At 43.0% G+C, this 72,089-nt stretch overlaps 1 long non-coding RNA gene across 1 annotated transcript; it reads right to left on the bottom strand.

The window, feature by feature from the left end:
- Positions 1-19,633: 19,633 nt before the first annotated feature.
- LOC127199171 (uncharacterized) lies at positions 19,634-31,751 on the bottom strand. The gene is made up of 3 exons (XR_007831915.1): positions 31,400-31,751; positions 21,157-21,265; positions 19,634-20,375 (listed from the first exon to the last, which is right to left on the bottom strand). It is a non-coding gene; the product is annotated as an uncharacterized LOC127199171 (long non-coding RNA).
- Positions 31,752-72,089: the final 40,338 nt, after the last annotated feature.

Genomic DNA, 72,089 nt, shown 5'->3' with positions numbered 1-72,089 from the left:
AAAGAGGACAAATGAGAAGGGAAAATAAGAACAAAGGTAGGAGGGGACCTGAGGGCCTGTTCAACACACAGTACACATCAGATAGAAGCTTCGAGCACAGCCATTGCAAAAAGACAGCCTGTAGAATTACCTTCTTTTTCATGATGAGAGAAGGGGCCTGGACAGGTGTGCGATAGTACTCACGGGGCTTGTGATCTTTTGGATTTGGATCACAAATGACTAAGAATGCACACCTGTAAATTCCTCCCCCCTCCCCTCGTCCTCCAATCCCCATAACTAATTTCTCAACTTCTTATTGTGTTTGAATTAACTGAGGTAAAACTGCAAGGCAGCCACTGATCATGAGCACTGTATCCATCTGAGGGGAAAAGTATTAAGTTAGTCAGGTGACAGGAACGAATGGGAGCCATGCACCGTATACCCAGTGGCCTGAAATCTTAAAAAAAAAAAAAAAAGTATCAGTTCTTTTGGAGATCCTCAGCAAAGACAAGAGAAGGGTACAGGGGGAAGTATTCAGGTTGCATTTCTGGGCCGAGTCTTTTCCACCCTAAACCCAACACTCTGAGAACTGAAATCTGGCCCCTTTGCAAGATTAGGCTTCCCAAATTAGCTGTCTTTGGTGACAGAGAAAATACCTGCCTGTCCCCTTAAGCAAGACTCTCCCACCGGAGAAGAAACCAGAGGCATGGCCCAAACCCAGAACAGGTGTTTAACAGGATGCTGAGACGCAGCAGGCTTCCACACGCAGCACCTCTGAGCACATTGCTGGAGGGATTTGGCTGCGTGAGAGGCCTTGACTACCGTGGGGCTGAATTAAAGGCAGCTTCTGTTGACACTGGTGCGGGAACCAACAGCGGCATATTTGTCGGTTCATGTGAAAATCCTAGGTCTCGCTGCATCTTGAGAAAGCGGACATCCTTTACTCCCGTCAAAACCTGTTGCGAAAAGGCAGTTTTGAGTTTCTGGCTGCTGGGGTGTTTCTCCAGGGAGGAGGGTTATGACTGTTCCCTTAAAAGAAAAAAAAAACTGCGCTTAACAGGAAACTCGAGTTGTCGTGTGTGGGATGCTGAAGATGCGTTCCCGTGTGGGCTTACGTCACACACTAAGTATCTACGTGGTGTGAGCAGAGTACGCCTCATGGCACACAAGGAAGAACGGGGCAGCAGGAAGAAGAAATGCGTTTGTTTTGTTGAAATTGTGTGGAGAGCGGGGACTGCCTGTGACAAGAACTCTGCTGCCCCCTATTTGACCACTTCCTCTTGCTGACAAGGCCTGAGGCCTGGTGGCACACAGAGGAAGGGGAAGCAGGCTATCCGGATGAGACCTGATAGGCTGTGATTGTATGGTGGGGGAGGAGGTTCCCTTCTGTCACAGACCTAGGGGAGGAGATTAGGGAGGAGGAAGGAGGGAGGAATGGGAAGATACAAGTGAGGGGATAACAATCAGGATGCAATCTGAATAAATTATTTTTTAAAAAGATGCAGAAAAAAAGAGAAAACTCTGTTTTGGGAAAAATGCACATTCTCTCTTTAGAAATGCAGTTTTCGTCAAGAAATCACAAGAAGGAAGTATATCTCAGTCTGGGTTAGAACATTCCTTCTTCCTGCATCCTGGCTATTTTCCTATCTCTACTTAGAACCACACAGAAGTGCACGTTTGGTTCTTCATTCATGGAGTCCTGTGATCTGTGGAGTAGGTGTCGTGTGAGCCTTGTGATGGGTGCTGGAACCCTCATTTAGGACCTCTGTGAGAGAGGCATGTATTCTCTGCCGATAAAGCCTTACTGTGTTTGCTTTTCTTCAGCACTATAATAAGAGAACACAAGGGGCTGTGTGGGCAGCAGCAGTGTTTCATAGACGTGAGTCTAAGTTAACATGTAAGGTCTGGCCACATGGATGCTGAACACCCTGACCAGGTCCCAGAATGTGTTCACACAGAGAGAAGACACTCAAAGTGGACTGCAGGAAGCAGTTTCCTGTCTTTCTTGACAGAAAGGGCCCTGAGAGTGGATTTCTGGGTCACTAACGGGGATTGTGAGAAGTATATAATAAGCTGACACGCTAGGCGCCATGAATAGGGACCCTCCTCTCTGCATGCACAGTGCAGCTCTTCAGCCACTTCAGACCATGGAGTCCAAGCTGAGGTTTAGAAAAGAAGGAAATGTTTGGGGCTGGAGAGATGGCTCAGTGGTTAAGAGTGCTGGCTGCCCTTCCAGGTTCAGTTCACAGCACCGACATGGCAGCTGATAACTGTCTGTAACTTTAGTTCCAGGGGATCTGATACCCTTATGCCAATGTGCATAAAACAAAATTAAACAAATTATTTAAAGAAAAAGAAAAAAGAAATGTCACAATCCCTCAAAGTTCGTGATATTTTGTCCCTCCAGCTCTTGCTGTATGTTGTATGTACTTTCTGGTAAGAATCTCTATAAATTTAACATTTGCAATTAACTGTTTAAATGCAGTTCTGCTTGTGTTGGGGGAGGGGCTCCCACATTTCTCTGTGAGTTATATCTATGAGATACCTAGTTGTTGGGGTCACAGCCATCACAACAAAGGCCCAGGAGTCTACCACCTGCTAACTTCTTACCTTACACATAAAATAAGTTCCTGATAGAAAGGTTCTGCCACAAGGTAGGTAGAGTCATGGTAAGAGTTGTGGGCAGAGGTTACTAATCTGTCCTGGTCTGACCCTGCGCCAGCCTGCTGGCCCTGTTTCACAGCCTTGCTCTCTCCTACAGAGCCAGGGAAGTGTGTGTCTTAAACTATTTACTCATTGTTAGGGGCAGCTTTCTCTGGACTTGCGTGGGCAAAGAGATCCTGGGCTTTTTGAGACAATGAGGCACTAGTAGCCAGAACCCAGTAAATCAGGGGACCTGGTCCAGGGTCTGCCAGGTACCAGATACTGACTATAAATGACGTTCAAAGAAGAGATGTTGGACACGTGCCTGTGTACATCCCAGGCTGGCCAGGCAAAGAGTGCTCATCTGTTCCTTCAAAAACCTATTTTTCCACACCCATCTATTCCTGGTCAAAATGGACTCTGTGTCCACCTCCATGATTGTTGCCAGGTCATTTATATGCTGGCCTTTCGCTCCTCCACCTACCGGCTGCTTTCCACTCTCCTATGGCGTTCTCCAGGCCAGGCATAGGCCAGATGACTAATAGAGTATTGGATCATCACAAACCATGGCCCTGTGCTTACCATCTGCAGGAAAAACTATCCAACTCATTGGCAAGTCAGAAATGGGAGAGACAATGTTGAAATGGTATTTCTAAAGACAAACTTATTTGACTGAGCAGTATTCTTGTCTTCTGACTCCTGGGAAAGTATTGTCAACAGATTCTCCTTTCTAACGCAGTGTCTGTGGGCTGCAGGAGCACCGGTGAAGGGGAAGCCGGTCAGTAAACATAAGCTCTTCACCAGATATTTCTCCCAAATCCAAGAAGGAGCTCCACATGGTTAAAGCCAAGGCCCTTGCTGTCTGTCTAACTACAGTCCCCCTGCTGTTGTGTTTTATGGTTTTATTATATGAATCAAAACTATTTTCAGGACGATGCTCACATTCTCGGGCCCGAGTGGCAAGCTGTACATCCTTCTCTTGGGAGTAGATTCCGTTCTTAATGTAAGAATTGCGTGGACCTACGAATGTAATAGGGAAGTGCTGTAAGGACCTCTTTTCCTATTTGTGAGATCATTTCTACACATGCACTCCTGCCAAACATTTCACCTATGCCTTTGTTTTTTTTTACCCCTCCCCCCCCTGGAAATTCTGTCCATAATGATACGATTTTGGCCTTTGTGATGCCAAACAGCAGTGATGTCCCTTCCCAGGCCTTTTCACAGTTTGTCTAATCCTCTGTCGCCCTTAGGATTGCAGGCTGGTTGCCGTCCTTGTCCACAAGAGATGAGCGGCAACACCATTATAGGATTCACTAACAAAAGACTTCCACGATCATTTTCTAGCATCTTGGAGATTGACAAGGTCCCCTCCTGTTTCCCAAGCCCATTTCCCCCTGTATTCCTGGTGATTTCTTTTCTTATACACCAGAAAGAAAGCACCTCGCTGAGTGGTGACCTCTCGCCACACGGGTACCTGCTAGAAACAACAAGCGTCACGTGTTAACACTGCCCCTTGATGTGTTGGGATTGGTGTGATGGGCCCTGTTTGATATACTGAGCTGCTTAGAGCTGCCTTTAAAAAAAATCAATCCATATTAAAAATAAAAGTTCCTTTTGAAAATTACTGTTCCAATTTCTTTGGGGCGGGGGTGCCACAAACCAGCTGAAAGTGCTGGAGAGAGTCATAATGAAGCCACCAGGACCCTGGCAGGCTGGGGAAGGGGTAAAGGCCCTGGGTAATTACAACACTTGGCAGGGTTCATCTGATGGCTTGCTTTACCGATGATGCCTGGTTGTTCTCTGGGGGAGAAGCCTGCAAACTTTCCAAAGATTTTCAAGGTATCAGTTTAAATCTTCTATACACTGTCTTTCAAATTGATAAATACATATATGTGTGTATACACACACACACACACACACATATATACACACACATACATATGTATACACACACATACACACACCTCACACACACAGTTTTAGGAATATGTGGAGATAATATCTTAGTGTTTATCAGGGGCTAACTACTTGTTTATGTTCACCACAATGCACTGAAACTTTACCCTCTCTCCCCTCTGGTAACACACTTCCTGCTTCGTTTTTATTTGGAGTAAATAATATTTGCCAAAATAGATACTTTGAAGGAAAGTATACACTTTAAAAAATAGAGTTCACGTAAAAATCGATTTGAAGAATTGTTCTTTTGTAAATAATATTTTCTATTTCTATTCCTAGTTCCACGTTGTCTCTCAAACACCAATATTTTTGCCATATGTGTGTAGGTAACGCACGCTGATATCTGCTTTTCTACCACGTGCACATGTACTTTGTTCAGTTTTTTTAAAAAAAAGAATATTTGATAAAGTGCTTGCATGACTGGGTTCAAACACTGGAGGCCAGGTGTGGGGGCTCATACTTTGTCGATGAGTGACTTGGGCGTGCAGCCAACTGAGGAAGGGGAGCGGATGGCGAGCAGCTGTGTTGGTTTAGCGGCCTGTGAAAGGCTTGAACTTGATTGGTGCTGCTGCAGTACGCCTTCCACAGATAAGACTTGGTTGTTTTGTTTTTTTTTTTTTTCACAACTCAGGTAATATATGGGCGTGTGAACACCACTACTCAAGTAGACTCAATGGATTAAGATGACTTTGGACAATGATGTGAAGAGTGGTGTCTGCCTCAGTGAAGGAACATTCCTATCCGTCTAAAGAATTAGGTTTGAAAAAGATAAAGAGCCTCATAATCGCCCAGAGGTTGGTTAACTGGTGCTCAGATTTATAGCAGCACTCAGGGGTGATCAAGCCTCCACTCCTGAAGCAAGCTCAACGCCTCCCTGATAGTAAAGCCAGTGTGACCCCAGTTCAGCTCTGCCAGGTTCCATCATGCGCTGTCTGTCTCCCCAAGTCCTCTGTGCTGTGGCCACCCTTGTCACATCTTTCCTGTATCCAAAGCCTGCTGTGACCCCTTCCCAGGCACAGCATGGTGAGAAGACTGCATGGCAGGCTGAGGGGCTCATCTGTGTATTAGCTGCGTGACATGCAAGGACTTGAAAAATCCTTCAAACCCTGTAGACCCAGGGAGGATAATGCCATTTACTTCCATTTTAATTGATAGTCATTCTATTATTATTTATTGGGAATTTGTAACTTGTCAATAAGTAGAATCCTCAAAATACTCAAAGGTGGGCACTTTAGTGCCCATTTTCCTCAAACATGAAAAACAAGGCTCAAAGCTTAGGTTACTAACCTGGAAAGGGGCAGAGACAAGAGCCAAACCCAGAGAGCAAGTGTTATTAATGCTTTCACAGCCAACCTTTCTCTGCACGCTGGCTCAGCACCCCTACACCTAATGGACTTTAGTGAGGATTCCAGACAATGGACTTATGGTACTCAGGATGTAGTAGACATTTGCTAAGGTTTCACTGTTCTTTTTCTCAGCCTTCTTGGCCATATCATGCTCCTGTCATCAGCTCTAGCTAACTATGCGCTATGGTCAGTGCATGGGCATGTCTTTCCTTCCTGGATGGATGGTTTTCCCCCCAGACAAATGGTGAGGCAGTTTGTGAGGTGGAACCTTGGGAAGACTGTTCCCCTGATTCTCCCACTCTTTCTTAAGGAGTAGTAGATGCCATCTATTCTATTATGGGATGCTTGGACATGTATGGCTTAGACATTGACAACTTATATTCATTCAAATTCATCTTAAAATATTCAGAATGGGGGTTGGGAACAACTTTAGGTAGTAGGCATGGAAGATAAATAGGAAAAATCTCCCTTCCATCTGATGTTCCAGTGCAGACTCTGAGACAGCAGCCGCCAATCATAAACGACTCCTGAGCTCTTGGAAAGCAGTGGTGTGGATTAGGATCTGCTGCAAATGTAAGATGTACAGTATATTGTCAAGACTTGACATATAGAAATAGTGTGAAGTGCCTTGTTAATCATCCTTTGCATGGCTGCATATAGAAACAGGAATGTTTTATTCATATTAAATTAAATGAAATATACCACTAAAGTAAAATTCACCCAGTTTTCTGAATGTAACTCCGAGGAAGTTTACCACTCCACATATGGATGACACTGTGGCATCTCTCTTGTTTGCGAGGATGGGTCACCACTTATATGAATTCCATTTCACGTGAATTGAATTGTATTGCTAATAACTGGGTTGTAACCACGTGTTCTCCACCGCATAACCAGGGATGCAGCCCTGAAGCTGGCTGGCGACTTCTTGTTGAGCTGGGACCTGTGGCCAGTGTAGATTGAAGACCTGAGTGGTGGCAGCATCAAGCCTTAGTCACTTTATGGCATGGTGACACAAGACCAAGATGCCACCTGCATGGAAAGTTCTATGACTCTGGCGACCAGGACGTGTAGGTGGGTGATGGGATGACAAATAGCCTCCCTGTGTGTTTGCCTTGCAGGGGAGAATCACAGGCACAGCACAGGGAGCTAGGCTTTCTACAGCAGAGCTGTTCTTACTGCTCCTGTAGCGAGCCCGGAATTTGGCACCTCTTAAACATCCCATCTCCCCCAAGCTCACAGTGGTGGCTATGTACTGGAGAAACATCTACGATGTCAAGACATGGAGCAGAATGGGGTGCCATGATTCTTCCCGCCTTCCTTCCTTCCTTCCTTCCTTCTTTCCTTCCTTCTTTCCTTCCTTCCCTCCCTCCCTCCTGCCTTCCTTCCTCCTGCCTTCCTTCCCTCCTTCCTTCCTTCCCTCCTTCCTTCTTTCCTTCCTTTTCCTTCTTTTTTTCCTCTGAAATTACACTTGAACAAGGACACATATGGCTAGGGCATCTGTCTTTTCTTGGCAATATTCATGACACACACTCATGACCATTTTTCCACAGTCCTGCCATCACCTATGAACAAGTTAGAAAACAGGCTGGAGGAGTCACACTGTTAGTAGTGACAAAACCAGGGTTTAAACCAAATTGGCATGATTTCAGGCAGATTTGGTTTTTCTTTTCTTGGAGATAGATCACACTTGGTTGTCATCTTCCAGTCTCAGACTTGAGATGCTGGAACTACAGAAACATGCTATCATGCGTGACTTCAGGCACCTCTTAATTACTGGTCCAGAAGTCCTCAGATGTCTATTCATTAAGTCATTCATTCATTTATACTGAATTTGTTTGTTGGGGATTGAACCCAGGATCTTGTCTGTGCTAAGCATGTACTGTGCCACCACCAAGCTAGGCCCCCAGTGTAACCAGACTTTTGCACTTAGCAGTCTGGTAATTTTCTTAATGGCTAAAACATAGGCTCATTCATATTGCTTTTTATCAGCAATGCTCTGAAAAACAGCTATTACCTGTCTCACCCTCCTATAGCCATGATTTCATAAAAATAAAAAAAAAGAACATTTGATAATTTCAACACTATGAATAAATATAGCTTATTTTAAAGAAGTCCTCACTTCATAACCTGAACTTTTTAAGTTTTCCCAAGCAGACATGAAAGCTGGGACAGTGAAGGGGGCTGGTGTTAGGGAACTTTGTAGGTGTGACAACAAAAGGAACTCAGAGAGTGCAAAGTCAGTGACCCAGCTCTGACTGGGCCTGGAGTACTGGACTCACTGCACTACAAACAGACTAACAAACAAACAAACAAATAGGTGTCCCCCGCCATCTCTACCTGCATAGTACAATGTCCCCCACTACAAGGTCCTTTTTACTCTGTACGTTGGTGGTGGCTCGCACCTGTGATGGCTTACCTGCAATGTAAAGCAGCCAATGTGCTCTTATTTGTCGATAGGGAGTCCTTGGCCTCCAGTGAGCCAGCTCTAGTGAGCTTCCTTCATATGTTGGAGCAAGCTGATAGGTGGGGCGCACTGCTGGGACTGTCACTGTGAAAGCCACACACCATGTGTAAGGTTGGCGTCTTCTTGCCTTGCTTTTCCTTGCAGGGTGAATCATGCTAAGCTTCTCTTGCTAACGCTGCCTCCCGGACAGATTGATGCTTGGCAGGGTTGAAAAGCTTACTAGACAGAGCAGGATGATGTCAGGATGGCACACACTTTGCCACCCCTTTCACAAGATGCACCGTACCACATGCCACTCCTGTTTCATGTCCACTAAATGACAAGTGTGTTTAAGGAGGTTTTATTTTATCCTGGAGAAAAACAAGCTACAAATACTGTTATCATCGCTCCCCACCCCCTTAGCACTACTGTTGTTTTGAACTGATCTTGGACCTGCGCCTATTGACCTCGAATGCAGCTCAAGAGCAAAAAGCAATACAGGTTAAATATCACACAGTCTCCGTAGCATTTCAAAGAGACTCACAAGAAAAATGGAGGATTCTGATGAAAAGGGGACCCAAGGCTGTGTCTGTGCTGGTGAGCACTCTGTAGACACTGGGCCAAAGAATGTGTGCAAAAATAGAGATTAAAATCCCTGTTGTTGCATTTATTGTTTTTACATTTCATTTGTAAAAGAATATTTAAAATTAATTTTAGACAGTTGAGTTAGACCAATGTCTCACTCAATGCACGTGGACTATAAGATTAAATAGTGGAAGACATCGACATTTAAATCTTCCCTCATTGAGAAAATTAAGCTGCTGGTCCCCATTTTTTCATAACTGTTTTTTAATTAATAAAGGGAAGTTTTCTTTCATCTCGAGGTTTCTAACCTTCTTCAGCCTTTTGTGTATTCCCCCAATCAAAAGGTTTTGATTATTTAAAGAAATGACACCCACTGTTTCGCCTTTACAGATCATTTTGTCCACTCTTTCAAAGCATTTTAACAGGATGGGGGCCGAGATTTACCCCCAACAAAAGCCGGGCTGGCTGCTCTCTTTTGTTAGCTCTGCCTCTGAGCAATTTATAACTTTCTCTTCGGTGCCCAGTGAATTGGTTATACTGGATCCAAGAGCAGCTGTGGGGGGCCTGGATTGTTTTCACAGGATCTTTCTAGAAAATGATGGCAGCGCGAAAATTCTCAGAGCTCAGAGCAGCACAGAGAAAAACTTTCCTTTTCAATTTCTGTTGATTTTCGCTTGTTACTTAATCTTGTCAATTATTTCCCACTGCCCCGAGTATCTAGGTCTGGATAACAGGTTAGTGGGAGACACAGGAAAATAAAATGACTGAAAAAACATGGCTTTGAAGGGAGAAGAAACTTGCAATTTTAGATTCCCAAGGGTTGATTGTTAGAAATTTAGAAATTAAAATCATGAAAATAATTGTATGGGGTAAAGGCAAAAAAACTCATATTTGCAAAGTGGCAATTTATGCATTCATTTTTTTCCTGTTACACACACACACCACAAATTCACTATTTTTATAAACATTTTAAAGGAAAAGCTTATAGAGTCAGAGTTTCCAGTTGTCTTCCTTTCCTTTTCTTATAGGAAACTGTGGTCCTCAGGTGAAGTGTATCATTTTAGCACTTTTTAGACAGTAATTTCTTTATTCTTATAGACATTTTCTCATGTCGCCCAGGTTGGCCTTGAACTCTCCATGTAGCTAAAGATCACTTTGAGCTTCTAATCCTTCTGTCTCTGCTTCCTGAGTGAACACAGAAGCTCATCCATGCCAGGCGAGCAGTATCACCTGAGCCGCAGCCTTTTTTCTGCTACTACTTTAAATCCACTTGTATAATACAGATAAAGATTATATTAATTTTCTGTGATGGATCCCATATTGTATAACCTACATTTTCATTTTATGGGTGTGTGAGAACTTTTCACACATCAGTACCCAGTGATCTACTCCGCCCTGCCTAGTGGCACACATTGCGTCATCATGCAGATATACCGGGAACTGCCTAGTTGGTGCTTTGCTGATAGACACTTTCTGCTTTTTTTTTTTTTTAAACAAATGATAGTGACTGACATCTGTGTGCACATGGAAATCTTCAGGAGAACTTCTTAGAATTGGAATACGTGCTCTCATTCACTCACAACAAATAGTGGCATTCTGAAACATCCCCTCACAAATACGCTGAGTTCCAGGGTCCGTTACCCAAGCAGCCCCAGAAGTTCTCTGTGAAAGTCAACATTTCCCCATTTCTTCTGCTCTTTACTGTGATCTGCAAAATCCCGTTTGTCTCCCGGTCACTCTTCAGCTGACTTTCCTCAGGGTTTTATGTCTGTATGTACTTATTTCCCATAAGGTAGAAGCACGAGAGAGTGAAGACAGGGGTTTATTTATTTGTATCTTGGAGATTTCTGAATTACCTGACCTCATTGTCACGTGGCCATTCTGTTGCCCCCAGAGCCTCATTGTGGGGAAACTTTCTGCTCCTTGGAGTGTGTGACCCTTGGGCCAGAGACTTCTCATGACAGAATTCCACCCTGACACATGCAACTGAGACTTGTATTCCATTAGCCCTCAGGCAACACACTTGCATGTGAACGTCTGAGTAACACTAACCCAGTTCTCCATTAAAATCATAGGTGTGTGTGTGTGTGTGTGTGTGTGTGTGTGTGTGTGTGCGCGCGTGCACGCGTGTGCGTGCCTGCGCTTGAGGAAGGCCACATGCATGCACCCACATGTTCATGTATTCACATGCATATAGAGGCCAGAAGTCAATCTCAGGGGTTATGCCTTAGAACCTAACTATCTTGTTCTTTGTAGCAGGGCCTCTTATTGGAGCCTGGAACCTACCAGTGAGGCTGGACTGTGAGCTCCAGGATGCTCATCTCTGTCTCCCTGGTAATGCTTGAGTTGGGCTTGCAAACATGTCACACCACTCTCTTGTTCCTCTGGGTGCTTGGGACTGAACTCAGGACCTGCAATTTGTCCAGTGAGCACTTTACCATTTGACCGATCTCCTCCTGGCTTCTCCATCTTCAGAATTTTAGTTATTCATATATTAATGAATGCAAGGCTCACCTCCCAGCAACTGTGTGTCTGTTGTTCTTGGTGGGGGAGGGAGCAGCCAGGGTTCCTAACACATTCCAAGGAGGGAGACATCTGGGCTCAGGCCCTGTCCCTCCTGTTGGCCACATAAGGTGTTATCGGTAGCAATTCAGTGCCCACATTATATCAGACCCTTTCTCCAGGCCCCCGCCTTCCCTGTGCAGCAATCTCCAGTGATGCCCCAGCAGGCCTGTGGTGGGATCCCAGACAGAAAAGAGACTTGACTCATGTCAACAGGAGGGCACCTCAGAGCCAAAAGCCTGTGATGCCTGGGAGAATGTCTGACTCTCCGCTCCAACTTCCACCGAATGAGACCTTGATACCACTGGGGGTTCCAGGTGAGGTCCCACACAAGAGTTTCTGGCTTCACCCTCTACATGAGCAGAAACCTGTTAAGAGGCACCTGCTAAAAATATGCCTCTTTGGGAAGTCTGTCTTTTCATTTCTTGATTCTAAAGATTTAGGGCCTAGCTCAGGAAACGTCAATGAAATCCCAGGCAGTTGGGCATACGCGCATGAGATGTTTGAATTCTCCACTGGGTCTTGGCTTCTAAAGGAAAGTTTTCCCTGGGCTGTTACCTCCTCTTTGGACGGTTTTAGCAGTTGGAGAGAAGCCGCTGCTCCATGCAGGTGAGAATGTTCGCTGAGGCAGGCAAGCAGGTAATCCTAGCTGGAGAGGCAAGAGCTTAGAGTTCTGGTCGGGAGGTCTCGGTGCCTTTCTTTGGAATGTGATATTACCACTAGATTAGGAAGCTAGACACCAGGTGAGGAAACATTAGCCTGATGCTGTCTGGGCGTTTTTGATGTCTTCCTGGATTATTGCTGGTTGGAGAGTTTTCCGTTCTAGTCAAGACTGCATGATGCGGAGCGCCTCAGAAATGAACTTAAGAGAACAGAGGAAGCTAACTGTGGAAAACCATGTTTAATAAGACGAATCTCTAGACTGATGGCTATTTTTTGATGATTGTCACCGAGTTTACGGTGATTAGGGAGGAGACCGTCACCTGCCAATGGAAACCTCATGGTGCCAGACCAACCATTTGTACGTTATTTCAGTGTTCCCTAAAGATTAAAAGGCAGAAGTCTCCATTCACACTGCCACAGAAAACGGTAAGCTACCATAGAGCCTCGAGGGTAACTGTTGGAACCTCTTAAGAGCAAATGCAAGAAAAAAGAAAGAAAAAAGGAAGGAAGGGAGGGAGGTACAGCCGCTTGCTTGTGCCCAAAGTGGACAGAATGTTATTCTGAAGTGGCACTGATAAGGCGTGACTCTGCTATGAATCATGCTCAAGAAGGGAAAGCAGGCTGAAGAGATAGCCCAGAGGGAACCAGGTTTGTTGTGCAAGCTTGAGTCCTGAGCTCCTCTCCCTGGGACCCGCATAAAAAGCTGTGTGTCGGGGTACACGTGTATAATCTCAGCACTTGGGGGAGCAGAGATCCATGGGTCCCTGGGGTTCCCTTCGCTGAACAGCCTAGCTCCATCAGTAAGTCCCAGGTCCCAGTGACAGATGCTGCCTCAGGAAGACAAGGTGGATGGTGCCTAAAAATCAAAACCTGAAGTTGAGGTCTGACCTCTATCCCCATGCACACACATGTACCAGGACACACAGGAGTGTGCACACGCATGTCCCGCCAACACACAGACACAGAAGGTAATACAGCCATACAGATGGCTGAAGGGACAATAGACGCCTGCCCTCAAGTGCTTAGAACTGCCTCAGAGGGTCCTGAGCCAGAATCTTGTAGAGAGGTTGCAAATGATCCAGCGCCAATGTCTGTGACATGTCACCTCTCAAGTTAAAACTTCAGCCAAGAGAAAAATAAGTGGTTGAAACGATTAAAAAAAAAAAGTCTCCTGTTTGTGCCATACAACTTGACAATTTCTTTGAAGAATTGTTATTGCATCTTCCTTCAGGCCAAGGACAGTCTAGTAGAAAAGTCAAAAGCCAAAGAGAAGAAGAAAGAAAAGATCGTAAAAGTTTCCAAGCTTATAAAAGACACTGGCAAGTTTAGGCTTTCATTGTGTCTCATTTTAAAATGATGCACTGTCATCTTACGGGAGAATACAAATGCCACAGCTGAGCCTTCTCTGTGGTTCTTTTGCTTCTGCCATGTGCATTGCTATTGCTGTCTTGAAACCGAGAATCACCATGTGACCAAGTGCCCCCACCCCAACCCCATCTCAGCCTCATGATGCTGGGAAGACAGACATGCGCACTCCATCTGCTGTGTGTCAGTCATGCAGCTTTAGCTGGGCCTAGGGCACAGGACTGTCCTCACAGCTACTCTGGTGCTGAGGCAAGTTCAAGGTCCACCTGGGCTACATCGTGAAACCCAGGTGAGCCTGGGACATTTAGCAGGAACCTTGTCTCAAAAGTACAAAGAAAGATTGGGAGTGTAGCTCAGTGGCAGAACACTTACCTGGCATATGTGGATCTCTGTGGTCAATCTCCAGTGCCACAGAGAAAAAAGTTAAAAAGAAAGCTTACCTTGAACAGGCATTGCTTGTTTTTAGTATAACTGGTACCAGAAGAGTTCTATATGGTGAGCCACATAGCTCTAGTTCATTGTCTGGCTTACTTGTATGCATGCAAACTGGCACAGACATCCCATTTATGAATGATGGGTATGTGTTTTGTTTGTGATTTTTGACCACAAAATTATTTATTTAAATTTCTTTCAAAAATATTTATTAACTTATTCATATTACCTCTCAATTGTTAGACCATCCCTTGTATCCTCCCATTCTTCCCTCCCTCTACCCTACCAAGAAGAGACTTGATACCCTGTTTATTTTAATTTAAAGTCTTTTATGAGTCCTCTTCTGGATCACTATGGGGATGCCTATAGCCATATATACCAACGACAAAAATGCTGAGTTGAGTGGAAACAGGTCTTCAGCAGTCATAGTTATCGCCGACGGAGCATGACTTTTTAATCTAAAAGATGTGTGCCTGCAATTGCGAATTTCAGTGGTGAAATTTTAAGCCTTTAGGTAAGCCTGACTCTGCCATGTGCATTTGCATTCCACAGCCTGCACCTGGGCCATGTGCTCAGCTCCCTGATCTGGCAACGCCGCCTGGAAGTTATGTGTGATGTGTTCTGCCTTTGAACACAGTGCATGTCTTCTTGTGTCCTAGTCTTTTACAGTAGCAGAGGTAGAACTGGCGTGTGTGTGTGTATGTGTGTGTGTTTGTGTGTGTGTGTGTGTGTGTGTGTGTGTGTGTGTGTGTGCTATTCACTACCTGTACATGAGCATGCGGGTGCATGTCAAAGCCAGAGGTCAACCTCCAATGTCATCTCTCAGGGCCCCTCCACATTGATTTTGGAGACAGGGCTAGGTAGACAGATAGTGAGCCCTGGAGATCCAGCACTGGGCTTACAAGCAATGCTCTGCTTTCTACGTGGATTTTGGGGACTAGAGCATAGGCCATCATACCTCGGTAGCGCGCATCTTACTAACTGGGCTATCTACCCACTTTCACTTTTTTCTTTAAAAACAACAGTCACAAATGAGTTGGAGTTATAGAATAAGGACCCACAGATTAGCTTTCAAATAAAGATCAGTTGAAAGCTTGCTTTAAAAACAACAAAGCCCAATCCATTTATCCACAAATTTCGGGAATTCCTTGTTTTTAATAGCTGAGTAGTATTCCATAGTGTATATGTACCACAGTTTCTTTATCCATTCTTCTGCTGAGGGACACTTAGGCTGTTTCCATGTTCTGGCTATTATGAATAAGGCTGCTATGAACATGGTTGAGCAAATTTTCTTGCTGTATGCTGGAGCCTCTTCTGGGTATATTCCAAGGAGTGGAATAGCTGGGTCTTAAGGAAGCCCTGTTTCCATTTTTCTGAGATAGCACCAGATAGCTTTCCAAAGTGGCTGTACTAGTTTGCATTCCCACCAGCAATGAAGGAGTGTTCCTCTCTCTCCACATCCTCGCCAGCATGTGGTGTCACTTGAATTTTTGATCTTAGCCATTCTGATGGGTGTAAGATGGAATCTCAGAGTTGTTTTGATTTGCATTTCCCTGATGACTAAGGAGGTTGAGCATTTCTTTAAGTGTTTCTCAGCCATTTGATATTCCTCTGTTGAGAATTCTCTGTTTAGTTCCAAGCCCCATTTCTCATTGGGTTATTTGGTTTGGTGGTGTTTAATTTCCCAGAAGCAGAAAGACTCAAATGGTATATACTCATTTATATCTGCATATTAGCCCAAGGGGCATGTCCCACGAAAGCCTTCACTTACCAGGAAACTGGAACAAAGGGGAGGACATCCTATTGGGACTCTAGATGAGAGAAGCATGGGAGAATAGCAAAGTAGAAGGATCCAGAGGGTCCTAGAAACCTACAAGTAGAACATTATTATAGGCAGATTTGGGCCCAGGGGTCCCGCTCAAACTAAGGCACCAGCCAAGGACAATACAGGCAGAAAACTTTAAACCCCTACCCAGATCTAGCCAATGGTCAGAACATTCTCCACAGTTGAGTGGAGAGTGGGATATGACTTTCTCACGTACTCTGGTGCCTCACATTTGACCATGTCCCCTGGAGGGGGAGACCTGGTGGCACTCAGAGGAAGGACAGCAGGTTACCAAGAAGGGACTTGATACCCTATGAGCATATACAGGGGGAGGTAATCCCCCTCAGGAATAGTCATAGGGGAGGGGAATAAGGGGAAAATGGGAGGGAGGGAAGAATGGGAGGATACAAGGGATGGGATAACCATTGAGATGTAACAAGAATAAATTAATTTTTTTAAAAAAGCAACACAGCTCACTACTCAGCAATGATCAGAATTTTACCAATTACCTCCTTTCTATTAAATAAATAGTAATATTCCTGACTAGAAAGAAAAACAAAACAAAACAAAAACAAAAACAACAACAAAGCCAGTTGGAGAACAGAGATCATCTAAAATCTAAGTTCCTGGCCCATTATAGGAAGGACCTTGAGATGAATTATTATTGACTTAACAGGATTTCCTCTTTGGTCTATCTCCTAATGCTTTTAAGTGGCTGGGTTGTTAAAAAAAATCAGGGGATTTTCTATTTACAACAAAATGTTTTCATGTTACAGAGAAACTCGGAAGCCTCCCCTCACATCAATCTTCTCTGCATGTTTGGTCAAGGATCCCAAGACAGATTGATCTGGTAAGTCAAAGGGAGCTCAAATTGCATTATTTTAGTGATATCTTCAAATAAATTTACACCCTTAAATTAGACCCTGAAGGAGAAAGGAAAGAGCTGTTACCCTCAGCCACTGCTCCTCTTCTTCCCAGGCCTCTGTGTCTTTGCATCTCTTAACCCTTCTAGATTGTTGAGGTGAGATGCCTAGAAGACTCTTGGGTCTTGGCTACCACTTTCGGGAAGCTTTGCACCCCACTCTGGTGCAGTTAGTGGTCACCAGATCTGCATATATCTGCAATCTAAAGTAGGTTACCCCCACTTACATAACCTTGATTATTTGTTGGTGCTAGCTTGGCCCTACTGGGAGGTGGGGCGGACTCTGTGGGGCAGATTCTGTGGGAGAAGCCTGGTGAGAGGCCTTGGGGTGATGAGGGTTGAAGCCTTGAAGGAGATGTCTGATCTTCCTTCCTTTTCACTCTCTGCCTGGAGGTGAGAGTGAGTGTCATGCACTGCCCATTGCAACATGATCACCCCCAAAGTAACTGGCCCAACAGACCCTGGACTTAGAACCTTCCAAACTGTGAGCCACCACAAACTCATTTTCTTTATAAATTGATTATTTTAGGTATTTGTTTTAGTACGGAAAACTGGCGTGCCTGGCTCCTACTCACATGTCTCCCTGCTTCTTCCTTTGAAATAAGAGACAGTCTGTTGGATGTGGTGGAACACACTATCGTCCCAGCATTTGGAAGGCAGAGACAGGCAGATCTCCATGAGTTTGAGGCCAGCCTGGTCTACATAGCAAGTTCCAGGCTAGCCAGGGTTACATAGGAAGACTCTGTCTAAATAAATGAATGAATGAATCATTCATACATACATACATGTAAATAAGATAAGTAGTAATTTGATAGCATCAATTTGGAGAGCCCTTCCAGTTTCAGCCCCACACCTCGTCTGATCTTGTTTGTGCATGCTTGCTGTTGAGCAGGAACTGGGTCTCTTACTAGGACTTCCCTGGTGCTCTGAGAAGGTGTTACTCTCGCTATATTTTCAGTGCAATGTGAGGTGGTGTGTTTGATAGGACTGGTCATTCATGGGCAAAGCATGCAATTGTCAGGAACAAGAAGCAGCGGTGATTTCCCTGCCTCCCTGCCAATGGATCAAGGGAAAGCAGCTGAAAGTCGTACGGACCCAGAAAGCGGCCCCTTCCTCCACTAGCAAGGCAGGCGAGCTGTCTTTCTACCACGATGCCATTCAGGGTAGAACGCCGTTCAGGGCACAGATCCACGTTGCTTCAGATCCTGTACACGCTACTCTCCTTTCTCCTTCAACACGAAGATTTTTAACGTTCAGTCTCCTATGCTGACCCTCCGCACTCAGAGAAACAGATATAAAGCCCACGTCTTCTTACATGTTACAAACTTCAGCTTCTTACTTGGTCCTCAAGGCTGTCATATCACAGTTCCTGCACTTAAGCTAGACTGGCTGCCTGTGCCTCTCACTCGATCTGCTGCAATGTTGTTTCCGATGAGGTGTCTTCTTCCCTCGGAGGACACACCCCAAGACAGGAGCCATCAGTCATTCCTACATCTCTATTCTCTTCTGAATTACGCTATGTACACACACCATGCATTGCCGTGACACACCACACAATGGGCGCTGCATGAAACATTTCAGTTCAGACTTAAGATGAGTGTGTGACACATACTTTTTTGCTCTTATAGAAATGTTATAGCTGCATTATAGAAAACAAGGATTTTTAATATTTTCCTGGCATTCTTTAGCACGTGAATATTAAATTAGTACATCTTCGCACTATATTATATTAGATTGCTTTGTTTTGTTTTTTTAAATTGTTGCTCTGGGTTGCTGGCTTGAGCTTTATTCAAAAGTCTTTAAATTAACTTGAGAATTAGGACATAATTGCTGAAATGCCCTAAATGTTCTCCTGCTATCTTGTAGTAAACATTTTTACAAAGTGACATTCTCAGGATTGATGATTACTAAATAAAAATGCTGATCAATTTTGAAAAATAGTGAAGGATGTCTGCAGTCTCTACTATCAAATGTTCAGCTGAGATTTAATTCTTTTTTGTGAAAATAAGCAAGCACACCCATCTCATCAGTATTGAAATTAGATTTTCATTTTTAATAGATGGTAAAATTCCATGTATATCAAAGAAAATAAAATTCTTTAAGATGTATTATCTCAATGTGTTTAGCTTAGATGTCTGTGTTACATATTACATGCCTTTAACCTGGGCTCATTTGAGAAGAGACACATGTGAGGAAGGTGGCAGATGTACAGCTCAGGAGCAGATTCCTCACTCTTCCGTTAGCTAAACTTGCCTTGCCTTGGCTTTACTGTATGGACTGACAATCTACTTGTGTTTCTCCAGGACTGTAGAGAAAATTATCCTGCACCCAAGTCTGTTTGCACTTGGTGGAGGAGACACTCCACACATCGCAACTGCTGGGAAAGACTTAACATTCAATAGGTAAGCAGGCGAAAACCCACTGAGTTCAGGAGCTATGTTCTTTGTAATCTTTGTTTCTTATTCCATTGCCATATTTCTGCATTCATAAGCACATTTGCCCATTTGAAATTGCAGTTAGTTATTGGTGTGTCTAATTATCCCATAAAACTGAGAATTAGCACAAATGTTTATTTCCTCCCAAATCCTCATCCTAGACTGAGTATAGAACACTTACACATAGTTTTATATTATTTATAAAATTATATTAAGGGTCTGATAAAACAGTTCAGTGATTAAGAGCATCCGCTGTGTTGGGCATGGTACTGCACGCCTATTATCCTAGCACTCAGGAGGCTGAGGCAAGTGAATCTCTGTGAGTTCGAGGCCAGCCTGGTCTACAAAGCATGTTCAAGACAGCCAAGGCTACACAGAGAAACCTTGTCTTGAAAAACAAAACAAAATAAGACAAACAAACAAACAAGAGCACCTGCTGTCTACAGAGGACCAGTGGTTGGTACCCTGAACCCACATGGTAACTCACAATTGTTGGTCACTCCCACTCTGGGGGGGGGGGATCCTACTCCCTCTTCTGGCCTCTGAGAGCAGCAGTCATGCACCAGGTGCATATGAGTGCATGTAGGCAAACACTCATACACAAAAAAGGAAAACAAACAAATCATTAAAACTATGTAATTTATGGAAAGAAATACTTAATTGCATGGTGATACAGGGATTGGTTTGAGAGTTGGAAAGAAGCTGGCACAGTAGTGAAACCGAGTGAGTTAATCAGGGCCACAGACTTTGCACACCTAAAACAGACTGTGAATACTGTCGGGATCAACCCCTTCACTTTTCACATTAGTGAGCTTGACAGGTGCATCCAACCCAATACCTTTCAAGCTAAGTGTCTACAATGTCCTCCCACGATGACCCTGTTCCTAGTTACAGAAGCGACCAGTGCTTTGTGTGCCTTTGTGTTAACATAAGGTAGGTTCTTAAATATACCCACACCCCATAGCTGCAGTGGCAGAATTGAATGTTCTGTCGCTCTTTGGAAATCTCACCATGGAAACAAGGGTCTGGTGCCTTCAGATTGTGTTTCCGCGGTCTTCCTCTAGAGCAGATAAATTGAGGCTCCTGGAGGCCGAGGTTCTGTCGGGTGAAACTTTAAATTTCTAAGGACAAGATTTCTCCCTGCAGGACACAGAAAAGCGATTCCCTGCTAGCTGGGAATATAGTCTGTCCCAATTCTCTTGGACGACCCTTTGAAAACCTTGATGGAAAGAGAGAAGGAAAAAAAACCTTGTTCTCAGCCTCCTGGACCCTTTGATGCTCTGGAGAATGTAGTTGCCTCTTGTAGCTATCAGACAGTTGCTGCTTGGGAAATCTGTCTAGGTGCTGGGCCTTCATACAGGGTAATGAACACGGGAAAAAGTCAAGACACATCTTTTTTAGTATAATGAAGAATATTATTCCTGTGGACAGGTGATAATCATGCTACAGAGTCAACTGTACTTCCCAGAAGTAATTTTGGGTGTGTAGACTTAGGATGCAGTTTTTGATGCTAGAAAGTTTAAGGACAATTGCTAGATGATGGCGAAAGCGGTCGGGGCTGGCGAGCAAGGGGCTTATTTCACCCTTACTTTCAAGCTGATGCAGCATATTTTAAGTGGCTCGTGTTTGGTTTCCTCTTCAGCAGCATCTGTCCCGGCTCTGCCATGTGTCCTTAAATGCTTAGTAATTTAGTAGCAGGTTGGGGATGGCCAATGTGTAAAACGAGACTCTGTTACTATAGGGACAATGGCTCCACCTTTCATTTTAAATTACCACGCTAGCAGAAGGGCAGAAGGTGACATTTTGCTCCAAAGGCTCAGGAGGGAAATAAAGTTATAAATTATATCACACATATAAACATTGAATTCTCAAGTCCTCTAGAATCTATTCTTGGGATACGAGCTGATCGGGGTCCACTGTTTTAATCTACCCTACATGAGATATGGCAATTTTACATTTGTGCGAAAGAAAGATAGGAATGTTTTCATGACAAAACTTACCTGCTGTACTTTGCGGTTCTGTAGGACACAGCATCTTTACAATGCTGATCGGCTGGTTCTTTTTTCTCCTTTGAGGCACGCTATTAATTATTGGTATTCACCTCAAGAGCTGAATGAAATCCAAAGTATAAAACAGATCAACTCCAGATTTGATATTGGGCGCATGACCTGGCTTTTCCCCCATTTTGCCTGCTTTACATTAGTCTTGAAGCACATCCGTAAATGTGTCTCTCCAACTCGATTATAGACAGAGTCTCCTATAAACATCGAGGACAGCAACCAGATGAGCTTACACGCATACTGTACTTATAAAAACCAGCAGGACATCTTTGCAGGAACAACTTACAAGTATTCTCTAGCCTGAAAAAAAAGGCAGGATTGGGGTGGGAACGTCTGCCCATAAAATTCTCGCAGGATGCTAATCAGAACTGTAGCCTTTTGTACTGCCCCGTGGTCCGCATGGATCTTGAGAATGGGAGCATTTCTTTTTTTTTTTTTTTTTAATTTGTTTTGTTACATCTCAATGTTTATCCCCCCCCCCATTTCCCATTATTACCCTCCCCTATGACTGTTCTTGAGGGGGATTACCTCCCCCTGTATATGCTCATAGGGTATCAAGTCTCTTCTTGACAACCTGCTGTCCTTTCTCTGAGTGCCTCCAGGTCTCCCCCTCCAGGGGATATGGTCAAATGTGAGGCACCAGAGTACGTGAGAAAGTCATATCTCACTCTCCACTCAACTGTGGAGAATGTTCTGACCATTGGCTAGATCTGGGTAGGGGTTTAAAGTTTACCGCCTGTATTGTCCTTGGCTGGTGCCTTAGTTTGAGCGGGACCCCTGGGCCCAAATCTGCCTATCATAATGTTCTACTTGTAGGTTTCTAGGACCCTCTGGATCCTTTTATTTTGCTATTCTCCCATGCGTCTCTCATTTAGAGTCCCAATAGGATGTCCTCCCCTCTGTCCCAGTTTCCTGGTAAGTGAAGGCTTTCGTGGGACATGCCCCTTGGGCTAGTATGCAGATATAAGTGAGTATATACCATTTGATTCTTTCTGCTTCTGTGTTAACTCACTCATTATGATCATTTCTAGCTCAATTCATGTATCCACAAATTCCGGGAATTCCTTGTTTTTAATAGCTGAGTAGTATTCCATAGTGTATATGTACCACAGTTTCTTTATCCACTCTTCTACTGAGGGACACTTAGACTGTTTCCATGTTCTGGCTATTATAAGTAAGGCTGCTATGAACATGGTTGAGCAAATTTTCTTGTTGTGTGCTGGAGCATCTTCTGGGTATATTCCAAGGAGTGGAATAGCTGGGTCTTGAGGAAGCCCTATTCCCATTTTTCTGAGATAGCACCAGACAGCTTTCCAAAGTGGCTGTACTAGTTTGCATTCCCACCAGCAATGAAGGAGTGTTCCTCTCTCTCCACATCCTCGCCAGCATGTGGTGTCACTTGAATTTTTGATCTTAGCCATTCTGATGGATGTAAGAGTTGTTTTGATTTGCATTTCCCTGATGACTAAGGAGGTTGAGCATTTCTTTTAAGTGTTTCTCAGCCATTTGATATTCCTCTGTTGAGAATTCTCTGTTTAGTTCCAAGCCCCATTTCTCAATTGAGTTATTTGGTTTGGTGGTGTTTAATTTCTTAAATTATTTATATATTTTGGATATTAGACCTTTTTCAGATGTAGGGTTGGTGAAGATCTTTTCCCAGTCTGTAGGCTGTCGCTTTGTTCTCTTGACAATGTCTCCTGCCTTACAGAAACTTCTCAGCCTCATGAGGTCCCATTTATTAATGGTTGACATTAAGGCCTGGGGAGCATTTCTTCCGTTCCTGATGCATCTTTGCTTTTGAACACGTGTGTGCTGCAGTTGCAAAGCTAAGCTTGGTTCAGAGCCAGTGAGGACCAGTTAGGAGCGTCACACAGACCATGTAGCATGTTTCCTCCAGGACTGATGAGCACTTAGAATTTGTCTTTGCTGAATGGAATAGTTTTACCACAAGCATTCTGGAGTCTCATAGGTATCCATGGGCACTGAGACACTGGGAGGCACATTAGCTTTTAATTTTGAGAGAAGTCCAGCATTTATCTGTCATTCATAGAACTGTGATAAATAATATGAGGATTATTTCCTGGATATAACTGAGTAAATGGAGAAGAGATTAAAAATACCATAAATAGCTTTAAAAATGAGGTAGTCATTGGCATTAATGGGTCTTGCTACTGGACTCAAATGCTTTCTGAAAGTTAGTTGCAGCTCAATATATATTTATTTTTGAGTAGTTGGAATGAGGAGGGAAGTGTTGGCAATATAGAGATGAGATAAAAGACTAAGTGGGCCTTTTCTCCAGACTCCTTCCCTGCGCATCCCTGTCTTATGAGGGTCTTCAGCCTTATCCGCTCTGGGAGGACTCTTAGAATGTATGTATGCCAGCGAGTTGAGAGTTCACTTCAAGGCATGAAAATGCCTTGGATACAGCTCCGAAGCAATCCCCACCCCCACCCCCAGCACACCCAGTTTTGAAGAGCTGCACTAAACATGAGTAGTAAGTTGTGCAATAAAATACCACCCAAGAGACAAGCTGCCACAACTCTGCTCCCACTAAAAAGCCAGTTAGCTGTTGTTTCTGTACCCGGCTGTGTGCCCTTTTAAAAAGCATGGTGTCCTGGCTCAGCCTGTTGTGGCGTGCTCTAGAGCGGAAACTGAGTGGACACTGGCTGGAGGGGGAGGGGTTGCGGGTGATGGGGTGGGGAAGCTAAGCATCCTTGGGTTAGAGAGTTATGATGTTAGATTCTGTTAAATTCCCTTCAGGATCTTCATCATTATGAGGAGGATCCAGGGAATGACGGTGCCTTAGTGATGTCCCTTGTCACTGTGACAGGATGTCTGAAGCAATTTAGGTGAGAAGAGGTTTACACAGCCCATCACAGCGGAAGTACAGTCCACCGTGTCAGCAGTGCAGGCCACCGTTGAGCAGGGCACACAGAGCCAGCCAGTAACCCACAACATCTTAAGATCCTGTTTCTGCACTCAGGCCCCAAGTCCACGTGGCTCCACAGCCTCCCAGCTCATCACCACTATCTGGTACCAAGTGTTCAAACACAGGGATTTGTGTTGGGGGTGGGATTGGGCCTTTCATACACAAACTATAACAGATGGCACACGGCTTTCATGATTCACGTACCAAAACCTCAACCGTCCCTTTGAGAGAAGCATCAATGACCAGTGACTCGTGATCACATCCGTTTTCTGTACAGGAAAGCTAGCACCAATGGTTGTTGGCAGGTTCTGTGCTTTCAAGTCAGGAAGTTGACTCTGACTTGCATTTCTGTGGGACTACTGTCATTTCCCTGAACCCGCATAGTTCATGACTAACTGTTGCTGTGAAGAAAGAGCTGTGAGACCACAGCTCAGCAGCAGCGGCATTTGTGGAAGGTGACTCTGTATATCTGCTCATTGTCTTTTTGATAAAGGATATTATTTTTGAAACATAGACGTTTAAATTCATAGAAGGCTGTTGCTGTAGCTATAACTGAAAGAGAAAGCAGCGTTTATTTTAAATTTGCACAAGACAAGATATTGCTGTAGTTAGAACTAAAAGACATAGCAGAATGGATGTCTGCCCTGGTTGCACTGATAACACAATCCTGTGGAGAAGGGCCGTGGTTTGGAGGAGGACGGGCTTTAGGTCAGGAGATTGGGCCCAGGCTTCTGCTCGCCGACAGCAGGCGTTGTTGGGGCTCATGATGAGGCCCAGGATGTGCCTGAGTTATTTGAACTGTGTCTGTGTCTCGTCTCTGACAAGAGAAGATGCTGCCTTTAATCCAAATCGCTCAGCTGTCGGCACTTTGGCATTGTCTCCACTCAGAAATGGAGATATAAGACTTAAGGTATTTCTGAGGAATTTTAAATAATTGTTGGAACCAATTTGAGTGCTGCATAAACCTGCGCACATTTTAGGAGTGAAAACAAAAGGCTATTTACGCCACACATCCCTTGCTAGGTGAGGCGTATGGAAGCTTAGGAGAATTTGCTTATGTATCTTAGTATAGTAACTTAAGCCTTAAGAATATAACTCCCTGAAATGCCTTCAATTTCAAGAGGGTTTTGACACTCATGTTTTCCTTTCAGGCTGTGATACAGTCTGAACAATATAGGTGGGCAAGTGATTCTTCAAGCCTTGTACTTGGCACCAAGGGGGAATTAAAATATGAGGCCTACAGATTGTGCAGAGGAACATAGCAACACAGTGAGGCGGCAGGATGCACGGAGCTGCTGTTCTCCTGGGTCAAGCCATCAGAGTGAATGGGTGCATCACATTGGTCCATTCCTTTTAGCAAACAAAAGTCAGCTTTAAAAAAATTGTACAAAGACTCTGCTCCCAGAGAGAGTCAAAATAAGCAATAGGTGTGGACGGACAAGTGGATCGAGGCGCAATTTGTGCTTTGTACATGGAGTAGGCGAACGCTAAAAATAACGTAGCAACTCCCATAAAATACAGGCTTGCCTTTAGCAGACAGAGTAAATTCAGTTTTTTTTTTTCTTATTGCATTGACTGCTGGGAATCTCCTGGAAATCTTAGTATTCATGTCAGAAACAGCCTCTCTCTAGATTTCTGACACCATAATGTGCCCCGTAAGTTCTGCTTCGATATGGTTATTACCTTAAAATTCTGTAAAATTGTCCATCCTCAAATGCTTTGTGAAAATACGTTAAGTGTCATTGAGATAATTTATTATGTGTTTAGAACTTGAGATTTAAAGAAAAATCTAGAAACTTGGGCTGTTTGGATTGTACAGATAGTTGTAAAACCGAAGTCGGAGGGATACGGGCTGTGTGGAATCAGAACTGATGCAAAGATGGAGTTCATTATCCTTTTTATTTTTTTGAGTAATTTATTCAGATTACATCTCAATTGTTGTCTCATCACTTGTATCCTCCCATGGCCCCCTCCCTCCCTCTTCCACCCTATTCCCCTCCCCTTAGGTCTGTGACAGAAGGGGACCTCCTCCCCCACCATATGATCACAGGCTATCAGGTCTCATCCTGGTAGCCTGCTTATCCTTCCTCTGAGTGTCACCAGGTCTCCCCACTAAGAGGAAGTGGTCAAATAGGGGCCACCAGAGTTCATGTCAGAGTTAGTTCCTGCTCTCCACACAACTGTGGAGAATGTGCTGTCCATTGGCTAGATCTGAATAGGGGATCTAGGTTTACTGCATGCATTGTCCTTGGTTGAATAGTTTGAGCAGATGCCCCTGGGTTCAGATCCATCAGCCTTGATGGTCTTTTTTATAGGTTTCTAGGACCCTCTGGATCCTTCTATTTCCCTATTCTCTCATATCTCTCTACCTGCAGTCTCAGTAGGAAGTCCCATCATCTATCCCAATCTCCTGCTAAGTGAAGACTTTCAGGAGACATCCCTGTTGGGCTAGTGTCCAATTATAAGTGAGTATATACCATGTGTATCTTTCTGGGTCATGGTTAACTCACTCAAGATGATCATTTCTAGTTCCATCCATTTGCCTGCAAATATCAAGATGTCCTTATTTTTTAATAGCTGAATAGTATTCCATAGTATAAATGTACCACAGTTTCCTTATCTATTCTTTGACTGAGAGACATCTAGGCTGTTTCCATGTTCTGGCTATTACGAATAAGGCAGCTATGAACATGATTGCGCATATGTCCTTGTTGTGTGCTGGAGCATCTTCTGGGTATATTCCAAGGAGTGGAATAGCTGGGTCTTGAGGAAGCCCTATTCCCAGTTTTCTGAGAAAGCACCAGATTGATTTCCAAAGTAGTTGTACAAGTTTGCACTCCCACCAGCAATGAAGGAGTGTTCCTCTCTCTCCACATCCTCGCCAGCATGTGGTGTCGCTTGAGTTTTTGGTCTTAGCCATTCTGATGGAGAGTTCACTATTCTTTATGGACACAAAACTTTTCATGATCCTCTCATGTTTGCCCATCCTGTGTTGGCATTGATGTGCCACACACCCAATGCCCGCCTATGTGTGCCTGTGTCTATGCAGCCTCTCTGGGATATCTGCCCTCTGTACATGCCCCGCTTCACTGCTGAGCAGCCAATTTCTGCTTGGTGCTTTCAATGCACAGGTTCTAGCAAGGAGAGCATCTGAAGGTATGTGTGACCACGGCACAAGCACCACACTTGCCGATTAGTAGATGAACCCGCTGAGTGACATCGGATGAGTATTGTGTTTTCAAACTATTAAGGACCTGAAATTAAGTTTTCATGACTCACAAAACACAGAAATGGTAATGAAAGCTCTCCATTAGTACCTGTTTGGGCAAAAGATTCTGGGTAATGCAAGAGTGTGCCTCCCAGCCTTGGAGTCATGGCCAGAATCACCTCTGTTAGGTATAAAATAAAATAGAGCTGTGTTTTATTATCACATATGGAGTTTTTTGGGCAGCTCTGAAACAGTACCCCTGAAACACAGTTGGAATGCAACAACAAACAGTAGTAGAGAAACAAGGAGAGACAAGAGTTTTTTTCTTTCATTTATTTTTTTGTTTTTTGTTTTTTTGTTTTTTGTTTTTGTTTTTGTTTGAGACAGGGTTTCTCTGTATAACCTTGGCTATCCTAGACTTGCTTTGTAGACCAGGCTGGCCTAGAACTAGTGATCTGTCTCCCATAGTTTCCCCAGTGTTGGGGTCATAGCTTTGTGTCACCACTTTGGAAAAACAATGAACTCTTACTGAGTGCAATTTTATAGATGATTCATGAAATTTTCTTGAATTACATCATTTATTCTTTTGTCTTTCTTTGTAATTATTCCCTGCCAACACCAAAGGTGTATTGAGGGTTTTATTGATGTTGTTGTTGTTTGTTTGCTTTGTAAGCCATGAGTCAAGGAGATTTGCTAGCTTGCTCCATGGTACGCCCCCTCTGCTATCTGAAGGAGAACTCAAATGATTAACAAGGCAACGGCAGTGTGCTGGGGATTGGCCGCCCGCATTCTAGGGCCATCAGAAGACACAGTGGTAGGAAGCAGGCACAGGCAGGATGGAGCAGACTCAATGGTTAAGAACTTGGGGCACTCTGACGTGAACCCTGATTTGATCGCTTCCCCTTGGTGGGGAGGCCGGGTGGCACACAGAAGAAGGGGAAGCAGGCTACCCGGATGAGACCTGATAGACTGTGGTCATGTGGTGGGGGATGAGGTCCACTTCTGTGGGAGGGCTAGGGAGAGGAATAGGGCAGAAGGAGGTGGGAGGTGGGAACAGGAAGATAAAAGCAAAGGATTAACAATCAGCATGTAATCTGAATAAATTATAATACGTTATGTAATATATAATATATATATAATATGAATGAACATGGGGCACCAACAAGCCCGAAGCTGTCGTGCCACTGTTCTGAGTTAAGTCCAGTCTTGCAACGCAGCATCTTTGGTTGCCAAGCGATTGAGCCCCTTGAGAAAGGGTATTAGGCAGTGAGAGAGGACATCACTTTTGTAGTCTCAATCATCTCCTCTCAAGCATTATCATAAAACCATCTCACTTAGTCTCCACTGTCTCCCTGGGTGTCATTTTATAAGCTGGGCCAGGATGCTCATATGCCTGAGGTCTCAGCAATAGTGCTGAGAATCCAACCCACAGTCAGACTCTAATGCCTGAACGGTCTCTATGGTTAAGAAACTGCATGAGTGCATGAGGCTGTGGTGCCAGTCACTGTCCACCCATGATGCTTACCTGTCACCTGAGCATTGAGGAAGTAATTGTAAGTAGCATAGCAACAGAGGCTTAAATGCAGTTTTGACTTGGTATAGAGGTTTTGGTCAGAACCACAGACCTCTGCCCCAGTGAGGAGCTGCATCTTAGCTCATGGCATCTTTAGAAACACAATAACTTTCCATCCCTTCTGGTCTACTTATGTATTCATTCTTTAGCAGGTGTTTTTTAAGTGTGGTGGTACGTGTGTGTGTGTGTGTGTGTGTGTGTGTGTGTGTGTGTGTGTGTTTGGTGCATGAATGTTTGTGTTTTCCCATGTGTGTGTGGTGCAGTACGAATGTGAGTGCTTATTGTAGAAGCTAAAGAAAACTTCAGGTCTTTTCCTCCTTGGGATCCATGCAGATGCTATCCACCCTGTTTTTGTTTGTTGTTTTGTTTTGTTTTGGGGAGTTGTTGTGTTGTTTCATTCTGTTTTAAGACACTGTTTCTCACTGTCCTGGAAAGTGTGAAGTAGGCTTGCCTGGCTGGCCAGGGATTCGCTTGTCTTGGCCTCTTCAGTACTGGAATGACAAGCACATGCCACCACATGTAGCTTTATTTAACGTGGCTCTTGGAGATCAAATTTATATCCTTAGGCTCGTGGACCATCTGGCCAGCCCTTCTCCAACTATTCTGAAATGTTTCCAATGGGACCTGTGCTTGGCCGATGGTCTTTAAAGGCCATAGAGTCTATAGTCTCTGACTTTCCTGTTTTATAATTATTGACTTTGGGCCCCGCGGTGTCTTGAGACATGAGATGTCCACTTGTTTCTAGAAAGAATGTGGCTCTGGACTCTTCCCATTCCTCCTGTGAGATTGTTATGTGTCAGGTCACTTATCAACTTGATCAAAAGAGTCTTGGGCAAGAGAGGCTTCATTTGAATTAATGGCTAGTGGACTAGAGCCACAGGGTCTTAAAAATTGCTTTTGTTTCACTTTCCATCTCAAGTGCAAACATGTATTTTAATATTTTCCTTGAACATATTAATGGGGGAATACTGGTAGCAAGCAATGACTACACTGGTTAATTTAGTCAAATCATTGTGACAACTCATTTAGCTTATTACAGGAAAGATGTGACATAAGCCAAGTACTCATACCACACTTTTTATGCAGTAAATGTGCTGACAGTGTTTAGAAATTTTAAAGTTTTGAGGGGTATTAGGGGGTGAAGACTAAGAAATTATCCTTATTAAAGAACATTTATAATGCTATAATTAATGAAATTTGGTCTTCACAGTTTAATTTTCATCTCTCACTTTCAGCAGCTGCACGTTGCTGTGGCTAAGGCTTCAGTGGTGCTCTGAGCTTCAGCTGGGCTGCTTTGGGGGAGATACATGAGGCTAAGGGGATCCTGGAGAGCCAGCAGGAAGCCCAAGATGTCTCTAGCTTTTGTTTCCTGAGTCCTTGACATCTACAATGAATGAGAGATTGCAGGAACAATGCTAGGGTCCAGCCAGTATACGCTAGTACAAATCTGCATTCAAATATGAAAATGTTTTTCTGCTGGTCGAAAAATGATGACATCTCTTACGCTTTACTAAACTCACTCCAGTGCATAGAGTCTATAGACACATGGTCATCCTTAATATTCAACAAGGTTCCTTCAAGGTACTGAATCCAGTAAGCTATAAGGTTATAATTGACCTAGCAAAGAGGTCAAGGTCCTTGGGAAATTGGCTATACATTGAAGAGTCAGACACATCACTTTTTTCCTTTCTTGATATGCACAATCCTCTTGGGTCAGAATTTCCCCTATTTTCATTTCTAGATGAATGTAATACCAATTTAGAGTGGAAGGTAGGAAAGGAAGGAGGGAAGGAGGAAGGGAGGACAGAAGAGGGGGGGGAGGGAGGGATCCCATAGGCTCACATTGGAGATGAGTTTGGTCATATTCAACACATTCCATCTTATTGAACATCTTGAAGTGTTCAGAATCCAGCGGTGTTCTGTAAGGCCCAGATGTGTATAGCCAGGTACCTTCCACACAATATTTAAACCCATTTTATGGAGGGTTTAATCCATCCTTGGAATCACTGACTTTGGAATGCATTCCTTGAGAGGCCAACTAAGATGATAAAAAACAGGTCCAAAGATGATGCCATTTATGGGTTAGGGGAAAGGGTCTGAGGAGAGACAGAAAGAGACTTGAGGGTGCTTTGTGGAATCATTTCAATGTGCCCTGTTCTAGAGCACAAGGGAACTCTTGAAATTTCATAATCATATGATCTTTTTATTCATTTCTCAAAGAGCATGTTTTTGAGTCAGCGTATAATATAGCTATTTGTTCTCTTGAACACATCTTAGGGATGAAAAAGGAGTTAGGAAAATGAGCCCATTGTTTTTTAAAATTAGTGACAAACTTCAAAATAATTCCAAACAAACCTCAAATAAAACATTCTCCCCCTACTGTGGATCCCATTTAAACTGTTTGGGTCAGTCTGTTTTAATGAGCCTCATTCATGCTGACACATCCACACACTTCAGACAAAGACAACTATACCTCTAAGCCCGTTTGAAAGTGATGGATGGCTGTCAGCTTTGTGAGTGGAGCATGTGGTGGCTTGATAGCACGGTGAAAGCAATCGCCGAGCGCGAGTCTGTTTCTTTTGGCAACAGAAGGGGTTGCTAATGGATTCATCATTTTCTGTTAAGCATGAATGTCAAACAAAAAAACATTTAGGGCTCTATTCAGCAGAGTTTCCGGCCTGATGCTTGCCAGCCATGGAGGCCCTGCGACTTGGAACCTGCACAGCCCAAGCCTGATTTTTATTCCCAAAGTTCCGTGGGGCTGGAGCTCAGAACCTGGAATTCTGCCAATAGTTCCTTCCTCCTCCTCTTCCTCCTCCTGACCCTCCTCCCACTCTCATCTCTGGCCTCCTCCCTTCTCCTCTTCCTTTGCCTCTTGTTTTCCCTCTGCCTCCTCTCCTCGCTTCTTCCTGCTCCTCCCCCTCTGTCTCCTGCTCTCCCCCTCCCATTGCTCCTCCTCTTCCATCCCCACCACCTCATGCTTCCCTTGCTTCTCTTCCCCTTACTCTATCTCCTCCTTTGCCTCTTTATTTTTTTCCCCCTTTCTTCAGCTCTTCTTGTCTCCGATTATATGACATCATAGGTCCTGTTTCTTGGATGGCATCTCTGGAACAGAGCTAGGAGCTAGCTAGCTGTTGTGCCATCACTGACTTCACCTCAGGCGCACATAGGAAGTCCACTCATAGAGGTGGGGGAGGGGGCAGGGTAAGCACTGGATGGATGCCCAGTGAAACTCATATCTTGGAGCTGACTGGATGAAATAGGCATTGCCCACTTCTTATTTGGGGATCATAGACAAGCATTGTGCTCTAAACTTGTTCTATAAATAGGACATGAACACCCAAAGTAGAAATGGAGACATCTAGGCTTCTGAAATGATATGTTGTTCTCTGAACGGACCGTGAGAGGGCTTGGGGGAAATGCTGGCCTTGTCACCCAGCTCTCGTTATACGATTGACCACAGAAGGGCCCCCTTCTGTGGGAGAATGGCTTCTTCGACCACATCCACAGTGGACAGAGGGAGGAGCTGAGGCCAGACAAGGGGAGCACAGCACCACTGGCAGAGCAGTGGTGGCTGTGATTTTGAGCCTGGAGTCACTGTGGGGTTAGCATGGGTCTTGAGATCAACTCTGATATCTTGGGTAAGTCTCTATCAGCCTCAGTGTCTCAGGGTTTGACCTTTGTTGTATTGGAGGTTAAATGAAATCGCCAAAGATCAGTAGCCTAAATTATAAATTAATGCACATATAGATTATTAGTTGAATTATTTTAACTAGTGAGGTGAATTAACAGTGAAAGCCAGGAGTCTGTGTGAGGTCTAAGAGCTCAGAACATAGACGACAGATTACCAGTATTCACTTGCTTTTCTGCTGGTCAACGTGCTACTCCCTCTGCCTGGGCTCAGCTCCTCTTCTGTCCACCATGGATGTGGTTGAAGACACCACACTCCCACACCAAAGGGGGCTCTTCAGAAGTCAATGACATAAGAAGAGCTGGGTCTTCTGTCTCTAGTCTCTGTGGTGCTGTGGTTACAGGCAACTGTGCCTTCACACACAGCTCTCGATGTGGGGACTCAGTTCCAAACTCTGGTGCTCATGTTTGTGCAGCAAGTGTTCTCATCCCTCTGAACCACCTCCCCAAACTGGAGGTTCATGCTTTACTTAGGAGCTAGTGTTTTCACAAGGGTCCCCGACATCCACTTTAACTTCTTTGTGGGTGCGGCTTGTGTCTCTCTCGTCTCTAATCCTCAGTGATATTTGGAAGAAAATTAAAGTAAGTTGTGAAATGTTGCCAGTGCCTTACAAGACAGGACCACAAGAGACTACAAGAGACTTAGCTTAGGAAATGAAGCTGGACATCGAAAAAGCAAAAGCAACGGTCTTATTTGAAGACTCATCATCTAAACTACCAAAGGGCACCTCCCTCTGAACGCTTTCTCAACCACCTACACAGAGTCAATTGTGGATTCTCTCATTTGTTTGCACGTTTATAACACACCTATTTACTGTGACCAAGATATTGACCTTGACCGTGATTCATACCCTAAGAACTTAAGAAATAGTTGTTGAATTTAGTAGATACATACCCGGAAAATAGAGAAAGTTGTTCCAGTGCATCCAGGCTCACTCTACCCTCTTTTAAACTCTGTATTGGTTTAGTTGCTGCTCACATGACATTTTCATCACATTCTGTAACATTTTGCTAACTCATTTCACTAAGTTTTATATGCCTTTATATCTTGAAATATAACTGAACTCCCAGGAGAATGAGCTACATATGGCATTACACTGTGTTGAGGAGTTACATCCCAGATGTCATTTTAACCTGGAGAAGTGGCCAGATCCCAGTTCCACAGGGCTGATTTCAATGAGGAGTTTTCAGAATGATGAGGCCAGATTTAGCTGGTAGCAATTATTGGCACATTTCTGATGAGCTCAGCATGAAGAATAAGACAGAAGGAAGATTAAGACTCAAATAGTAAAGGAGAGGAGGGGAATGAGAAGAGAGGCCAAAGGGCTTGAAAAGCAGGAAAGGACCAGTTATCTGCAGGAAGCTCGTATTCCTGTGTGAGATGTGTGTGACCCAGCCTGGGCGAGGATGTTATCTCTATGTGATCTGCAGAATCTTGCTCTTGACTGCAGCAACTGCAGACGAGTGAATTAAAGTCTTAAGGAGACAAATCAATAAGAGGGAAGAAAAGATAAAAAGCTATAAAGCTTAGAGAGCATTTCAAAACCAAGTAGAAGTCTCAAAAACGGCCGTAGAGGACCCACCAGTGTTTATAAGGCTTTCGCAGGAATCCGAACAGGAACAGATTTGTTGGTCACCCTGGGGGAACTGAAAGGCTTCTGCATGGTTTATGGCATTTACCTGGCTTTTCACTCCAGTGGGTGACAGATGGGAGCAGAGACTGTCTAAAATAACACTATGAAGCCAAATCTGGTTGCCAGGCACCTCGGTGGCAAGAATTTCATTGGAAAGGAATGTTTTTTTTTTTTTTTTTTTTTGAGAAAGCTGGGGCAGTGCTGCGAGAGAAGCGCAGTCTCCAAGGACACTCCTTATTGCTGCTTCCATTTTATTTCTAAACTGGAAAAAAAAAATGAGAAATAGATAATGCAGTCATTTCATCCCAATGGCAGCAGTTTTTCCTCTGCTCTAGATTAAAAAAAAAACTTGTTAATGATTTTTTTTCTTGAACTATCATATGTGGCAGTAATTATCTATTTAAATGAGAAGGTAGAGAAGCAAGAGGGAAAACATCAATGAAAAAGGAGTGGGAAAAAAATGGACGGAGGGGACTCTTATTGGACCTGAGTTTAGGAGCCTAGATTGCAGGGTACTAACAGTAAAGGAAGTAGACATGGCATCCCTGCAGAATCCAGGAGGAGCACTTGCCACTCACGCATCCAACCGTGACTCGGTTTGTTTGTGAGTTCTGTCTTGTGTTTCCATCATGCCATAGGTGTTCTTACAATGGAGAAACACCCAAAGTGAAAATCTGGTAACGCAAGCATGAACGCTCCTAATCAGGAAGGAAAACAAAAATGTGTGGTAGGATGAGAGTGTAAAGTGACGTTCAGCAGACTCCAGAGTTTCAAAATCTGTTCCTGTGGTCGAAAGGCAAGCAAACCTCACAGCGCTAAACAACAGCTGAGAATCCAGAGGCCATAACCAGACGGACGGACGGAGGGGTGGAGGGATAACATGGTCAGGCAAGGGGGTTGCAGCTCTGTCTGACAGGCTGAGTAAGGTTGGCTCTGTCCGCGCCCAGGGGCACTGTGGGTGCCAGTGGCCGGGCTGCTGAACAAGGAGGCTCCTGAGTATCTGACTACGCCAGTAGGAATGGGGAAGAGTGAGACATTAGGGTCCTCTCATACTTTCATCCCAGACCTCGGTGCCTGCTGAGCGCAGACCCTCACCTCAAGGCTATTCCTCCTCCAGGCATTCAGTGACCACAGCTGGCCATCTGTGAAGCCGGTCTATTGAGCCAGTGGCCTCTGAACCCCTGCCTTCTTCTCCACAAGAAATCTTGTGTCAATAACCCATCTGTCCAGAATGAGCATCTGCATTGCTTTGACCAGCTCCACCTCCAGAGCAATGAGCACTCTCTCTCCCTCCCAGAGCCCCTCCTACTTTCCTCCCCCACCCCCCCTTCCTTCTCAGGGTAAAGCCCTTTATTTATATTACAGTGCCTCCAATTTTCCCCACCACCTACAAGCCTGTTACGGTCAGTCACAAAGGGGGAATCCAGGGCTCAGTGGAGCAAGCTGTAGACCTAATCCAAAGTCATGAAGATAGGAGAAAAATTCAAACTCCTCTCTCAGTCTCTCCTTCCCCCTTCCTCTAGTCTCACAATTCTTCTCTCAGGAGCTACAGGTAACAGACATCCAAGTATCCCTTCCAGGCTCGCTGGACCTGCGCAGGTTCCTCCTTGCTCTCGGGAGGTTGTGTACCTGAGATTATGGGGTTGACACTCTCACCTCTGTGCCAAGCACCTTGGGTAGAACACACTCCCCGTGGCCTGGACCAATCAAAAAGCCTGCCCTTGGTACACCCTTACCTGGCGGTGTCTCTAAATCTACTCGGTCTCCTCAGCCGGGCTATTTTCACATGGAGACAGCAAACACATCTATTTTGTAACATGGTCTTCTCTTGAAAGTCCCCTCGAAGACTAAGGCACTCTTTTTGAGTCAGTTTTTTTTAAAATGTGGTTTGGGCCCAAATGACCACAGCCTAGGGAAAGCACATTAGTTTCTGATGCTAACTTGTGAGCCTAATTCTAAGCCTTTGTTTACTCATCTGAAAAACAAAAGATGGGACCAGTAATAAATCTTTTGGGGTCCTTGAAAAGGTTAAATGGGTTAATTTACACTAATGCTTCAGGGAACATAGTATGAAGCTGCTGGGTTTCATCACTATCAGTATTTTTCATCATCAGAGCCATCACGGCAAGTCTGAGGGGGAGGAAGAGGAGGAGGGGAAGAAGGAGGAGGAGGAAGAAGAAGAGAGACAAGATGCTACTGACATCTTTTTCTCACTGCCTCAGCCTGGAGAAGGTGCTGTACTTACAAAGGAGGGGATGGGGCTGCCTGTTCAACTGATGTGCATCTTGTGCCTGCTCCCCTGCTAGCTCTTTTCCTCCTATTGTGTGTGTGTGTGTGTGTGTGTGTGTGTGTGTGTGTGTGTGTGTGTGTGTGTAGTCAGATGTGTGCACATGCATAAAGGGGATAGAAGATAATATTAGTGTCATTTCTTAGGTCTCTCTTATTGCCCTGGATGTCACTAAATTGGCTAAGTTGGCAAGCTAGTGAACCCAGAAGTCTCTCTGTCTCTACACACACATACACACACACACACACACACACACACACACACACACACACACACACACACACGCACACATGAACATACCTCCACACCTGGATTTTTTCTTTCATTTAGTATATTAATTATGTTTCTTATTGTGACTAATATCTAACACATGCAACTTAGAGAAGAACGGGTTTCCTTTGGCTCACAGCTCCTCATGGCTAGTTAAGTGAGACAGCTATTCATGTTGCCTAAGTAGAGAGAGGTGGATGCTCCTATGTGCCAGCTTTTTCCTTTTTATCAGGCCTGAGTCCTCAAGCCATGGAATGGTGCTGCTTATATTTAGGGTCTTATATTTAGGTGGACCTTCCCACCTGAGTGCAAACTCTCTCAAAGACATATTCATATTTGATTTGTTCTAAATCCCTTCAAGTTGAAAATCAAGGCGAAGCATCACGGGGCATTTTAAAGCCAGCCTAGGACTCAACATTTTCATGATCAAAAACTCCGGAGTGAGTGGCTGTCACTACTGCCTGAAGTTGCTGCTCACAAAGCTCTGGACCCTCCAGTGTGTACTCTGTGAGACTCTGACACAGGGAAGGCAGAGCATAATCTGAGACACGGCCAGTGATTTGTCCAATTGGGGAATATGCATTTACATCAGTTTTCCAAGGCTGACCTAACAGAGAGTGACAGGCAGGTGCTTTAGGAAAAGGAAATTGTTCCTATTGGTCTGGAGGCCTCTGGTCTTAGATAAGACCCAGAGCAAGGCACTGGTCTATGTGTTTAGTCATTTAATTGCTATGTGTCTTTAACAATAGTATTTGATTTTCTCCTGTGCCCACGGCCTATGTAGTGCCGGGTTCTTGGCCACTTGAGCAGTGTCAGGCCTGGGTTCCATCTTGCAGAGGGTGGATGGTTACTGTCACAACATTTGTGCCTCTGTTGTGCCAGAGCATCTTGCAGGGAGGCCACCACTCGCAGAGACTGGGCTAGCATACACAGGACTGCACAGGTTCAAGTCAGATGGCACCCCAGCCCTAAGAGGGGACAGCAGACATGCGCGCCCACCTCTAACCAAGGAGCTATTTCCAACTGACATTCACTTGCAAGAGAAAAATTAATTTTCCCTGATGGAGTCTCACTGCATCTATTAAACAAGCTTAAGGGTAGGCCCCTTTCCCAGCAGTAAATGGCCGACACAGAACACACTCAATGCTATTTTTGTAGACTTTTTCACTCATGTTGCTTCGTTTGGGCTTTTTTTGGAGGGCAGGTGGGGTATCCTATCAGACTTTTGCTTGTTTAGAATGGTTTCTGATTTTGTGTTTTTAATGGATTTTGGTCTGTGTGCATATGTTTCTTTTTTTTTTTTTTTCATTTTTCATTATGCTTTTTGTTTGTTTTCTGAGGAGAGAGAGAGAAAGGGCATGGAGTTCTGTTTGTAGGAAGATGGGGAGGGATCTAGTAGGAGTTGGGGAAGGGGAAACTTCAGAATATATTATATAGTTTTCTCAATAAAAACTTTCAAATATATTGTTATTATATATCTATTAAAATTATGTTATAGAGTGATGTACATATAATATTCTTGGGAAATGCTAACAGAATTATTAAATATAGATAATAATTTTGTTAATAAAAGTGATCAATTACCCTTTAAAATGGCACACTGCTGTGGCTATCTTTAGATGAGAGATTTGAGTTATTTTTTTCTTACTGATATTCTATGCTTTATTTCAAGTTTTCTTAAGGTGCACATGAGTTATTTATAAAACTTGAATTTTAAGAGTGTTTAATAAAAGAAACCCCAGCTCTGTCAAGATGGTATCCAGAGTGATAGCTATCATTAGACTGTCTATATGATGGGAGAGGGGCTGTTTTCTTTCTCTTTTTGAAACTATCTTTCTTTCTTTCATTAAAATATCATTTTGAATAAAATGACAAAGACAGCAGATAGTAATTTAAAGTGCATTTACTTGGGAAAAGAGAAATGTGGTAACCCTTTGTCATCATTACTCTTTAAAACATTTTCTTACATGTCTCCAAGATCCGGAAGTCTAGCATCAACTGCAGTAAATATTTTATAATTTACCACAAAAGTCTCACACATGCCGCACGCAGCCGGAACAGCTATGCTCTGAGTCTGCCATCTGCTCTGTCCTGTTTCCCCTGGAGTTTTGTCACGAGTTCTGCTCCACAGGACCAAGGACGTGTCCGGTGCCTTTCGATGGTGTTCCACCTACCTCTGTGGTCAGATCCATTGTCATGTACAGTCCCGTGGTCTCCTGTACATTTCTATTGGTATAAGCATGTACATCTACGCATCTGTACAAATACAATACACATCTTACTTTCTTTAAGCAACTATAGATGGTCCCCATGCTCTTCTACATTTGCACATGTATGAGCATGTGTGTATTTATGTATTTATGCGTATGTCCTAAATGTATCCTTTCCTTTTAAACTTAACCAACTTGCCTTTCACACATTTCACATGCTTTCAACTTCCTACAAGACTTTTGCTGCCTTGTAAAGCTGACTAGAACTATCCTGCTTAACTTGACTCTCACATCGGAACTGAGTAACAATCCTGTTATTCAGGAAAGAACTATTGTGTCTTTTTCTTTATGAAACTTGGCTTATGTCTCATTGTCTTCTTTTAGTCATCTGAAGCTCTTTTTCAAATTTAACTCTTCGATATGTGCTTTGTTTTCCTGACTTCATGCTTAGCGATCTCTTAATAAAAAAGAAAAACAACATTAAAAATGAGATAATAAGTAGAACAAAGTGGTGCAGGCCTGTAGTCATAGAACACGGGAGGTAGAGGCAGGAGGAGAAGTTCAAGGCCAGCCTGGGCAACATGAGACTTTGTTTCAAAGAAAATGGAAAAGAAAAGAGATAAATGATTAAGTTAAGCCGAATTCTTTGGAGAAAAGTTACATTCCCTTTTAATATATTATGAAAGATAATTCATAACCAGGATTAATTAAAATGTTGGACAGGATCTATAATTATATCTGATATGATGGAAAGAATTTCAGTTTAAAAAACCACAGTAACTGATACTCAAAATGCATATATTAAATACTTAACGGGGCAATTTAACATAGTGCACTGGGTGTTTGTCAAATAACATGACCCTGCAAAGGTAGTAAGGCCCAAAGGTGGATAAGTTCACCACAGAGAAGGTCACTCTGCAGGAACACAGAGTGTTTGTACAAGGTTCAGCAAAGTTGAGTGCTCTGAGGCCCATGGAAACAAGCTTGCCTACCTTAGAAATTTATCAAATACTGGGATCAAGTTCTACCTTAAGATGTGAGAGGACTGAGGTCTGTTCATGTCCGATTTGCCTCTGTGTATGTGCATATGTATGTGTGTGTGTGTGTGTGTGTGTGTGTGTGTGTGTGTGTGTGTGTGTGCTCATATGTGTGCATATACGTGTCTGTGTGCACTCATATGCATGTACAGGTGCAGATGACCACATGAGCCTGGTGCATGGCATCTGCTTTCTTCTTCTCTTTACGGTCCTGAGTTGGGAGCTTACCCTCTTGGCTAAACTGCCTGGCTGCCTGGCTTCACCAACCCCCCCCCCCCCACACACACACACACTGGAGTTACAGATGTGCTGACAGTTGGCACTTTATGTGAGTTCTGGGCCAATGAACTCAAACTCTCATGCTTGCACAGCTACCCCTCTTACTCACCGGGCCATTTCTCCAGCCCTTGGTTTTTCCAAAGGTAAGAGACGGGAAAATGATAATCCCAAAGAGATTAGTCTTGGCTCTGACAGTATTTAATGTTTTCAATGGAACCTGGCTAAATGAGAGAAGAGTTTCTCTACTGGAAACAGAGCTCTCCTTGCTTTTTCTATTTTAGCACTCTCTTAAGTTCCTTCAGATTCTCTGGGGACTCAGCTTCTTGGTGCACACCTGGAGTTTGTTCCCAGTGCCTCTTTCCGTTTTCTTTTCTAATGTATCCTCTGTTCCAAGCTATAGGGACATTTTCCACCAGGACTCTCCGTTGGCCACACTGGGCTAGGGCACAAGTAGGTGATTTTCACTACTCTTCCTGCCCTTCGTTCCAGACTTTCTAGACTTGCTCTAAGTCCTGTTGTAGCCTAATTGCAGGATCTCCTTCTCCTACCCCACCTCTACTCCCTGGGGACTCCTCTCTGTGCGGGCCCGGGATCCTCTAACTCTTTCCTGGTGGTTTTCTCAGCTCTTCCTCCCAGCTCGTTTCCTTTCCTGTTTTATCACCCACTGATCTGCAACAGACACTCCTTACCATGGTTCCCCCAGGCACCACGCTTGCCTGGGACACTGAGTGAGCAACAGCAAACAAAGAGAACAATGCCCACCAACAAAGACACCAGGAAACACCTCCAATGCCATGGCTCCTGATGCCTAGATCCGGTGCCAAAACACGAACAACTAAGACAATATGCCCCACCCCACTCCCCACCCCCACCCAGAAGCCAGCACCCATATTTCTGGAGAAAAGCAATTTATCTAGGTACAAGATGAAGAATTCAAAATGGCAATTACAAATATGTTCAAGGACCTTAAAGAGGATATGAATAAATGCCTCAATGAAGACCAGTAAACAACAAGAAATTGAACAGAATAATGAAAAAGAAGAAGAAGAAGAAGAAGAAGAAGAAGAAGAAGAAGAAGAAGAAGAAGAAGAAACATGAAAGGAGGATGAAACAAAGAAATAGACCTACTAAATAAAACCCAAACTGAAATAAAACTAGAAACAAAAACTTTAAATGGCAAAGAAAAACCTCAGAAGTAAGCCTCACTAACAGATTGTAAGACATCAAAAAGTGAATATCAGGTCTTGAAGATGAGGCAGAAGAAATGTTTTGCTTACTCAAAGAGACCGTTACATCTTAAAACAGACAGATACAAAATATCCAGGAAACCTGGGACTCTATGAAAATACAAAACCTACAAATATTATCTAGACTAAAAAGAAGGAAACTCAGATCAAAAATCACAGAAAATAATTTTAGCAAAGTCATGTAAGAAAATTTCTGCCACCTAAAGAAAGAGGTGCCTGTCAAATACACCAAATACACAAAAACAGAAAAGAAATTCCCCCAAAATACATAACCAAAACACTAAAATGGACAGAACAAAGAAAAGGTATTAAAAGTTGCAAGGAAAAAGGGTCAAGTAACACATAAAGGCAGACCCATTAGAATAACATCTGACATTTCAGAGGAGTCCAAAAGCCAGAAGTTTGGATGGATGGATGTTCGACAAACTCAGAGAGACCACAGATGCCATCCTGCCTGCTATACGCATCAGAACCATCAATTACAACCAACAATGAAGGAAAGGTACTCCACATCTCACGATAAAAAACAAATTTAAGCAATTCTTATCCAGTCTACAGAAGGCACTAGAAAGAAAACTTCACTGTGAGAAGACTAACTACACCAAAGAAGACACAAGGAATAAATAATACCAGACCAGCAAATCAAAGGCGAGGATCTCATATCATAACAAAAATAACAGGTATCATTAAAAACACTCATTAATAACGCCCAATACTAATGATCTCGATGCCCCCAATAAAAGACACAGACCAACAGATTAGATTAGAAAGCAGGACCACCCTTTCTGCTGTCTCCAAGAAACACTCAGTATCATCAAGGATAGATTTCCCCTCAGAGTAAAATAATGGAAAAAGTATTCCAAGCAAATGGACCGAAGAAGCAAGAAGATGTAGTAGCCATTGTAAGGTCTGACAAAATAGACTTCAAACTGAAACTGATGAGAGGAGATACATACTCACTGAAGCAAAAACTCATAAAATGTTAAAATTCTAAACATTTATGTGCCAAATACAAGGACACAAGGACTACCCCCCTCCGCCACACACATACACACACACACATATACACATACACACACACACACACACACACACACACACACACACACACACCTGAAAACTATAGCGAGTACGAGACTGTGCCAGGCTCAGAGTCCTAAGGACTGCCTTCATCAAACCACATCGTTCAAGGCCCAGGGATCTATGTGGAAGAGGAGGTGCTAAGAGTGTAAGCACCAGAAGTGATGGAGTGACCCAAGCAAACAGGTGTCCTCTGAGCTGGGCAGACCAGGGATACACACATGAACCCACCGAGTCTGTGGATGCATGCGCAAGACCTGTATCAGTTCAAGTCAGATGGGGTCCGAGCACTGCATGGGGAAGTAGATATGGGCTCCCACCCCTAACAGGGATGCTTTTTGCAGTTGATACCTGCTGGCAAAGCTTTATCCAATGTGGTGCCACTGGTATCAACCCCACTCCAGCGTAGGCTGTATGCCCAGGACTAGATGGCCACAAAAAACAAAATACATGTTTTATTGTGGACTTTTATATCATTTTGGTACTTTTTGTCTTATTGGTCTTTTTGTTTTGTTTTGTTTCTTGTTTGTGTTTTTGTGGAGTTTGTTTTGTCAGAGAGAAAGGGAAGAAAGAACATATAGTTGGACTAGTAAGGAGGTGGGGAAATCTAGGAGGAGTTGGGGAGAGTAGGGAACACAATAAAAACATATTATATAAACAATTGAGATTAAGAAAAAGCCAAAAGAAATTCTTAAGATTTGTTTCTTTTTCTGATGGTAAGAGACTATTACAATGCATTCCTATGAGTGAATTGCTTAGATTCAACATCTATTAATTTTCCAATTGCCAGGACAAAATAACTTACAAGTGAAACTTCAGGAAGGATGATGTACTTTGGTCTATGATTTGGGAAGACACAGTCCATCAACAGCAGGGAAGGTACGAGGTAGCTGGTCACAGCACTTGTAGTCAGGAAGCAAAGAAAGGTGAATTCTGGTGCTCAACTCCCATTTTATTCACCCTGAGGTCCCAACCCAAGAGATGGTATCACCCACAGTTAGGAGGGGTGTCTCCCCTCCTTAGTGAACTGGCCTGGAAATTCCCTCCCACGGTCCCTCAGGAGTACATCTTCTGTGTGGTTCTCAATCCAGGCAAGATGACAAGGAAGAGAAACCATGACAGCATCTGTGATGGATCTCGTTTTACGCCTGCTCTCTTGGTTATCCTGCTAAAGCAAACCCAGGCATCCTATTGTTTTATCTGTGACTATTTTAATATGTGTCTCAGAAAAAAACAAGGATCACAGCACCACATAATTCTCAATCTTGGAGCTCCAGGAAAGGATGTCATGGCTGTGGCATGTGGTATTTGTGTAATTAGCGAATCCTAATAGCGCCCATAAGCTGTACTTCCTGAGAGCCACTCAATCCACGTTCCCCTTGAGCATTTTTCGTTTTCACAGTACGTTTGGTAGATGTTTCCTCTAGAGGTTTTCCTGCATGGCTATAGCTGCTTGTGTGTCCTCAGTATTACCCAGGGAGGTTTCTTGTCCCTGGTTCTCTGTACATTGAGAGTTGGACCAACAGGCTTGATGAGATCCAGGTTTGACTCTCCGCAGCGAGACAATTTCCTCAGTAGTACTGTGTGCATCCTTCAGGAAATGTAATACCTGGCTGTCTCTCTTTTTGAGATCCTAACAGCTATTAATGCGTCTTACTGGGCCCCATTAATTCATTAAAAGCATCAGAATCCACTGCTCTATTTTTCCATCTTCATTTAACAGCTTGAATACATCTCTAAAGAAACATTTCCCATCAAATCCTTATTTATTTTGGGGTGGCCCTGTAATTAAAGCCAGATACATGTTGACTCTCTCTCTCTCTCTCTCTCTCTCTCTCTCTCTCTCTCTCTCTCTCTCTCTCTCTCTCTCTGTCTCTCTCTCTCTCTCTGTGTCTCTCTCTGTCTCTCTCTCTTTTTAATCAGTTTCTAGAATAATGAACCATCCAGCCACTCTTGTTCACCAAGAGGAGCTAGAGAGTTTCTTAAAGTATCATTACTGACTAGAAATTCAAGCACACCGGTGAGTTTCAACTCAGCGCACATATTCTTGTATTGCTACTCTACCCTCAGCCAGTGGCACCTGAAGACCACCTTTGGGAGGTGGGGTTGGCTCTTGCTCTGGAACTGGCCACTGCTTTTCAGTAGTCTAAAATGAGGAATAAGATTTTTCCCCCCTCAGCATTTCACTCTACTTATAGTTCAAAGTTAGGACAAGGGTTTGCTTGTTTGTTTATTTTCACTTACCCTTTCCTTACATTTTTGTTTCTTTGTTTCACCCAAACAAAATCAAACCCTCCCCCCACCCCCAAAAAAATTCTTTTTGTGGTAGTTTTCTTGGTGTTTCGAGTATATTCTAGAATAAATGAGTATTCAAAATACTGCATTTTAAACCTACCAGTGATGTTTCTCTTCTGCAAGAAGTGTCACACACACACACACACACACACACACACACACACACACACACACACATACACAGAGGCACACACCAATGCTATACATTTTCTTTCCACCTTGACCTTCCACCTAACATTGTAGGCTGAAAGCAACTCCGCATTCTCTACAGGAGATTTCACATTCCTTTCCACTACCCCATTGTATAGCCGAGTCAAACTTTACTTACCTCTGCTGCGTTGCTCTTGGCTGTTGACAGTAGTTTGCATGTTTTTAATGCTTTTATAAACCAAGTTAATGAGTGGTTTTGTGCGTTCTGTGTTTTGAATATCTTCCTGTGTACTTGTGATGGATTTTTATGAAGAGGGGAATTGTGTAGCAGAATAAATGCACTGGAATGCATCCTGAGATACTTGCCTGCAATCTGCACCTTTCTCATTCTGTTAACTAAAGCAGCCAAAGATTATGTTGTCCAACAACTCAGATCAGATTTAACTGTCTTTCTTTCTTTTTTTTTAATGAAGGAGGCTAAACATATTTTCATACAACTCGGGACCAATTATGTGTCATTTTGGCAGAAGGACTTCCACTTATTTCTAGTCTGTTTTTTCCATTGGTGTTTGAGCTTCCGAGTTTTCAAGTATATTAGAAGTACTTTATATATTAGGTTACTAACTCTTTGTTGGGTAAGTGACAACTATTGTTCTCTGTTGCCTACTGGAGATTTTATTTATGTTTCTTCTTTTAGTATTTTTTTTCCCAGACAGGGTCTCATGTAGCCTAGTCTGGCCCTGAACTGACTATGTAGCTGAGGATGACTTTGAACTTTCTTCTCATCCCCCTTAGTCCACTTCCCAATTAGTGGTCGTAACCATAAGCTTACCTCGGTTGTCCTTGCTTTGTTGTTTGTTTTATTACTATTTTTCTCTCTTTTTAATGATCTTTAAAAACCATGTATGTGTGTGTTTGTGTTTATATGAGTAGACACTGGAGTGCAGGTCCGCACGAGAATGTAGGTAGGGGTGGAGGGCGTCACAGCCACTAGAGCTGCCCAGCATGGACACCAGTAGCCAAATCCAGGTCTTCAGCCCCAGACTTTATTTTTTTTTACTTTTCCTAAAATGATTATTTTGCTATAGAAATTTGAAAATTGTGTGTTCTTTTTTTTTTTTCATTGAAAATAGATTATTCTCTCATATACTATGTCCCGACCACAGAACACAGTTTCCACTTCTCCTAGCTCTCCCCAGCTCCCCTTCCTCTCTCTCCTAGATCCACATCCCACCGCTGTCTTACTTCCGAAAAGAGCAGGTCTCGAGAGATAACAACCAAATATGACCATACAAAATATAATAAGACATGGCAAAAGCCCTCACACCAGTGCTGGACAGAGCAACCCAGCAGGATGAAAAGAGTCCCAAGATCGGGCAAAAAGTCAGACAGACTTCTGGTGCCACAGGTAGAAGCCCTACAAACACCAAGCTAACAACCACCACACACACACACACACACACGCAGAGGACCTGGTGCAGACCCCAGAGGTCCCGTGCATGTCATTTCAAGCTTTGTGAGCCCATGTGAGTCAGTAGCTGTGTTCTCCTGGTGTCCTCCACCCGCTCTGGATTCCTACCATCTTTCCTCTCCCTCTTCTGGGGGATCCCCTGAGCTCTGAGAGGAGGGACTCAATAGAAACCTACAACTTAGACTCTCTTTCTCTGTGTTAGGTCTGCTATGAGTCTCTGCACTCTCTCCCCTTAGCTTCTGGAAGAAGCCTCACTAATGAGAACTAGACAAGGCATTGACCTATGAATCTAGCAGAATATTATTAGTAATTATTTCATTAATTTCTTTGATTGGTCATGTTTAGTTTTACCCTGTGTCTTTGAGCTATCCGGTTTCTGGTTCCTATCCATCCAAGCAGTCTATGGCATGGGCCTCGTGTTAAATCAGGCATTGATTGGCCACTCCCACAAGTTCTGTGCCACCATTGGCCCCAGTACATATTGCAGGCAGGGCAGATTGTAGGTCAAAGCTTTTGTGGCTGGGTCGGTGTCTACGTTTCTTTTTCCGTAAACTGTAGAGTACCTTCCTGAGCCAAAGAGACTAGAACATAGGGGCGAAGTCTCCATGTAAGCACCAGCTCAACCTGTCCACAGTCAATAAGGTATGTGACTGTTGTCCTTGGCAATGGGGCTCCCACTATCAGTTTTTGGAACATGACCCTCTGTCCTAGCATCAGCCTGGGTTGTTTGGGGATCCCCCCCAGACCTCCTTGCCCAATAACTCAACTGAATGCAACCCAGAGTCCTGCCTCTGGGAGCCTTGCCTGGCTACAAGAGATAGTCCGTTGAGACTATGCATCCTCCATGACTAAACGTCCTCACTTGGGCCACCCTCATAGATTCCAGGAAGATTCCACTGTACTGTTTTCACACCATGCCCTAAGCCCCAGTGCCAGCTGACTCTCCTGCACTCTCTCTATCCCATCTCCCTCCTCTACCTGATCCCTCCTGTTCCTGTCCTCACCTGCCCCACTCTACAAGCAAAATCTGTTCTATTTCCCTTTCCCCTGGATATTTACATGTCTCACCTAGAACATTCCTCTTTACCTAACCTCTCTGGTTAGTTAGCTCTGTGATCATTTAGTTAATGGCTAATGTCCTCTTATATATTAATACATATAATATTTATCTTTCTAGGCCTGGGTTACTTTAGTAAGAATGATTTTTCTAGCTCCCATCCATTTGCCTACAATTTCACGGTATCATTATTATTATTATTATTATTATTATTATTATTATTATTTTAGCAGCTAAGTAATACTCTGATATATAAATGTATCACATTTTCTTTGTCCATCCATCGGTTGAAGGGTGTCTTGGTTGTTTCCAGTTACTGGCTATTATAAATAAACCCACAATGAACACAGTTGAGCAAGTGTCCTTGTGGTAGGATGGACTATCCTTTGGGTATATGCCCAAGAGTGGTATAGCTGAGTCTCCAGGTAGGTCATTTCTCAATTTTCTAAGGAACTGACATATTGATTTCCATAGTGGCTGCACAAGTTTACACTCCCACCAGCAATAGAGGAGTGCTCCCCCTTTCCACATTTTACCAGCAAAGGCTGTCACTGGTGTTATTGATCTTAGCCATTCTCACAGGTGTAAGATGGAGTCTCAAAGTAGTTTTAATCTGCATTTCCCTGATGGCTAAAGATGTTGAATAATTCTCTCTTTTTTCTCTTTTTTAAAAAAATGAATTCTTTATTTTATTTTATTGAATATTTCTTTAAGTGTTGCTCGGCCATTGGAGATTCCTCTATTGAGACTTGTGTATTCATAAGTGTTTCCTTTCCCTCTCATTTTCTTCTGGATAACATGGTTTGTTTGGAGATGGGTTTCTTCCCCCAAATCAAAGAGACATGTCTCCATGTTCCTGAATCTCACTTTTAGGGCTTGTGTGGCTCACTAAACATCAATATTCAAATTAATATACCTGAATTTTCCTTTGAGTGGGAAATGAAGACTGGGTCCGATGTTATCCTTTGCCATGCGGCTCCGTATTGGTTCTACACCCATGGGAAGGCAGCGGGCCTTGTGTCTGCAGTGCTCTCTTCCCCTGGTAAGTCAGAATAATGGGCTCCCTGCTGTGTTTTCTGTCTCACCATCCCACCTGTCTGATTACAGTGAGATGATTTGCTTATTTTTCCAAGTCCATTTTCTTTCTATGTGGTCATCTAAGGAACCTTCTCTTCTCTTTCTCAGCTGTTGTGTTTGCACCCATGGAGTTTGTTGGCTCTTCGTGATAATTTTATGATTTGATACTTTACTAAATTTTGTTATTGTTCTAAAACACTTTTCCATTTGTTCTTTTGCACTTCATGGGTATAGTTATATATTTTATATAGTTACTTATTTATAATCAAAATGCTTTAAGTTTTTCTTTGTTTGTTTCTATTAGGGGAAGTTGCATTTTTCTAGAAAATATGTTTTATCTGGGCCTGGAAAATGCTTTTGCACGAAGCTGTACAAAATAGTTTCATTTTAAAAAGTTTTTGCTTAAATTTGATAACTATTTCCCACTTACTTACGCATTTGTATTTTGCCAATATTCTATGTAGTAAATCATTTTTCACTATGCATATGGACACTACGCCGAAAGAACATGTGTTGCACAAGAGTATCTCAGTGAGTTCTCAGTAGGTGAGTACGTCTGTGTAGCCCTGAGAACATCACAAAAGTGAGCACTCCTGGAAACACAACATACAAACCCCAAACTGTCTCCCTTGCTGGTCGCCACTGCTTCTCCATCTGTTTGACAAAGCCGTCCACGCGTTCCACCTGTTGGCTTAGTTCCTGTTTCCTTTGCTCACTGTACTTGTAAGGTTCTCTCATGTTACTGAACATAGCAAATTCACTCATTTTAGCTGATGATTAACAGTCCCTTATTAGTATCCCCCAGCAGAATAACTCTGCTGCTGTCGGTTTGCATGTACCATTCCCAGATGGTGCTGGTGATGACAGCACACCCTGAGTGCACTTATCAGCAGTCTGATACATGCACGAGCATGAGCTGCATTGGGCCTGTAGGCGGTGCATGCCAGTGTGGCTGGTGCATCCAGGTCTTCAGAATGGTTGTTCTAACTTGCACCTTGATCCCAACAGTGAGCCAATTGCTTTGGAAACTTAGTTGTATCCATTTTATTAGCTCTGACCCTAGTGGTTGAAAGACTTATGTTTACTAATGACTGAAGACCATTTTCTCATGTTTTACTGTCTATTTGGCTAAGTTATTTTGGTAAAATTCTGTTTGAGTTTTATCCACATTCCTAGATATTTTTTGTTCTTATTGGCTTAAATACATTTTATATGTCCTAGATCTTTGCCATATATGGTCTTGCATTTTGTCTTTTGACTCTGTAAGCCTTTTGAAAGAAAAGTTTTAATTTTCCTACATTTAAAATTTTCTCTTCATAGCCAGTAATTTTTGAAACAGTAAATACTACTACCACATAAAATGTTCATTACTTTAATCAGTATTCAGCCTGTGTCTCTCACTTCCATTCTTCCTCTCTCCCTCTTCCCCTCTCTCCATCCTTCTCCATTTTGTTTAAAAATAAATATATGAGGGAATTGTCATGGAGTAACTGTGACAAAAATGTAAGAATTAAAATTTTACTTATTTGGAGGAAACCTGGTGAGAGCTAGTCTTCTAATGCCCCACCCACACACACACACACACAAACGTCCTTAGCATATACTGGTGAAGAATGTGAAGACATTATGGTGGCAGAAGATTCCTACTGGTCCTACTCAGATCTTCCATCAGACAGTCCATCAAGAGCATGTAGCTCTTGGGTAGATACCACACTTATTTGAAGTTCATTTCCAGCCATATCATTATTCTGAGATTTAGATAAGTCCTGGCTGGGAGAATAAAGAATTGAAGAATCCACAGGTATCATAAAACCAATTATGTCTTCAAAGTGGCTATTACCATCCTGCACTAGTTGAAGTTCTCTAAAGAAACAGAAATGATTTAATGTGTGTGTGATTGTGTGATATTGTGTGTGTGTGTGTACTCAAATACATATTTATATAGTCATAATATACATTCATACACTCAAAACACTAAATGGCTAAATGGAAAGAACAAAGAAGAATATTAAAGGTTGCAGGGGAAAAGGACCAAGTAACATATAAAGGCAGACTCATTAGAATAACACCTGGCTTCTCAATGGAGACTGAAAGCCAGAAGAGCCTGGACTGATGTTTGGCACATTCTAAGAGGCTACAGATACCAGCCCAAAATACTATATCCACCAAAACTATCAATCACAATTGACAAAGGAAAACATTCCATGATAAAAACAAATTGAAGCAATTTCTGTCTATGGATCTAGCTCTACAGAGGTCACCAGAAGGAAAACTTCAGTCAGAAGAGGTCAACCACACCCAAGAAGAGACAAAGAGTAAATAAATCAAAAGGCAGGCTGGCGGTGGATGAGACCCACACAGTAACAGGAAAATAACAGGACTTGATAAACACTGCTCATCGGCAACTCTTGGTATTAATGATCACAATCCCCAGGAAAATGATATGGGCTAAAAAGAGTGAATTAGAAACAAGTCCATCTTTCTGCTGTATCCTTACCATCAAGGATAGTAACTTCAGGACAAAAAGATAGAAAAATAATATTCCAAGCAAATAGAACCAAAAGGCAAGCAGGTAGAGCCATTTTAATATCCAACAAAATAGTCTTCAAAACAAAACTAATCAGAAGATGTAGGGAAAGACACTACATATTCATTCAAGCAAAACACACGAAGGGAATATTGCAATTCTAGGTACTTACGCACCAAACACAGGGTGCCAAAGGTCATGAAAAAGAAACACTACTAGAGCTAAAGTCATTCATAAATGACCACCATAAATCAAATCAATTTAACATACCAACACAAACGTCCTCCTTAATAGAAAAAAATATACTTTCTTCTCAGCAGGTTATGGAACTTTCTTCAAAATTTATCACATACTTGGACACACAGCAACTCTCAACACATATATGGAAACTTGAAATACGCCCCTGCATACTTTCGTACCATGAGTTGGGTATCAGCAACAACAGAAAATACACAAATTCATAAAAACTGGATAACTCACTACTGACCAAAAAATGGTTCAAGATAGAAATAAAGAAGGAAATGTAAACTTTTAAAGAATTGAATGAAAATGAAAACACAACACACACAATGAAGGCAGTCCTAAGAGGAAAGATCATAGCACCAAGTGCCTACATTAAAAAAATTGAGAGATCTCATATTAACATGTTAGGCCCACTTAAAATGTCTAGACCAATAAGAAGAAACAATACCAAGAAGAAGCAAATAGTAAAAAAATATTCAAACCCAGGACCAAAATCAATGAAATAGATACAACATAAACAAAAATAATTATTGAAATCTTTAAGATTGACAAATGTCTTGTCAAATTAACTACAAGATGGAGAGTGAAAATCTGAATTAATAAAATTAGAAATAAAAAGGGGAGACCTTACATAAAATATGGAGGAAGTTCAGAGAATTGTAAGGATAAACTTTAAAAATCAATAATTCACTAAACTGGAAAAATCTAAAAGAAATATAACTTCTTGATAAATACAGAATACCAAAGTTAAATAAACATCAAATATGTAATTTAAACAGGCTAATAACCCTTTGTGAAATGGAAGCAATAAATAAATAAATAAACAAACAAACAAACAAATAAATAAGTATTTTTTAAAAACCCACAGGGATAAGCAGAGACTTTTATTGGACCTTGTGATAACAAGGAACATCAATACCCATTAAATTACTCTACAAAATAGAAGCTGAAGAGACATTTTCCAATCTTTTTATAAGGCCATCATTGTCCTGATACTAAAACCAAACAAAGATCCAGTGGCCCCCAAAATTATAGACCAAGATCTCTTATAAAGGTATGTGCAGTAATTCTCAATGAAATATTTGCAAACTACACTCAAGAACACATCAAAAGATTATCCATCGTGGTCAAATTTTCTATAACCCAGAGATGCAGGGATGGTTCAACATATAAAATAAATAAACATAGTCCATCATATAAATAGACTGGAAGACAAAAACCACATGATCGTCTCATTAGATGCAGAAAATCTTTTAACATGATAAAAAGTCCTGGAGAGCCTAGGGATGCAATGGACATGACTCTACATAATAAGGGCAATTTATATCAAGCCCACAGTCATCATCAACCTAAATAGAGAGAAACTCAAAGCAGTTCCACGAAATTGAGGAACAAGACAAGGATGTCCACTCTCACCATACCTACTCAATATAGTACTTGAAGTCTTAAATAGAGCAATAAGACAAATGGAGAACTCAAGAAAGAAACAAATAAAAATACCTTATTTGCAGATGATATGATTTTATACATAAAAGACATCAAGAACCTCACCAGTGCAAAGTAGCAAGATATAAAACACACACACACACACACACACACACACACACACACACACACACACACACGCTCCTTCTTGCATAAAAATGACAAAAATATTGAATAAAAAAATCCAGAAAACAACACCTTTCAGAATAGCCTCAAAAGGAAAAATGTTAGGGAATCTTGAACCAAGCAAGTGAAAGACTTGTATGATAAAAATGTAGAGATACTGAGGAAAGAAATTTAATAAGATATCAGGAGATGAGAAGATCTCCTATGCTCATGCATCAGGATAAGCATAGAAAAAAATGGCCATCCTACCAAAAGCAATCTACAGATTCAATTGCAATCTCCATTAAAATTCTGACACAATTCTTTTCTTCACAGTTCTTCACAAAAATAAAAATAAAAACAACTTTCAGCTTCATATGGAAACACAAAATCTCAGGATAGCTAGAGCAATCCTGAGTAATAATAGAACTTCTGGAGGTATCACTATCCCCAATTTCAAGTTGTATTACAAAATAGTAGCAATAAAAAAAATAGCATGGTATTGATGTAACTGTCATGTTGACCAATAGAATTGAATTGAAGACCCAGACATAAGTCCACACTCCAATGGACACCTGACTTTTGACAATTAAATAAAAATACACACTGGAGAAAAGACAGCATTGTGAACAATGGTGCTTATCATGGATGGCTGCATATGAAAGGATGCAAGATTCAAGTTTATCACTCTGCACAAAACTCAACCCCAAGTGAGTCAAGAACCTTGACCTAAATCCAGATACCCTGAGTCTGATGAAGAGAAAGCAGAGAATAGTCTTAAACTTCCTGGCATAGGAAAAGACTCTCTGAAAAGGACACTGATAGCACAGGTGATAAGACCAACAATTAATAAATGGGACCAAATGAAACTGAAAAGCTTTTGTAAGGAAAAGAAGACCATCATTCAGGCAATATGGAAGCCTACATAGTGGGGAAAAGCCCACAAGTCTTTGCCAATAACACATCCAATAGAGGGTTAATAATATCTAAAATATATACAAAACTAAAAGAACTGGACATCAAGAAAACAAATAACCCAATTTAAAAGGGGAGTAAAGAGCTAGACAAAGTTCTCAAAAGATAAAGTACAAATAGCTGAAAGAAACTGAATAATGAATTCAACATCTTTTGTCATCAGGGGATTACAACTCTCAGCTGTCACGATGGCCAAGATCAATACAGCAGATGACAGCTCATGCTGGCGAGGATATGACGTCAGAGGAACACTCATCCGTTGCTGGTGGAGTGCCTCCATGAAAATCAGTGTGGTGATTCTCAGGACACTGGAAATGGATCTGCCTTCAAGATCCAGTTGTTCCACTCTGGGGCGTATATCCAAAACACTACACCTCCTATTACAGAGATTTGTTCATTCAAAATCATTGCTGCTCTAGTCATAGTATCCAGAAGTTGTAATAGCCTACATGGCCATAAATGGATAAAGAACGGATGCTGAAAATGTGGTACATTTATACTCTGGAATGTTTTTCACCTGTTAATTATGGAATTTGTAGGCAAATGGATGGAGATAGAAAAAAATCATCCTTAGTGAGCAAACTCAGACATAAAATGACAAATATTGCATGTATCTCCTTTCTGTGGACTTTAGCATCTATGCATTTGATAGATGTGCCACAATTCATATAACCACTTAGGTTAGGTATAGAGTAAGAACAAGGGGAGAGGGGAGGATCTTGAAGAAAGGGAAAATAAAATGTGTACTTACGGCGAGGGAGGGGTGATTGGAGTGGGGGAGTGGGTTAGAGTTGGGGGGTGGAGATTAAGCAGGTAGGGGAATGGACAAAATGGGCATGGTATGGAATACAGGAAGAGATGACTAGCACCCAGGGCCATTTGTGGGGTTATATGGAGGCTACTATTGTAGAAGTTCTTAAAGTACCTACATATGTAAAAGGAATCTAAATGGAGCCATCAAATAATGGGGGAGACAAAGCCCCAACTTAACATCTATTGCCATCAAGTGAAACCTCTAGTGCCAGGAATAGGTTACAAATAGTTGAGCTATTGGCCAAATGGACTCCATGGAAACCTCAAATATCTTAGGCTATTGCCAATGCTATTGGTTGTTCTCCACAAATTCATGGTAAGGCTTATTGCTGAAGATATCACTAGCATATCTCATTAAACATGACAACCACCAACCCAGCTACAAACCCAGTGATTCTCAGTGGTAATCTGCCTATATGATATGCTGGTTCAATAGCGGGACAAATATTATTGAGATAACCAACCACTCTGAGATTGGATTTAATACCCATGCTATGAGATGGAACCTATGCCTGACATTTTTTGGATGGCTAAGAACCTGAGACTGGATAGGCCATGCTCCCCAGTGAAAAATCAAGTACTATTGTCCAGCAAAGAGAAATAGCAATTTTTTTTTTACAACATTCTGCTATTTCCGAGGATAAGCGATGATGGATCAGCCATCATTAATGAAAATTCCTCTTACAGTATATGGGAAATAAAACAGAGACCAACAAGTGGGGACAAACTGCAGACTGAGAGATTTTAGAACATTCAGTCTTAAGTGTGATATCAGGGAAGTAAGCAGAAGAGGAGGAAGAAAGATTTTAAGATCCATAGGTGAGATATGACTCCAAAGAAACAATGTCTTCCAGATACAACAGGATTGACTCAATATAAGCTCACAGAGACTGTGGCAGCATGCACAGGGCTTGCACTTGCACAGGTTCAAAGCAGATGGTTGCACAGTGTTGAGAGGGGGAAAAGGAACAAGAGCTACATCTGCTAACCAAGAAGCTACTTTCAATTGACAATTACTTGCAAAGAAAAATTAGGTCTCTTCAATGACAACTTTGTTCATGGGCCCATTGGGCAATGGCGGGAATATGTCTGCAGAAAGAGGTGGCTATCCACAGAACAGGTGGTCCCATCTACCTGATTACTGAACTCTGATGGAGATATATTTTGATGAGCATTTAGCATGGGACACAAGTATCTTCGCATCCTTTGCTCAAAGACATCTATCTACGTGCTTCTTCCTCAGATATCTTTCTCATCAGTTTTCCAATTGTGCTCTTTTCAACTCCCCGACCATCCAGCTAGTACATTTGTTACAGACTATTAATCAGTAACAATCACACATCTGGCCACGTCTCATTTCGCGCAAAATCTATTAGCATGTGTTCTACGCTGAGTTCTGCCCACTTGAAGATTTCCCTTATCCTGGTGTTTTTCGCAGTTGACAAGAAAAGCATCGCAATGCTGCAGCTGCCTATTTCTTTACAGCATGCAGAGCCATCAGTAAACCAAGGCCTAGCCATCTCTTCTTCGGTCAACTGGCCACGAGGCACACCCCATGATGCTACGGGTACATGCTTGGGAGCAAAAGACATCGTTATGGGAGTAGAGCCATAGGCCTTTGGGAAACCTCTTCATATAACTTGCTTGTACCTCATCTCAGGACCTGCTCAGGCTCAGTCACATATAAACCACTTCGATGTGATAGTGGATTACTGATGTGCGTGTCCTACTTTATGGCTTGGTGGGTTATATAAGACCCACCTTATGGTTAGCAGATTAAATCACATGACAACTTGGTGGCCCATGATCTCACACTCAGTTTATACTAGGTCCCAATAGTTATCCGTCAAAGAGAGAGGAGTTGTCTGCAGGTGATGGAAAGACCTTTCTCAAAATCCCAAGTGTTTCCTGTGATTCACAGGCCTGCCAAAGACTCCAAACAGCATCCCTATCTGTCACTGACACCTCAAGTGTCATTGGGTCTGCTGGATCATATAGTCCAGATGGTAGAGAGCTTGGGCTGGTCAAAGAGCTTTCTTCTCTTCCAGGACCCATCCAAAGCTAGCAGCTTTCCAAGTCACTTGGTGTATGGACTGGACTAACACACCTAAGTGAGGAGTGTGCTGTCTCCAGAATCCAAATATTCCCACTAAGCATTGTGTTTCTTTCTTAGTGGTGGGAGGGGCCTGGTACAATAATGCATCCTACAACTTTGAAAAAAATATCTCTGCATGCCCCACACCCCTGGCCTCCTAGAAGTTTCACAGAGGTAGAAGGCCTGTGTATTTTGGCTGTATTTATTTTTCATCCTCTGGTGGCCATATGCACTGCTAACGAGTCTAAAGTGATGCTGCCTCCTGCATCGTCCAGTCAGCATAATCTCATGAATATGGTAGATTAATGTAATATTTTGTGGAAGATGTATACTACCAAAATCCCTTTGAACTAAGTTACGACACAGGGCTTGAGAGTTAATATATCCTTAAGATAAAGCTACAAAGGTGTACTGCTGTCCTTGCCAACTGAAAGTAAATTGTTTCTGGCAGTCCTTATGGACAGACATCAAGAAAACAGAATTTGTTAGCCGACTGGCTGCATATCATGTAGGAGGAGATGTTGTAGTCTGCTCACGTCCAGACACCACATCTAGTACAGCAGCTACAATCAAAGTCAGTACTTGTTTATGTCTGCGATATTTCACTGTCATTCGCCACTGTCTGCCTGTGTCTTCACAGGCCAAATGGGAGGGTTGAAGGAGCATGTGAGAGCCACCATCCCTGCATCTTTCAAGTCCTTGATGCTGGCACTAATTTCGGCAAATCTTCCCAGGATTTGATACTGGTTTTAACTCACATTTTCCCTAACAGAGCTACCTCCAGTGGCTTCCATTTTGGCTTTTCCAACCATACTACCCCTCAATCCACAAGCCAGGGAAACAATATACAAAGTCTGTCAACTTCTAAGAAGATGTACCCCAACTATATGTTCAGCATTGTAGAAATAACCACAGGATGAATCCAGGAACCCACTGGATCTACTGAGCCAGATTTCAGCCAAAACTCTGTTAATCACCTGACCTCTCAAGTACCCACTTTAACTGGGAGCCACAGTGGTTTGGGGGAGTCTTGTGGAATCAGTGTCAAGTCAGAGCTAGTATCCAATAGCCCCCGGAAAGTCTGATTGTTGCCTTTCCTCCAGTGCAGAGTTATCTTTGAAAGGGCCAGAAAACTAGCAGTACAATTTAGGTATTTTAGCAAAGTCCTTTCTCAGGGGGGTCTGGCTTTCCCTTCATTCAAGGGGTTCTGAGTCTGTAGACTTACTCAAGTTGAGAAACTGGCTCATTGGCCAAGAGTTCCTATTGCTACAACCCAATGTATCTATTTTTTTTTTCATTTGTTTGAGAAACTTCCTACTTTTAAAATAAAACAAAGGTTTCTTATCTATTTAATTATTGGAAACAGCATGACTGATTAGCCAGGACCAGAGGTCCATATGGGTGGTGTCATAAAAATCACCTTTCCTTTGATGCCCATTATGGGATGGCCCATTACAGACATTGCTTTTTGTCTGTGCTACATATGAAAGCTCACTCACCTTGCTTTTAGCAATCCAGTGTTGCCACCTGGTCCCTGCTACCTGGAGGCCCTACTAAGCTTGTATTTAAATCATGTAATTGAGCATCAGTGTCTCCAGCTCTGCTGGTGCAATGAAACGAGCAATGACAAGGCTCTTCAAATGCACTAGCGTCCCTATTGCCACTTTGTGTCTTACAGAGTTATGGATTGGCTTGGCTTCTGGGCCTTTCCACTGTGGGAGATTAGGTTTACACGGTGTGCCCACTCTTGCATCGCAATTTCTCTGAGCCTTAAAATCCCTTCAGCAACACTAAGCCAAAGAGCATCAGGCAACTCCAGCTCCTTTTCAGTAGGCCATATAACAAACGCTCTGCCAACCAACCAGGAAACGATTGATACATACAGTATGCGAGCTTCCATATTAAACACAGCATCTCTCCTGCATGGTCCTATATTGATAAACTCAGCATACTGATAAGGCTACAATTGATTAACAGCACATGGGTAGACAGGACCAGCATTAGCCTACTTGGGTCTTTTGTTTTTAGTGCCATGGCTGAAGCAAGCCTCTCATTTACTTTCCTCCAATGGTCTGGCTGTCCTTGGCCACTAAAGATGGGCTTGCCTGTCAGAGTGAGCCTGCTCCTGTAATAGCAAGTGAGCACACCCACTCACACTCATCAATACCAGCAATGCTCCTGCTTCAGATTTCAGACGACTGCTGCTTGAGTGTTGGATTGCTTAACGTTTACAAACCGGTACTGCATGGTTTTAACATTAATTCCACAGTTTTCTGTGTAATTGTCTTTGTATATGTTTCGAGGAAAAGAAGCTTTTTATTTGAGTCTGTGGAACGGATCCCATGTGCCTCCCATTGTAGAGTTTCTTGCTTAACTCGCATAGCATCTGACTTACTTGTTAAGGAAACAGTATCTTTTAAAATGGGAAAATGCTACTCGACTTGAGTTCACAACACTGCATCCGGGATTTTTTTTTTTTTTTACTCTGAAGTCTTCAGATGAACTTGGCCTGTAATTTAGCTTTTTCTTATTGTTCTTGTCGTTTCTCTTCATGTCAAGATCTTTTTACTTAACAGAGAAGCTTGTCTCCCTTTCTGACAGGACCTGGTAATTGGTTTCTGAGATTATTAACAATTGATTCATTTCTTGCTATTGCTCAGGTCCATTTAAAAAGTCGATAATTACTGCATCATCTGTTTGGGTCATTTGAGGTGGGTGAATGGTATGGTTCTTAATAGTGAAAGTACACTGAGCCTTAAGAATTTTAAACAAATATGTGACCTGTGTAACAAACATTCATTAAGACAGAACACCTCATGACTTCAGAAAGTTCTCAAGAGGCCCTGCCCTTGACTTCTGAGAACTTCTGTCTGCCCTGTTGTTACTGCTATCCATGTAGTCTAAGTAAGCTTGAATTTAATATAAATAGAATTATGTAGTATGTATTCCTTCAAGTATGGATTCTTAATCATTTTTTGATATTCCTCATTTATCAATAGTTTTTCTGCTGAGTAGTATTCTACGTATGCATGTTCTAGAAGTTGTGTTTTTGTCTACTGTCCCATGTTTTTGTTTCTTATTATTCCATATGTACGTATATGTGTGATGTGTATATGTATGTGTGTATGTGTGTATGTATGTGTGTGTGTGTGTGTATGTATGTATGTATGTATGTGTGTGTGTATGTATGTATGTATTTAACCAATTGATGTGCTCTTCCCCCCTCATCAAAACAACTTCTGTTTTTAACAGATAGAGACAGTTTCAGAAAACTACAACCAATGAACACACAGAGATGTGAAGCCCAATCCCAACCGATACATCTACATCAAACTCGGGTACCCATGACTCAGGAGACGTTGTGGAAGAGAGGGCAGAAAGAAAGTAAGAGGCATAGGAACAGAAGTTTGCTGTGAGATATTGTCTCCTAGTGATGCCAGAAGCTACACCCACAAAGTCTCACCAACATGACGCCTAAACACGGCCTGAGCAAGGATGACAATGGGCATAAGAACTGGATGAGGGAAACTCAAGGGGCCTCAACCCTAAACAGTGCTGCCATTTTCTGACAGTTAAAATTAGTTGCCTCAAAAGTTTTTTTTAATTACAAGTCTCTGTGTGCTTGTGTCGTTTTTAATGGACAAACAGCTAAAAGAATTGTCTACTCATGTAGTAGGTGAGTAATAAACTTAGTAAGAGCTGCTTGTAAAATTCTCCAAACTGCTTTTTATTATTTTACATTGCACCAGCAATCTATGAATTCTGTAAGCAATGTCAAGCGAGCACATCAATCTGCTCTCAGTGGTGGATCTGTATGGAATGATCACGGTTTCCAGCTTTAGCTGAAAACAGCAGGTCTCTCTGTGACACCACCTTGTATTTCTGTACTGGTTCATCTTCCTCAGCCTGACACCAACTAATTGTTATGCCCAAGTTGCGAGACTCCCAAAGACCACCAGGAATCAGCTGGATGCAATTTACACAGGGTCTTTTATTGAGCAAGCTCCAGAGCAGGGACTGTCAGTTCCTCAGTAGCTGGAGGAAGTTGGTGGCCTCGACTCCTTAAGGTACAGGGTTTATAAGGGCAAAAACCGCAAGCAGGCCTTTCCAAGCCTTGGCATTACATAATTGGGTAAAGGGGTTACAGTTGGCCCTACAGGGGAAGTTGGCCTTAAAGCTGGTTGAGGTAGGGGGCTTGGGCTAAGCCACAAGGGGAGATTTTTTTAATCTATTTGACATTGTGGTCTTGCCCCATTTGTATATGATTGGCTGGCCCTGGGTGCAAGTTTCTGGGAGCCTTTTGTGTGCTTTTGTGGATTTTCTGAGAACTCAGGTGAGGAGTAAGTTTAACATGAGGACAAGAGAGAGGTTTGGTACAAAATGGCATTTGTTTGGTCCCTGCATAGTCACCTAGGGAGAGAGAATCTCAGCTGAGGAAGTTCCATGTCATCAGTGGGCATGTCTGTAGAGCATTGTCTTAATTAATAACTACTGTGTTATGGTCCAGCCCATGATGGACAGTGCCATCCCTGGGCAGGTGCTCCTGAGTTACATTTTTAAAAGTAGGCTAAGGAAACCATGGGGCAAGGCAGTAAGCAGCATTTGACCATGGTCAGTGCTTCAGTTCCTGCCTCCAACTTCCTATCTTGAGCTCCTCCCCTGGTTTCCTCAACTATGGACTATAGTCTACAAGCCAAGTAAACCCTTTCTCTCTCAAGTTGGTTTTAACCAGTATTTTTTCTAACAGCAGCAACAGAAAGCAAACCAACACAATCTCCCTGGTGAGTAGTGATTTTATTGAATGCACTTTCATGAGCACATGCTCAGGTGGATGGCTACTGTTTGTCTATCTTCTCTGGCATATCTATTAATCTTTTACCCATTTTAAACTTGATTTTAGTTCTTTGTATTTTATTTATGTATCTCCAAGATTAGAAATATATATTCTTTTGGCTTATGGCTTGTTCTTTACTTGGTGTGTGCAAGTACTTAATTTTGCTGCTGTACAATGTGTCAAATTTCTTATATTGGTGTTTTTTTTGTAGCTTAAGAAACCTTTTCTATCCAAGACAGTCAACACATGTTCCACTGTATCCTGTTAGAGTTGTAATATTGGCTTTTACATTTGGGTGTAAGATCCATCTTAAATTAATATTGTTGCTGTTTTCCACACTGTTAGAGGATCATGGCTTCTTTTTCTTCATAGCTTGTTCTGTCACAGCCTAATTGCTTTTAAGACCACTTGATATCCGGCCTCCAATCTCTTCCTCCACTTCTTTTCTCTCCTTACTTCCGCTTGTCCATGGACAGTCAATCACATTGGTCTCATCCCTGTCTCCCAGGCCCTTTGCCCAGACTCCTTTTTGCACCAGAACACTGGTCTTATAATCCCCTTAGCTTGTCTACTTCATTCAGACATATGCTTGAGTGTTATCCCTCAGGAAAAACAAAAACAAAAAAATCAACCAACCAAAGAAGCCTCCATCATCCACCTTGGACAGCACCCCTTCACCCTATGCTTCCTTCCTTGATGTCATAGTTAGGTACCATTGCCACATACAAACCTAGAGTCACATGAGAAGAAGGGACCCCCAACCGAAGCATTGCCCACATAGGATTAGCCCCAGGATATATCTGTGGGAGCAATTTCTTAATTGCTGTTGCCATAGGAGGCCCAGCCCACTGTAGGTAGTGTCTTCTCTAAGTGGGCAAGCCTGGGCTGTATAGATAACTGTGCAACCCAGAAATAGAAAGTTCCTCAATGGCTTCTGCTTGAAGCCCCTGCCAACTGTAGCTGCCCCGACTTCCCACAATAATGGACTGTAATGGTAAACGGAAACAACCTCTTTCCTCCCCGCTTTGGTCATGGCCTCACTTCATTCAGACATACATTTAGGTGTTATCACAGCAACAGATACCAAACTAAGACAGAAACTGGTATTGAAGAGGTGGGTGATGCTGGGGAGAATCTGACCATATTGTTTTTAGGACGAATGTGGAAAACTGCACTAGAAACGCAGTTGAATGCGGTCGCGGAGCTTAATGAGCTATTCCAGTCAGGGTCTCGGGGGCGGTGGGGCCAAGAGCAGTGCGTATTGCCTCAAGCGGTTCAGAGGGGACTGCTGGGGGCTGCTCTCATGCTGTTTTGGCAATGACTCTGGCTGCTTTCTGCCAATGCCCTAAGGACTTTCCCTAGGCTAAAGTAAAAAGTAATATGCTGATTACCTTAATGGAACCATTTTCAAGACAACATGGAGTTTGTGGCACAGTTGTTACTGATCACCCTACATGGTTCTAGAGTGAAGCGGAGCAAGCAGGGCAGACAGAAACAGAAAATGTGTGGTTTGGAGAGAGAGAGAGGGAAAAAATCACCGAAAGCCAGGCTGATTGTTAAAGGGAGCAGGGAGATGGCTCAGTGGTCAAGGAAACTTGCTGCTTTTACAGAGGACCCAGGTTCAGTTCCCAGCAGCCACATGATGGCTCCAGTTCTGGTGGGGATGGGGTGGGGGGTGGGGCGGGAACGGGGTTCACATCCTCTTCTGATCAACACAAACACCAGACACACTTGCAGTGTACATACACACAGACAGACTCATTCACACTCATTAAAAAATATCTTCAAAAGAAGAAGGCCACCTGCTTCGCACTGAAACAGTGGGAAGGGTTCCCTCAGCTCAGGAAGAGACCCACCCCCCCCCCCCATGCAGCTAATCTTCCATCTTGTGGAAGCAATTGTTTCAACGTAGCCGCTGCGGATGTGAGACAACAGAAGACAAAGGATCATCCCAAGCTGACAGCCAGCTGTGGTCCTCACTTTGGAGGCATACAGGATGAAAGAGGTCTGGAGCTAAGGATTCTCCTTCCCGGCTTTCAGAGAGCTGCTGGGACACAGACATTTGCCTTGCAGGAACACTGAGCGTCGCTGTGAAGATGAAGACTCCACTATGTTAGAGATGCCAGAGCTGCGAGACAAGGAGACCTGCACGGCGTGTAACCTGGTCAAAATAGGCTATGTATGTTGCAGATCCTTTAAACTAAAGCCCAGGTACTAGGCACAGGGCTAAAGGATTTTGTATTTGCCCTGCTGGGTTTTGGTACAATATGTCATCACTATGTCCCCATTCTTCCCTTTTGGAAGGGAGTGTTTATTTTGTATTATTGTATACTTGTCCGATGTAATACTGGTTTTGATTTTATAGGGACTCTCATGTAAGAATTACTTTGAGTGTCAGAAGAGACTTTGGACCTTGGCCCTGAAAACAGTGTTGAAACTCTCAAAAACTATGAGGACAAAGTTTGACTAACTGTATTTTTTATCATGAGATAGCCGCAAGTCTCTAGGGGCAGGAAGTGGAATGTGCTGGTTCAAATGAAAGATGTCCCCCACAAACTCATGGATGTGAACACGTGGCCCACAATCAGTACCACAGTCTGGGAAGATTGTGGCACATTTAGGACCCAGAGACTTGCTGAGGGAGTCTGGGGCAGGTCACTGGGGAAGGTATGGAGAATTGACAGCCCCCGTCCACTTTGAGTAATCCAGATCACAATAAGTTTATATAAGTACACTCATGCATGCTCACACAACACCCAAATCACCTGACGATGCTTTTCTCAGAATGGATCCCATGGTGAAGCTGACTTCACTTTTAGTTATGTGACTCTTGACATGTTATTTGTCTTTATATGTGTAGGGTGACCTCCACAGCAGCCTCTGCATTATGACATGTGCTGTCTACGAACACAATATTTACAAGACGCTGGGTAAATGGCAGTGGTAGGCACCACCTACATTTTTTTTCCTTTTGTTTGAACCCACACCACCCAAATGCTATCAGACCTTGAAGAAGTAGCCCTTTGTGACTGCTGGTCTTGGTTGTCAACTTGACTATGTGTGGGATGAACTACAATCTGGAAAAGGAGGGCACACCTGTGAAACGTTCTTCTTGCTTGCACGGAAGTGACTGGATGCACTTCTTGTCCAGACCTTTGAGATAGGAAGACACACACTTTTGACCTGAATCTTGATTCAGGAAAACATACTTTTACTCTTGGCCACACCTTCTGCTGGACTCTTATATACGGACGTGGAAGAAGGGAGGTTTTGCTCTTTGCCGGCTTGCTCTTGCCTTGCTAGCGAGCCAGTCCTGTATTGGCATTTCCAGCTTACTTCTTTGAAATTCAAGTGTCTACTGAAGACCAGCTGAGACAGATAGCCTTGTGGACTGAACAACTTCTGGGTTCTTGGACCTTCCATCCATAGTCTGCCACTGTTGGATTAATTCAATTATAGACCATAAGTAGTCCTGATAAATCTCATATATGTATATGGAATTTATTAAATTTTAATAAATCCGTTAAATTCTAATAAATCTCTCTCACACATATATATGTATAAATACACACACACATATATATGTATATATAGATAGATAGATAGATACACATATATATGAGAGTGAAAGAGACTTATTCTGTAAGTTCTGCTACTCTAGGGAAACCTGATTAATACACTCTTACTGAGCTATGTATGAGACCACTATCAATCTTTTAGAGACAAACACAAATCAAGATAGATCTCTAAAGCAAATGGATGAATACTTCTTCTCATCTCTCACCCCAGAAAGAATGTATTTCTGTTCCATTAGCATCCCGGTTGTCAGATATTTTTCTTTTTTGAGGCAGCATCTCTGTGTAGCTCAGGCTGGCCTTGAATTTGATATGTAGTTGACAATGACCTTGAACTTCTCAGTCTGTATTTGTCTGTGAGGGCACCAGCCTGTGAGCTGATCTTCACATACCCACACACCCACCCCCAGCTAAAGTCTCACGTTGTTTACGGGGATGGCAAGATTCAGATCCTGGGTTTTGGGGATTATGGATTTCCACTGCAAACCTGCCATCTTCTCAGAGGCAGATCCCTTTCTGTTACCTGTTCCAGGTAGGAGAAAGCTACAAGTCACAAGAGTGGAGTGCTTCTGTCTTCAACAGGAGGCTCTGTTGAAAATGCAATCTACTTACAAATTCAAAGACTGCAGGGTCTCTAAAGATGCCTATGACTTGAAAAAATGTTCTACAGCTAGGAAATCTAAGGCTGGCTGTGGTTTTGTGAGGATTTTTGGTTTCTTAAAAAACCCAGTTGAGTTATGCGTCTATGTTTTTGTTTTATTCCCAGGTGTGGGGTATGGGTCTGCTTTGGTTCATCCACAGCCATTAACTATGATGGTCTCCTGCTCTAGGAGGGATGTGACTTTTGCCGGCTGCAGATAGTTTAGTTCTGGGACACTCTGGAGAGGGCTGGGAGAGCCCTGAGAGAGCCTGTGGTGGCCGCAGCTGCCTCTGCTGCTGCTGTGTTTGCTACTGCTGGTTTGTTGCTTTGCTGGCTATTCTAACAACGGAGATTGGATTTACCCCTAGAAACCTGATGACCTTAATAATCAGGAAGTGGTCTAAAGAGGTCTAAGCCCCCTTTCCCTCTAACCTTCTTTCTTGCATTCCTAGTGTTGGGGGTTGGAAGGGATTAAAGTAGACTAAGAGATGTAAGAGTGGTAGATGTGGGGGCTGGAGAGATGGCTCAGAGGTTAAGAGCACTAACTGCTCTTCCAGAGGTCATGAGTTCAATTCCTAGCAACCATATGGAGGCTCACAACCATCTATACTGTGATCTGGTGCCCTCTTCTGGTCTGCAGGTGTGCATGCAGACAGAGCACTATATACATAATAAATAAATAAATAAATAAATAAATAAATAAATAAATAAATAAATAAGAAAAAAAGAGTGGTAGATGAAAGTAGCCCAAAAAAGTATACCTACAGTGGTGGCTCACACCTGTAATCTTACTTCTTAAGAGAATGAAGCAGGAGGATTGCTATGAGTTTCAGGAACGCTTGAGTTAGAGACCTATTCCTCAAATCCAAGAATGAAAAAAACATAAAAAAGAAACACAGTTATGTGATCATTGCCAGTAGCTCATTAATTTACATTTCAAACTCCAACTACCGGAGACCAGTGTTTACTCCCTGGCCATCTTTCCCACACTGCAGGGAGTAGGGGATAATCCAGGTCTCAACTACCAGCAGGCAGTGGCTACCACACTGATGGTCAGGACAGCACAGTCCATGCCATGGTAAGCCTTGGATCTGGAAAGCCAGAGGAATATAGTAACGTGTTGGAGAAAAGTTCAAACCTGGCACTTCACAAGGGACTAGAGGGCACGTGGGAGAACAGGCTCTGCAGCCCCTCAAGATGGCATGATGGTCTCTGCTCAGTGTCTGACAATGTCTTATGTTAGCTGAGTACTTTCATGGGTGTTAACTCCATCCCGAGTCAGTATTTTCACATTAGTTATCTCATTTGCGTTTAAAATAGAAAGCCCTCTGTGATGTTTTGAGAGCTAGAGGGAGTCCTCCCTCAAGTCTGACATGAACCAAGATTCCCTGTGTGCTTGGACACCATCACCCGATCCTCAGCTCCGCTGTGGAACTCCAGGAGAGCCAGTGCTCTGGGCCTCCCAACACTGGTTTTAGAAAGTATAGATGGGTAGGTTTCTTAACATCTCTCAGCCTCAGTTTCCCTGTCTAAAGCATGTCTTCATTCCAGTGCTGTGGTGTTGCTGAGCTAGTCAAGATTAGCGGTGACGCAAACCCAAGCCCTGACATGCAAGGAGGTAGCCCTGTCGTTCTTACACTGGAAAAGTAAGAGCACTGCTCATTGCTTTATTTAATTTAACAGAAGTCTCTGCATCCTGTTTTAGCTTAATAATATCAACTTGGGGAGGGGGGCTGGAGAGATGGCTCAGCGGTTAAGAGCACTGTCTGCTCTTCTAGAGGTCCTGAGTTCAATTCCCAGCAACGACATGGTGGCTCACAACCACCTATGACGTGATCTGATGCCCTCTTCTGGCATGCACGAGTACATTCAGGCAGAATACTGTATAAATAATAAATCTTAAAAAAAAAAAAAAAAAGAATACCAACTTGGAGTTTAGAATTATTCTTTGAAAATAAAATGCTTTTCTCACCTCCATCTCTCCTCTTCCCAGGGCTATCCCCTAGATCCCCAGAATTGCTCTGCCAGGCCCATTGGCGTCAGGGAAGCCAAGAGCAAGGTCCCTACGCAGAACAGAAATACTCACATGACTAGCTTGCTCGTCTTCCTGGTTAAGGAGAAGCTCAGCCTGTTTTGGCTAAAGCAGAGGTGCTCCGGGCATAAGGGTGCATGCCACGCTGGGGAGGAAAATAGCGCAGCAGCAGCAGCAGGACCAGCAGCTCATTGAGGTACAGTGGGCAATTAGAAATTCATTACAGTCCCACAGTTTGTATCATGGCTCTGGGTCAGCGCCGGGTCACCGCACATGGCAAACTTAGGAAGCTGCATCTAGAGTGGTGACGCCAGCCGCCAGGATGTGGAGCCAGCATGGCTGGCAGATGCACTGGGGGAGGTGGGGACTGGAAGGTGGGGGCACAGGATGCGGAATGCTGCCTGGCCCGCTGGAAACAGACAAGACGACGACGGCCACCTCCTACCACCTCCCATCAGCCTTCCAGACCTGCAGGTCCCACAGACTCCCATGTCGTCGGCCAGTCCAATCTCAGAACGTAATTGGGGCCTGACATAGAGGAAGAGCATTGAAAGCAAACAAAACAAGTGTCATCTCCTATCACATCATCCCAGAAGAGAAAGGGGGATTTTTACACCAACTAACGCAAGAAGGATGAAATCACAGGCTAAATGACAGTCATGTAAATTTAATTAATTTAGCTCACCAACTTGTAGTTGTTTTTTTTTTTTTTTTTTTTTTTTTTTTTTTTTTTTTTCTCATTACCACAAAAACTTGGGAAAACTTTTTCTGCCTGGCTTCAAACTTGTCCCTGATGCCTTTTTCTATACTGGCAGTGTGGAGATTTTTTTAAAATATTGCTTTATTATTTTTAAAAAAATACTGGAAATAAATAAATAAAAACATCACACACCAAAATTAACCAGACCCAAAGACAGCATAACTTAATAAACTTGCATATAGGTTGATTGACATTAGAACAAAAGCATTAACTTTTACACTTCCAATGAAGTATGTTTTATGCGCGCGCACACGCGAGCACACACACACACACACACACACACACACACACACACACGAGTCCATTGCTTGCATTCCCTCCTTCCCCAGTCCCTTATGCTCAGCCTTTCTTGTTCTCTCTGTCATGTTACACTGAGCCAACACGTGCATTTGTTTACATAGATACATACATTGCTGGCGAGATTATGCGTAGAAATCTGTACATGGTTTATTTCCTACTGTGGAGGACACTTACAGGGATAAAATAAGATCGTGTGTTAACTCTAGTAAGAAAAAAATAGCTTCTCTTTCATCAAAACACTCCTTCAGTCTTGTCAAAAGAAGGGAAAGGGAAAGGGAAGGGAAGAGAGAGGAAGCCTTCCCGGGATGTCAGGTAGTTAGGGCTCCTTCCCAAGCTGTGTTAAAATTCTCTGGGGCTTTAACTGGAGTTCATTCACCAAGTTTTTTCTGGCTAGTGACATAGCTGTGAGAGCAGTCTTACGATGCTCTTTATTTGTGAAGGACGTCAGTATTAATGACCTCACCTAAACCTCCCTGCTACTGCTCTTCCAGTCCCAGAATTACCAGGAAGCTGAAGGTAAGATGGGCTCAGGTTTGAGCCTGCAGGAGATTATTGTAGAGAGTGGAAGCAGCCCAGTTGTCTTTTTTTTTTTTTCTTCAAATTCCAAGCTCTTTCACTTCATTAAAGGTTAAGAGGACATGGGGGGGGGGGGGCAGCTTGATTATTTCTCCCAGGCTCATCCTGTTTCCTCAATCCAAAGCCCCACAGGTTGGGAGAATATTCTAAAGAACCAAAGTTAAGTGAGGATAGCCCCCCAAAATAAGAAGCCATGTTGTGCTTCAAGCCACTCTGATTGCCAAACAGGGGTCAGTCAAGGCCATATGGCCATATTCAAAGAACCCACGCTTGTGGGTATCTGGGCTGTTCAAAAGAAGAAAGCTGGCTGAATTTAGTTAACAGAGCAAAAGGTGTCAGTACCTTGCTGCAGCCAATGTTAGATCTGCAATGCTAGACTTTTCTCCACTTCGAAGACTATCTTTGTGCTTTGTTCTGTTCCACCAAATTAATTAATTCCACCAGGCGCTAATTTGTCTCATTCGGGCAGGCAGAAGCAGTGGGCGAGAGGCTGTGGAGCAAGGCAACTGAGATTTGGGGCAGACAGCTGGCCTATTTGACCCTGTAGGTGGCTGTAGATGGCTTTGACGCCTGCAGAGGCTGAGGGGCACCTGTGGGGATTTGCGAGCTTCTTGGGCCCTAGGGAAACTTCATGTCCGTGACACATGTTTCAGATCTGCCTGGGCCCTGACCAGCACAGCTGAGACGCTCCTTGAAGTCTGTGTCAGCACAGCTGTGTAGCTAGCACAGCCACGGACCTAACAGGAAGGGAGAATCAGAGGAAGAGTAGCTTTGGCTTTGGGGTTAATAGCAAAGGTCCTTTTGTCTCTACTCCTTTGAAACTAAGGAGGGGGGGGGGGTAATTGTCCTGTTTTCCTACAGAGGAAAGAGCAGTTCTGGGTGGATTGGAACTAGTGGTTCCCTTCATCGGAAAATGTAAACAAGTGCTGTTTCCTATGGTAATACACAAGTAGGTCTCATCGATGTGATTCATAGGGGAGGGGAATAATGGGAAAATGGGAGGGGAGGGAGGAATGGGAGGATACAAGGGATGGGATAAACATTGAGATGTAACAAGAATAAATTAATAAAAAAAAGAAAACTGTATGGATACATTAAATACATTTTTAAAACATAAAAAAAAGAAAAGAAAAGAAAATATTATCCCAGTTAACTCTGAACTCTGGAATTAAAAACAGTCTTTCATATGAACTTGGATAAGTGTTTTATCTGAGTTAATAGACAGGTACCAGTATTAATTCCGGGCTCTGACACAGACTCCGGTCAGGTTCCGTATCATTGGTGGAAGCTAAGTGAAGCTTATATTAAAATATATTATTTTTGCAACTTTGGGGATACTTAAACCATTACAAAATCAAAATGCCTTGTTATTTTTAGCTTTTCATGTAGCTTTCTCCTAGTAAGCTAAGAAACAAGGAAAAAGTCAACACAGGAGTGGATGAGTGACACGCAGAATTGGGGTGGGCTGCTGCTCTGTATTGTTTTGGCTCTAGAGGGTTCAATAATCTTCTTTAAATGTTTTTGTTTAAAGCCATTTGCTTCCTAGTACATTTCTACATTCTTCTTTCATTCGTATATTCTGTTTGTTGTGCGTGTTCATTCTACTAAACGTTCCTTCCTTCATCCATCCATCCACTGTCTAACTCATTCAACACACATTCGCAGAGGTGCCTAACCCTGTGTCAGACAGCGCAGATTGCAGGTCTGGATAGCGGAGAATCATGCCCAGCCCTCATAGAGGTATACACGTAAGCAGACAAGTACTTTACAATTAAAACGGTCCTAGAAAGCTACAAGTAGAACAATATGATATGATTTGGGCCCAGGGGTCTCACTCAAACTAGGGCACCAGCCAAGGACAATACAGAAGGTGAACTTTAAACCCCTTCCCAGATCTAGCCAATGGTCAGAACATTCTCCACAGTTGAGTGGAGAGTGTGATATGACTTCTCACGTACTATGGTGCCTCACATTTGACCATGTCCCCTGGAGGGGGAGACCTGGTGGCACTCAGAGGAAGGACAGCAAGTAGCCAAGAAGAGACTTGATACCCTATGAGAATATATATGGGGAGGTAATCCCCCTCAGGAACAGTCATAGGGGAGGGGAATAATGGGAAAATGGGGGGGGGGAGGAATGGGAGGATACAAGGGATGGGATAAACATTGAGATGTAACAAGAATAAATTAATAAAAATAAATTAAAAAAAAAAGTCCTTATTACAGTAAGGAAATGGAGGCTGAGAGCTGGGACGAGGAGAGTGAGCTAGGGAAGGAGATGGTTATTCCAAATGAGATCTGGGACATTTAGAGAAATGACACAGGAAGAAAGGGCACCAGGGACACAGGCCTGACACTTCCTGAGAGAGGCTGTGGCAGAGGAGGGTAGGAGGCACAGGTAGAGAAGCAGGCACAGTAAG

Source organism: Acomys russatus, chromosome 15 (assembly GCF_903995435.1).
Source record: "Acomys russatus chromosome 15, mAcoRus1.1, whole genome shotgun sequence".
Lineage (NCBI taxonomy): Eukaryota > Metazoa > Chordata > Mammalia > Rodentia > Muridae > Acomys > Acomys russatus.
The sequence above is the reverse complement of the archived record's forward strand: the minus strand, read 5'-3'. Positions and strand labels throughout refer to the sequence as shown.